The following is a 72,089-nucleotide window of genomic DNA, read 5'->3' as shown; positions in this document are numbered from 1 at the left end:
ATACATGTGTTACTCAACATGCTCATATACTGACTCATATTCATTCCTTATCAATCATACAACATGAGTTAGATTCACATCTTATCAATTTCATGTAAGTGACTATACCACTCACAACATAGCCATAAGCTCTATCATTCGATATAAACCATACATCTCTCATTGAACCATTTGGAATACTACAGGATATGCAATAGCCCAAAACATGGGATAAGATGCCGACGCCATGTCCCAGACATGGTCTTACACTGGCTAGCATATCAAATTCAATGCCATGTCCTAGATAGGTCTTACACTAACTTCATATATTGAGGCCAATGCCGTGTCCCAGACAATTCTTACACTAGAATCTATCGGTGTCGATGCCATGTCCCAGACAAGTCTTACACTGACACACAACAAGCTGACGTCATGTCCCAGACAAGTCTTACACTAGCTTGTATATCTCAAGGCCGATACATGTCCCAAACATGTCTTACACTAGCTCTCGTCTCAATGTCGATGCATGTCCCAGACATGTCTTACACTAGCACACATATCACCCAATGTCATGGCATGAATATCCAAATCTATTCCTAATGTTCAACCGGGAATCTTTATTACATTAATTTCTCATCATGCGTACACATATTCACAATCAAAATAATTTATGCAATATCAGTTCAATCACACATCATAACAATATGGTTGCATTATTAACATACAACTTACTTGTTTCAATGGAATGTCATATTCCATCAACATATAATTAAATACAATCATAGAAAAATAGATTTCAAGTATATTAACAATAATATGGATAACATGCTTATTTATTCACACGAACTTACCTCGAATGCAATTTTGGCTAATTACTCCATTTTAGTCCATAACCTCGTACTTTCCGATTTAAGCTCAAATCTCAATTTTCTTGATCTAACATGATGAAATTCACTAATTTAATCATTACATTAATTAAAAAATTCTATAATTCACAATTTGGCAAAATGACCGTTTCGTCTTTAGACTTTACAAAAATTACGATTTTGCCCTTAGGCTCTCGTAAATCAATTTTATCAATTTTTCTCACTACCCAAGCCTAGTCGAATTCTTTTTATACAGGATCAGCCCACAATTCTCATTATCACTCATACTTAATCACTCATTTCGTCATCTTTAAAAATGGTTCATATTAGGTGTTTTCATGAAAATCCTTTCACAAAAGTTGTTTATTACACAACCAAGACTCATTTTCTTCCATTAAAATTCAGAAAACAACATAAATCTTTTCATGGCAAATCCCTAGACTATCAACCATTTCACAAAATAGCCCCCCCCCCCAATTAGGTAGATTAAGCTTTATGGGTTCCAAAAACACAAAAATTATCAAGAAAGACCACCAAGAAGACTTACTTGCAAGAGTTTAAGGTTGCTCAAAATTTTGAGCTTCTATGGTTGTTTTCTTAAAGAGAAATTGGTAGAGAAAGAAGGAGAAAATGACCACTTTTCCTATTTGTTTTATTTTATTCAATTTTATCACCTAATTTCCACCAAATGTTGACTTTTCTATTTCTTTGCCTCCCATGGCCAGCCAACTCTCTCAAAAGGGTCTATTTGCACTTTAAAGACCTCCACAATATGATTCATAGTCAATTTACACTTTTAGCTAATAAAATAGGACTTTTGCACTTTATGAGATTTAGTCCTTTTTCACAATTAAGCTCACAAGCGCTAAAATTAACTCACAATGCACTCATATAATCATGCTATAACACATAAAATAAAATTAAAAATAATTTCTCTGACCTTGGAATAGTGGTTCCAAAACCACTATTCCGACTAGGCCCAAAATTGGGTTGTTACAACATTTGCTTCCATTTTGCTCTACTCACAATAACCATGTGAGGACAATTATACAAAGTATATTAATGTAATTAATGAATGTGTTTTATTAACCAATCTATTCAAAAAAAATTACAAGCGTATCTTGAAGAAAATACTACACTTAAGGTACCAAATCCAACACGTGAACGAGACGAAAGATGAATAGAGGCTTTTAGAGAGACTTTAATTGACCGTGATTTGCTTGATTTAGGTTTTCAGGGTCAATGGTTTACTTAAGGATGGTTGTCAAAAAAATAAAATTTGGGAGCGACTTGATATGGGGTGACAAATAATGGGTGGTGGTAGGTTTTCCCCAGTTATGTAGTTCAGCATCTACAGTATGTTTTTTTCTACCATTGCCCAATACTTATTGATACAATTAGGGTGTTTGTTCCAACTGGATACGGGAATACAACTGTTCAATTTCGTTTTAAGAGGAGTAAGGCTTTCGATGTTGAATGTGAATCGGAGATCCGTAGGCTATTGGGAAACAATGGTGGCGATATGCCTTCATGCCTAAAGAGTTTGGGAGAGGGTTTGAAGATTTAGGGTGCTCGTAAGCACAGGACAAATGGGAGGTGGATGAAGTTTCTCAATCGTTTCTTCGAGGAACTTAATAGTTTGGACCCAGATTCGAAAGTATTATTGGAAATTGTTGATAAAAAAAATGGCCCTTAATTTGGAACAAATAAGTTGGAGGCTTATTGGGAGCAGTGAGCTCGAGTCAACTGCTTGAAGAATGGAGATTGCAACACAACCTTTTTCCTCAATTTTGCGTCATTTTGGAAACAGACAAATGCGGTTGTTTTCTTGAAAGATGGCTCGAGCAATCGACTTTATCATGAGGACATGGTTGCCATAGCAAGGGATTAACTCATTAACTTATTTGGCTCGTATTGTGAGGGAAATTTGAGTCACTTATTTGTTGGGAAACGTTCCCATATTGTAGTAAACATATAAGTGTTTTCTATTTATTTGAACAATGAATAAATAGATAAAGTTAATTTCACATTTCACTATCATGTCTTTTGTATTTTTTTTCTTTTATATTTTGCATGCATAGTGAAATTGTGACAAGCAAATATTAGCTCATTGATTGTCTAAAGTTCAAATTGAAGATAAGTGGCATTGTAAGAACATTTACATTGCGAGAAAGACAACTTACTTCAGTAGATAATCTAAATGAGTTCGTAATCCCGTAAAAGAATCAAAATGAGCATTTTATTCAAACATTGAGAAGGATTATTATGTCGTCTACAATTCCAATTGGGGAGATTGTAATATCTCAAAATAGGTTGTGAAACCACAAATATGAGATAGAAAAGTTTATTTTGATTAATTTTTATGATTTACCGAGTGATTAGATGCATGTGTTAGAGTATTGATAAGAAATTTTATAGATTGCATGTTTAATTTGCCTATTAGGGCTTATTTGCAGAAGTTGCTGTAACAGCCCAATTTAGGGCCTAAACGGAACGATGGTTTTAGAACCACGAATTTGAAGTCAAAAAATTCATTTCGATTAATTTTTAAGGTTTATTTATTGATTAAAATATTGTGTAAAAATATCGTTAAGTAATTTACTGATAAAGTGCTTAATTGGACTTTTAGGACTACATTGCAAAAGTTGCAAAATATGTGTTCTAATTCATAAGTACTTGATTGAAATGGGGGTTTAAAGAGGAGGTCCTTAAATGGTAATTAGACCATTATATTTTGTTTGGACAAAAATGGGCATGAATAGGACAAAATTTTAAAGAAAGGCCTTAAGGGCATTTTAGTCATTTGGTAATTAAAAGAAATAAAAAGGGAAAATAAAGCCAAAATTGACTCATCTTTTTCATGGAGGCCGAAATTAGCATGGGGAAAGCCATGGCTAGGGTTTTCAAGCTTTCCAAGCTCAATAGTAAGTCCGTGCTAGCCCGTTTTTCAAGTTCTTTACGATTTTGGAATCCCGGTAAGTTGATTAAGCTTATTCTAGCAATAATTTAAGCTAGGGTTCATATTTGGAAAAATACCAATAGGTGAAATGTGTTTATTTTGATGTTTTATGGTAGAATATGAAGGCTGAAATTATGTTAAACAACTTTTGCTAAGCGGTTTTAAGCAAAAATGAGTAAAACAGCTTAATCGGTAAAAGTTGTTATTGTTCATAACTTGTTTTAGAGTGAGAATTTGATGTAGCCATAGAAGGGGAAAATGATCAGCATGTCATAAAAAATAAGAATAAGGGATGAAGTTTAATTCCCGAGCCGAGGGGCAAAAGTGTAAATATGCAAAAGTTTAGGGGCAAATTTGTAATTTTTCCAAAGTTTGAGTTAAGGACTGATTTGAATATTACATTAATTAAATAAGTAAAATATGATGTTTTAGATCTCGAAAAATGAGATTTGAATCTAGACTGGGAGAAAAATTGAAAATCGAGAAAGTTGGTAAAATGGCCGTTTTAGTATCGAGGTAAGTTCATATGTATAATAAGCATTAATTTATGCATGTTTCAATGTAAAATTGATATATTTACTATGATTTCCGAGGTGTTGAAAGTAAGTATAATTATGATGATTTAAATATTCAATATTAATTCGACATGGAAATGAGAAAGTATGTAAGTTTGTATGTAAATAATACATTATCTTTATTATGTTTTTGTATTTCAGCATATTTTATGTATTGTAGCTAATTTTTAAATCATAATTGACTATTGAAAGTATGGAATCAAGTATTAGAAAGAGAGAGAAATCTCGGTTGAACCTTCGGAAAGATTGGATGATACAGATGGTATGTAGCTAGGTCACATGTATGGTGCTGAGTGCACATCATGTGTACAAGAGAGCTACGAGACATTATGATGTAGCTAGGTCGCATGGGTGATACTATGTGTACACCATGTAGACAAGAGAGCTACGGGATATATGTAGCTAGGTCGCATGCGTGGTTCCAGGTGAAGGACACCATGTAGACAAGAGAGCTACGAGATAAACTGGCTAGGTCACATAGGTGGTACTAAGTGTTCACCATGTGTACAAGAGAGCCAAAATTATGTGTACAATCGAGCTAGGTCACATGAGTGGTGCTAAGTGAAAGCCACTATGTGTACAAGAGAGCTTCGATTTTAAACGTGGGATGTGTGCGATACCATTGCGTATCTGTTATTATTCCGAAGCGTTCAACTGGGAAATTGATTAAATGAAATTATGTATGACTTTGTGATGATAAGTGTAAGTATATACGTGTGTAAATTATGAGCAATATGCTCGATATGTGATTGGAAATTGGAAAGATTGTTATGGGAAAGTGATGAATACAATTGAAGTGTGAAAGATCAAAATTGATAATAAAACTGTTTTGGATAGTTAAAGTGACGTGAATCTAAAAATTTACCAAAAATAGTAGAAATTGAATCAGAGACTGAATGAGATATCAAATTAGATCTTAATGAGTCTATTTTAATATAACAGAAACAGAGCAAGCAAAGGAATTCTATATTATGAGATATTTAAGTTTTTGAGAGACTGGTTTAGAATGACTACGTGATCCCCTGTTCTGACTTGGAAAAATCATTAAAAATTTTAAAAAAAATAATTATAGGATATAATTTACTTGAAATCCTTAATGAGCCTAGTTTTAAATGAAATAAACGAGAACATCCTTTGAATTCTGTACAAGGAGAAAATTGATTCGTAGTGAAGAGTGGTCAGAACAGTTGAGCAATGAAATAGGGGTAACTTCAATGAATAAACTGTACTAATTGGCTAGACCAAAAATTTTGAAAATTTTATGGTAAGAATATATGTGAATCTAGTTTTCAAGGAAAATTAACGGTTTGTAATTTGGAGTTCTGTAGCTCCAGAAATAAATAATTTAGTTGTTGGTACTCTGCTAGACAGCTTATTTTGAACCCGTTTATGATTGTAATAGTGAAAGTATGTGTGTTTGTGATGGTAATATTCCGGGAACATAATGTGACTTTGTTTAAAGTATGATAATGTATTGTTTATTAATATTTACATACTTACTTACTAAGCTATAATGCTTACTCCCTTCCTTTCTTTTTTCCTATAGTGTCATAGATGTTAGCTAGAGTTGGAGGTCGCCGGAGGTTAAATCACACTATCAAACTATTGATCGATATATAAAGGTTTTAAAGTATTTTAAGTCTTTGGCATGTATGGAGACTCGTTTAATTGTTATTAAGTTGCTAGGAATTGGCTTAAAATACTGACCCATGTTATTTGAAGGTCTCTATTGTATAAAGTCATTTAATGTAGATAGTCTTGATTATGTTATTAATTATGAATCGGTTTTTATACGATGATTAGTGATTAAGTCTGGTAATGCCTCGTACCATGTTCCGGCCTCAAACACGGGTAAGGGGTGTTACAAAGATGACTAGTCTTGGCTATCAAAGTAGTTGACTCCATGAGTAGAGACATAGATGTATTCATTGGTAGAATGTTATATTAGACTAGACCCAAGATAAATTAATTCTGAATCTGTTTGTGAATTAATTCACTTGTGACGTTCATGGTGTGATTTACCTAAATTCTAAGTTAGTCACTGATTATGCGTATGCAACTCATATGCTTTGATATAAGTAGAGGTTTATGCTCTAAATATGATCAAGCCCATAGTCGGTATGTTGGGTACATAACTTGTGTATGGCATGGCTTTACTAGCAACAATGGAATTCATAGCTTAATTAAAGAGTTAATGATATCCTCTCATTGGCATTGATAAATATGGAACGTGGCCAAGGGTTACTTGTTCTCAATTGATCAATTTATCACAATCATTTGTTGACAGTGATCATATTAATCATTAAGAAGACACAATGGTGACAATGAGATAAAATAGGATTGTATTGAGTGAACAAATTTAACTCAAAGGAATCAAGGATATCATATGAGGGTAACACACACATGATGAGATCATTGGACAAAACAATTGGATGAATTGCTTTCAGAAAGAGTATACAATAAGAAGTTTTCAATCATGGTATGTATTGTGGACTGACTCCTTGATTAAGTAATTGCAAATTATCGAAACGTTACTTCTGGACATAATTACAATCACTAGAGTCTAATTGTATATGTCCGATTGGTCCCTCCACTAGCTTAACAGAAGCTTGATCAGACTGCATTTGAATTAGAAAAAATTTTACGACTTTGGAAATAATTTAATTGAGTCGATTTATTCGATGTGGAATTAAATTAGGTAGTCGTGAGAATTTTTCAACTAGAGAATCTGATTAAAAATTTTTCTTGAAAAATTAATTTTGAAAATCAAAATGATTTTTTGGAAAAATTAATTTTGATCAAGTAAAATTAAATTAATTAAAATTAATTTGATATTTTTAGAAATTAATTTTCAAATCAGATAATTAGCCCAATGGGTAATTGAACTTGAAAATCGGATCTGAGATCATAAATTGGGCCTAGGAGCCCAAAATCGAGACCAAAACCTAAAAACTAGTCGAACTGGGCCCAGTATGTGAAACCGGGCTAATGGTCCAACACATAGCTAGATCAGACCAGTCGAGTCGTCATTGACCCGGACCAAATCGGTAGTAACTGAACCGGCTCGGGGTGCCGTAAGGGCATCGCACCTACATCACCTGGCACGGCGGTGCCGGTGGCTGCGACGGCAATGTCCCGGTGGCCAATGACAATTGGTCATCGGTGATTAAGCAATAGAAGAGTTACACTCCTACTAGGACTCTACCAAATAATTTAATTTTAGATTAATTATTCAAAAACTAATATTAATTTTAATTTAATACTTATCTTAATAGTATTTTATTAATTTAATTTAAAGTGATTATCTTAATATTAAATTTAATTTAATGTTTATTTGTAGATAAATATTCTATTAGTTTAATAAGATTTAATATTTAATTTAATCTAATATTTATCAATATTATATTAATTTAATATTAAAGAGGTTAAGTTTAATAATAGTTGAACTCTCTAAACTTGCCCTACATAAAGAGAGCCTCAAGTTATCTATAACACTCCAAACCCGTATCCGTCGCCGGAGTAGGGTTATGGAGTATTACCGTCTAATAGAAACATTTAACATACATATCATAAACAATCACAAGCATAGATTAATACATCATTCAAATCAAAGTTTAAAACATATCAAAATCACTTCATTTAACCTAGTTTATAACCACTTATACATCCATAAAAAATTTCACGTACACCTAACCATCTTAGGTTCAAATCAGCATGCCCAATTATAGATCCAACACAACATATGATCATATACATACCAAATCAACATTATACTCAAACTCAACTTAGGTAAATCATCAAAATGATCAAATCATTTAAGCAAACATTACTTTTAAGTAATGCATAAAACTTCAAACATGTATTTACAATCATTTAAACTTATAAAATTACATTCCCTAAGACTTACTAACAAAAGAGACATTATTACTAAATTTTTCTCCTAGGTACATGTCAAAAAGAAACACAAAAGACAACATCACCAACATTGAGTACGAGATACTTCAAGGATGTCAAGTCCGGTTTTACTATTTATCTAACCTGCAAACATACAAATCAAATTACATTCAATAGATTTCATTTATTTAACTAATCAAAAGAACAGTCGACAATAATATAAAATTTTAACTTAACAAAATGAAACTTCAATTATTTCGATGATTCAAGTAACCTTGTTATATGATCTATTAGCTATGTGGCACTCGGTGCCTAGCAGATAAATTGCAGAAGAGTTTGTGCCCACTGCTAGTCAGGTTAACCGAAAATATTGAAAGTGAGCCAGCTCTAGTTGGATAAACCAACAATGTTTGCGTCCAGCGCTAGTTGGATATACCGACGATAATAAAAGTGAGCCCAGCTCTAGTTGGATGAACCAACGGTGTTTGCACCCAGCGCTAGTCGGATAAACTGATAGTTGTGTGCCCAGCACTAGTCAGACAAGCTGACAAAGATTATGCCCAATGCTAGTTGAATATATCGACAAAAATCCATAGTGAGCCTAGCTCTAGTCTAATATATCAACGATTATACAATTATTTACTTCCACAAATTCCTCATTCATTTTCCTTAACATTAAATCGATAAAATACATACATTTTATATCAAGAGCTAATTTAGCATTAATTAATTAAATAGTAATTAGAAAAATTAAGTTTGAGTCCACGAACTTACCGAAATTATGCTTGTGAACAATTATTCAGTAGCTTTCTCTTTTCCATGATTGACAACGGAAGCTCTCGTATCTCGATCTAGCTAGAAATATTAATTTAATTAAATCAATTACTCAACAATTATAGTTACACATTTAACCATTAACAATTGTTATTCAATCAACTTAACCCTTGCCACAAATATAACTAGACATCCGATTCCTACAATAATGTCCTCATACTACCGAGTATATTTATATAATTATGTGTATATATATATATAAAATTCTCAACAATCCTTATACTCTTGGAATTTATCACTCATTACCATGCCATTTAGAAATTTAACAGCAGCTACATCCTTAACTATTAATCTCATTCAAATCATCATACAATCACATTAAAATGACAATTGAAATTAGCATCTCTACTTTATTTAATTATATTTTTTTCCAGCTCATAAACATTCAAAGCAAAACAGCCTTTGCATGCCAAATTTCTCCCAACAACATTAAACTCAATCTCATTATTCAATATATTACCAATGTGCAAATTATAAGATTATCCTTAACAAGTTTTTCCCTAAAACATCTATGCATTTAAGCTCACCATTAAATCCAAAAGAAAATTTAAACTACATCTATGGCATTATCCACTACTTCCAAAAATTCTCCATCTAGCTTAAAGATTAACTAAATTAATCTATTCCCAGCTCAAAAATATAACAAAAATGAAAATCCCTTTGAGAAATACTTACATGCATTCAAAGATAGCAAATAAAATAACCAAGCTTTTCCCTTTTGCCTTCATTGGTTTTCCGACAGTAACAAGGACGTTGAAGATTGGTCAGCATGCAGCACCATGAAGCTAGCCACGCACACCAAGCCATTCAGAAGTAGCAGAATCGAGTGCAACCACTGCTATCTAGTTCCATTTTGATTCATTTTCTTGATTTAATGAATTCTAGTTCATTTTGAATTATGTTGGTTTAATGATTGATGTAATTAGGTGGTGATTGAGCTGATAAATCAACTTTGTTCAAGTGTACAAGTTATTCTCTTATTTTCCATGTAATTAGTGGTATTAGGTAAGCATTAGGTGAAAAATTTGACTTATTTTGCTTAGTCAATGACTGATATATGTAATGGCTATATGCCAATGTTTTCTTCTTAATGAAAAATTATTGAATTTCATTCATTTTTATGCTCTATTTTTTCTTTGCTTTCGTTTCTATTCTTGTTTCCCCTTGCAAAGCTCTATTTGTTTCCTCTACAAGCAACAAGACTTGTTGCTCAAGACTCAGCTTTTTGTTCTTCAAACACCAACAATTGGTATCTAGAGCTTCTATCTTAGAGGACATGTTGCGGTTGAACCTTAGAATCGAATGGCTTCTTCAGGATTTTCTCCAGTAGCACCACTAGTTTTTAATGGTGAAGGGTTCCACATATGGGTAGTCAAGATGAGGAGTTACCTTCAGGCCTTCGATCAGTGGGAAGCAGTGAACACTGATGCTGAGCCAGCTCCACTTAGAGCCAATCCCATAGTGGCTCAAATCAGGCAACATGCAGATGAGAGGACCAAGAGGCATAAGGCCATGTCATGTATTCAGAACTGTGTGTCTGATGTTATTTTTACCAGAATCATTGCCTATAAACTCCAAAACAGGCCTGGGACAAGCTCAAGGAGGAGTTCCAAGGCACAGAAAGGACAAGGCAATAACAGTTGTTGAACTTGAGGAGAGATTTTGAAATTTTAAAGATGAAGGAGAAAGAGACAGTAAAGCAGTACTCAGATAGAATCGTGGTTGTTGTAAACAGCATAAGGTTGCTAGGAGAACAGTTCAGTGAGGCAAAGATTGTGGAGAAAGTGCTCTTAACATTACCTAAAAGATATGAGGAAAAAATCTCATCCTTAGAGGATTCGAGAGACCTTGCAAGCATCTCCCTAACTGAGCTTATTAATGCCCTTTATGCTCAAGAGCAAAGGAGAGCCAGTAGGATGGAGGAGCACTAGGAGGGTGCTTTCCAAGCCAAGATCAAAGCAGCCTCGAGCACCTCAGCCTATAAAGGCAAGAAGAACTAGAGAAGCAGGCCTAAGCCTGATACTGTAAGAAGAGGAGACCAAATCTATAGATATTGTAAAAGGCCTGGTCATCTAGAGGCAAAATGCTACCAGATGCCTTGTGTCAACATTGCAAGAAGAAAGGGCATGTTGAAAGGGTCTGCAAAGAAAAAGGCAGACCTGGACAGAATCAAGCACAACACAAGAATGAGAAAGCTCGAGTGGCTGAAGACAGTAGTGACCATGAAGAGCAGGTCTTTGCTGTGTCATGTTTGGCTGGTCAAAGCAAGGGCCCAAAAGGATGGTTTTTGGACAATCGCTACACAAACCACATGTCACCAGATGCAATTATTTTCAAAACCTTGGATACAAGCTACAAAACCAAGGTGAAAATAGGTAATGAACAGTTCATAAAGGTTGAAGGAAAGTGAGATGTGCTAATATGCACTTCCAGAGGAGACAAGGTCATCACAAATGTACTGCTGGTGCCTGAGATTGACAGGAACCTCCTCAGCATTGCTCAACTACTTGAAAAGGGCTATTCAGTTGTGTTCAAGGGCTAGGTATGTCAAATTACTAATCCAAATGTATCAAGCCTCATGACAGTCACCATGACTGATAAATGTTTTGAAAGCAACAGGCCAAGTGACTCACCCTTAGCATGTGTTGCCTCAACAGAAGAATCCAAGCTTTGGCATCAAAGGCTTGGTCATGCCAACTTTAGGTCGATGGCTCGAATGGTTAGTAAGGAGATGGTTGAAAACTTCACCAAGTCAGTCCAAAATGAAAATGTTTGTGAAGTTTGTCAGATAGGAAAGCAAGCCAGGCTCCCATTTTTTGCAAACACAACCTGGAGAGCATCAAACAAGTTGAAACTAGTGCACACTGATGTGTGTGGCCCCATGAATATTGAATCACTTAATTCATTCTTTTCATTGATGATAGTACCAGATATTGTTGGATTTTCTTTTTGAAGCACAAGTCTAAAGTAGCTCAAGTATTCTCGAAGTTTAAAGTTGCAACTGAAACAGAAACAGGATGCAAACTCAAGACCATCAGGTCAAACAATGGAACTGAGTATACCTTTGCTTAGTTTCAAGCTCTCTGCAATGATGCTGGCATCAAACATCAGCAAACCAATGTCATACACCTCAGCAGAATGGGGTTAGTGAAAGGAAAAATAGAAGTCTGATGGATATGGCCAGGTGCCTTCTATTCCCGAAAAATTTACCAAAGACCATGTGGGCTGAAGTAGTTAACACTGATGTCTATATTCAAAACAGGCTACCAACCAAAGCACTGGAATACAAGACTTCATTTGAGGCTTGGTTTGGGTTCAAGCCGTCTTTGGCTCATCTAAAAGTATTTGGTTGCCTATGCTACAGCTTTATACCAGCTGTAAAAAGGGACAAACTGTCCAAAAACTCTCAACTGGCATTTTGGTAGGACACAGCATGGTCAAGAAAGGTTTTAGGATCCTAAATCCTTCAACAAACAAAGTTCATGTAAGTAGATATGTAATCTTTGATGAAAAGGCATACTGGAACTGGGAGACAAATGAACCAAAGGCTGTTCCTAAAGAACTTATGGCAGATCAGCTTGAATCTGATCAAAATGGTCCTAATATGGACATTGATGATGAACCTATCAGGGGTACAAGGACTCTGGCTGATATTTATGAGAGGGCTCATGTTGCACAAGAAGAACCTAGTTATTTTGAGGAAGCTCAAGCACATGAAGGTTGGAAGCAAGCCATGGTTTATGAAATCAAGATGATTCAAAAGAATCAGACATGGGAGCTGGTAGAGAAGCCTGCTAACAGAAAGATCATTGGTGTCAAATGGGTCTATCGAGCCTAACAAAATGCTGATGGCAGTTTAAACAAGCTGAAAGCTAGGCTTGTTGTCAAGGGTTTCAGTCAAAGATATGGCCTGGACTATGATACGTGATATTCGTGACAGATTTTAGAGATTTATGAATGAATCGTTCTTGAGACTAACTTATTGTCACGATTAAGACAAGTGTACCCATCGAACAGTAGTATAGTTCAGCAAGACCAGATTGTCGAACCCAAAGGAACCACGAGTACTAGTATTTACTTCCTTATTATTATCTAGCCTAAAAATTAAGAGGTTTGGTTATCTAAACTAATTACTAAACTAAGAATGCACAGAAAGAAAATTTGGGAAAATACTTTTGGGAAAATTCGATTGATTAAGACAATACCTAAGGAAAAATCCACCTAGACTTCACTTGTTATTTGACTCTGAATCAGACGATTTATTCATTTGACTTGATCCGTAGAAATCCCTAAGTTATATTATTATCTCTCTCAAGACTAATAACGTCTAACCCTAGGTTGAATAATTGAAATCTGATTGCATTAACTCAATATATGAATATCCTTATTAGGTTTCACCCTAATCTGGCAAAATCTTGTCACCCTATCTCTAGGCGCGATATCAACTCCGCTTAATTATGACAATTTTACTCTTAGACAGGGTCTATTCCTCCTCTAAATAAGAGCATTAAGTTGAATCAATATCCTGGAATATTAAAACAAGAATTAAGAACACATAATTAAGAACAAGTCAAATACTTATCATACAATTCAGATAATAATAACAAGATCTCTCTTAGGTTTCATTCCCCTTAGGTATTTAAGGGGTTTAGTTCATACTTATGAAAGAAAACATCTCAAACTAATAAAGATAACAAAACATAAGAAAACCTAAAACTCCTGAAGGAACTTGAAGGGAGATCTTCAGTTTTGAGGATGAATCTGGCTTCTGAGATGGATCAATCGGCTTTCTTTGAGTAATTCTTTGCTTCCTACTCTGTGTCCCCCTTCTAAGTGCCTCCTAAAGTGTTTAAATAGGCTTTTGAATGTCTAAAAGCCCTAAAAATTGGCCTTTTCCGAATAGGACTATACTTGGGCTCGGTAGGGACATGCCCGTGTGACACGCACGTGTGCGATTACTCCAGCCCGTGGTCAAGGCTGTTGAATAGGCACGGGTGTGTAGTCTACCTGTGTAAGTCATGTTTCAATCCTGCCAAATGGACACAGCTGTGTGACACGCCCGTGTGAGGAAGTCCAGGCTGTGTTGATTTCCCACGTGGGTCTATTTTCTCTGTTTTCGGCCCGTTTCTCGCTCTTTTTACTCTCTTATGCTCACCTAAGTATAAAACATGAAATTAAAGGATTAGGAGCATCAAATTCACCAAATCTAAGGAGAAATCATCCGCAAATGCGCTAATCTTAGGATAAAAAAATGTATAAATTACGATTTATAAAATACTCCCACACTTAAGCATTTGCTTATCCTCAAGCAAAATCCTCAACTCACAATCAAAATAAATTCTTCTCAATTTATAATCCCTGTCAATAATATCTCAAAATAATCCTAAGTATTTATACATTGAAAATTCAACTAAAAGTACATCAAAGTTTCAGACATTGCAAGTTGAGCATTTTATCACGAAAACATATGTGTCTCCCCTCATCTAAGTGATTACCTTTGATCAAAATATCACAGAATTTAACATCCTCACTAAAGATTCACTCAAATCACTCAAAGTGTTTAACAACATTAATTAAAACACTCATTAGTCAATATGAAAATTTATTACCATGGGCTTGCTTGAAAATAAAATCTCCACCACTATATATTGAGATGATACATCAATCAAAAAAGGTCTTTAGAGGGTTGTAACGTGGCTTTGGTTAGGGGGTGTGGTCACAAGCTGAAAGAAAATGTTAGAATCGAGATTGAATTGAAATTACCTAGCTAGAAAAATAACTAGTCATCAATTGAATACAAGTGAGCTTCTTCTCAAAATATAGAATTAACACTCAAGCTCAAAAACGACGAATTACTATGTAATGAATTATTATTATTTTTTATTTTTTTTTAAGAACAAGCCAAATACATAGAAGAACAAAGCATAGCTAAGTAATTAGTTCAAATCAAATCTCGGCAAAAATAGGCATCAAATTAAGGGATTTCAACAATAATGGGTTATGGGTTAATATTGAGGGTAAATCATTTAATGACTTGTTAGGCTCAAAGGGGTTCACTAAGGGTTAATTATGGAGGTAGGCTTTTGTGGAGTGAGTGGGTTAAACCTAAGTGCCTTTATCATCTCGACATATCAAATCAAATGGTGTGGTCTTAACATGCATAATCAAGCAAATTCTAGAATAACAAATCAAAACTGACGCACTCATAATGAAAGTGAGCATGAAAGAAATAATATATGCTCTAAAGGCTCAAGATCTAACAAAAATTATGGATTTTTGATGTTCAAACTTGTGAATTTCAACTCAAGATAATACCTAAACTTAGGGAAACAACCTAAAAGTTTTTAATTCTTCAAAAGTCAACTTATCATGCTTGATTCCCTAATGTCTTAAAGTTTAAAAAATCACTGCATAATTGCCTATGTTTTAATTCAAGACATATCAATAAAAATCATAAATTAATTAAAATTCATTCTAATAGTGATATGAGTAATTCACGTGAGAATAAGACAAAATTCAGGGATTTCTAATGATGATATAAAAGACCCTCCACACGTAAGATGTACATTGCCCTCAATGTACAAAGATAGATATATTGAAAAAGATAGATTTATAATCATAAGATAGAGAGAGAAGTGAAACTTCCTGAATGATGAATGAACTCTTTGGATTGGAGTTATGGAGAATAATCGGCCAAAGCAATGATGAGGATGGAGGAGGATACTTCAATAGTGCTAGGGGTTCATTAGTCCATAAGTCCTGCGCCAAAAGAATATTATATATGGTGGTAGCTATGGTCATGGTTGAGCAGAACATGGCAGTCGTGGAGAACCTTTCCCAGTAGAGTTTTTAGTTCCTATGCAATGATGAGTTTTGGAGCTCTTTATAACTGTGATAGAATCAGGAACTTTTTAGGAGATATAAGGAAGCATAATTACTCGTAATGAAATAGCCAAAACTATAAATTATTCAATAAAATTTATAAAAATTAAAATTAAAATAATATTAAAGAAAATGGAAATAAAAAGTACTTAAATAAGATAAATAAAGATAAAAGTGAAAATAATAAATAATAAATAATAAGTTTTTAAATATCATCATCGTCGGATGGTTCACAAGGTGGTGGTGGCGATGAGATGTGAAGGTGCTGAATAATCTGGTGAAGTGTAGCATCAATGTGATCAAACCGCTGAAAACACTACTGCACAAATCGAGTAAGGCGCTCAGAGATGTCAGAGTATGAAGCTGCCGCATGAACTGGACGATGGATGGGTAGTGGCTGAGACAGTGGGTCCTCATGACATGGAGGGACATCATCAGTAATGTTCTCTAGGTCCTCCTCCTCGGTGGACTGGACGAGGCGGTATTGAGGAAAGTAAGTGCCACGTCGTTTCTCGATCATCCTCATACTTAGCATGCTCAAGATGCCCTGTGGGGTCATCTAGCCAATGAGAGTGAAGGAGGATGATTGTACTGCTGTGTTGAGGAGCCTGAAGTGCTGAGCCAATTGAGTCACATAGGGCCCGATAGAGATAACCTCTCTCCTATGTCACTCCATCTAATGGCGGATGGCGAGGGCGATGAAGTAGGCAAGGTCGAGGACATGCTCGTTTGCCATGCTCCATAAGAAATAAGCGTCATGGGTGGTGACGACGTCGGTGCTCTCTCGTCGTCCAGTCAAAGTGTGTGCCAAGATGGCGTGTAGGTATCGCAGGGATAGGGCGAGAGCCGATGCCTCAAAGTGGCTAGGATCATAGGTGGCCGAGGCAGGGACGAGGTCCCTCCAGCATTTTGAGGGGGAGGAGTGGATGTGGTGGTGGAGGGTGTCAAGTTCATTGTCGTCCATAAACTCCTCCATGTACAGCCCTAGTGCAATCCCGAACTCGGGTACGCTCAACTGGTGTACCAGACCACTAAGGCGGAACTGGATCGTTCCAAGATCGTCAAAGTTGGTCATGACGGTCTGAAGATGGAACGTTGAGTAGAGTTCCAATGTGAACTCGAGATACGTCGACTCGACGATCTCAAAGAAGAGCCCCCACAGGTCAGTCGTCAGGAGGGCTCAGACCGCGTCAGCCAATTGAACCGTTCAAGTGTGGCCCAGCCAATACAGCGGCCCACACCTAGGGGTCGGGCCCGTAATATCTGATGTAATTCCTCCTAGGGTCCCAAAGAAACCTAGAGGAACGGGTGCCTAATCTTCGCAGTAGGACCCGAGGATGACGCTACTCCTTTCCTCTTCTTTGAGGCGAGAACAGCGGTCTTCTTACCATGTGAGGATGACATTGTACCTGCATTGAAAAGTTGACGTTCAACCTCTACGTCCCAAAAATAGTATGGAAAAACAAAACTAAATAGGAATAATTCATGAGACTCGCGTACTAGATGAAGTAAACAAAACTAAAACAACTAAAGCAAATACATTAAGTTATTACAATAGGACTATGAGATACATGAGTGCATGTAGGTAACCATAAAATCCATGGAAATGAAAAAAAAATGGATGAATGTAATATGAAAAATGGCAATATTCTTTAATAACAAGTATGAGTATTATTATTATTCTACTATGAATGGTCACTTAAAATAGTCAAGTGGACCAGAGAAAACATGAAATAGGCAAAATATTTAAAGAAAATAGAGAGAAAATACTAAACAAATGCAAAAGAGAGAAACTTGAGTTGTTGGAAACAGTGTTGTAAGCGGCGCAAGGGCGTGGCAAGTAGGGCGTGTGGAATTGCAGCGGCTAGGAATAGGGATTTTTAGGGAGGAAATGATGAATAGTGAGGGGTTTATATAGATTTTGGGGCACAAGGCCGTGGGATATGCCCGTGTGCCCTAATTTTTGCCCGTGTTTTCGCGATTTTTAAATTTGGGCGCATCTGACATTCGTCCCATGCCCGTGTTCCTTGGGCGCGTGGGTGTACACGGTCATGTCACACGGCCGTGTCTTGCTTCATTCACTTCTCCCACGCCCATGTACATAGGTCTACACCCGTGTTTATTTTGACAGTGTCTACCATGGGGGCTGTGCACGGGTGTGTCGCATACCCATGCTAAATTCTCAGTTTCAACCATGGTTTCAAGGCACGGGCGTGTCTCACGCCTGTGTTGTTTTGGTAGTTTCGCTTACGGCCATGTCGCACAGCCATGGCAACTTATCGCATCCTGTGTTGGGGAAAAATTTTGCCCTGTTTTCACACGACCGTATCTCACGGTCGTGTCTTCTCCTTTTGGTGTGAGCACGGCCTAAGGCACACCTGTGTTCCTGGCCGTGTGGATGGAAAAACCCTGTGTTTTAATATTCAGTTAGTAGGTTAGATGTGAAAAACTATAACTTAAATAAATCATTACTATTAGTGCTCGGGTTGCCTCCCGAGAAGCGCTTATTTATAGTCTTAAGCTAGACTTACCTCTCTTCTGCATAGTCAAGGTGGTGCGAAGAGTTTACACTCCTCATCCCTGCTATCAACTTTATCAACATAAGGTTTAAGATGAGTATTGTTTACCTTAAAAGTGTCGAATTTGGGATGAATTACCTCGACTGTACCATATGGGAAAATACTGAGTACCGTGACAGGAATTTCTTCATTAGGTTCAAAAGTGGCAATGCGAGGATCTGCTGCATCTAGCAGTACTTTATCTCTAACCTTAAGTTGATTTGGTGCGACATTGAACTCGTCCTGGCTCGATTTCGGTTTATCGAGTGTTCTCGATTTCTGTGTCCACCATTCATCTAGCTCCTCGATTTGTAGCCTTCATTCTTCATAGATAGGTCCTTTGATGTTTCTTGAACATGGCTCGTGTAGGTTCTTCAAAATTATTTCCTGTAAAGTAGGTTGCACCACATGATCAGTTTTAGTAGAATGATTTATACAACCACCTTCAATTTTTGATGTGTTACTTGAATTACGAGCTTGAAGGGTGATTGTTTTGTCTCCCACACGAAGTGTGAGTTCACCTGTACCAACATAATGGTTCTAGCAGTCACTAAAAAGGGTAGTCCTAAAATCAAAGGTGCATTACTATCCTCTTCCATGTCTAGAACAACAAAGTCTCTGGGTATATAAATTTATCGATCTTAACAAGAACATCTTCAATGATACCCCTAGGAAATCTAATGGTTTTATCAGCCAATTGAATGCTCATCCTAGTTTGTTTGGGTTTCTCAAGACCTAGCTGTTTAAACATTTTATAAGGCATAACATTAATGCTTGCCCCTAAGTCAGCCAATGCATTATGAACATCTAAACTACCAATTAAATAGGGAATCATAAAACTCTCTGGATCTTTCAATTTGTTGGGTAGCTTATTCTGTAATATGGCTGAGCAAACTGCATTCAACTCCACATGCGACGCCTCATCCAACTTTCGTTTGTTTACTTTGCTAGAAGCTTTCTTAAAAATTTGATTGTGTTTGGCATCTGCGAGAGAGCTTCGATAAACGGTAAGTTAATATGTAATTTCTTTAATAGTTTAAAGAATTTACTGAATTGTTCATCTGTACGGTCTTTCCTTGTCGCATTGGGGTATGGCACCCATGGTTTGTACTCTTTACTTACCATTTTTTGCTTACTGTGGTTCACCTCACCTTTATCTTGACTTACCATAATGTCTTACCTCGATTTTGATGCAGGCTCAACTAACCCTTACTTGTCTTAAGTGGTAATCGCATTGAGTTGTTCTCTTGGGTTAGATTTCGTGTTACTTGGCAAACTACCTTGTGGTCGTTCAGAAATAAATTTGGCGAGTTGGCCTATCTGAGTTTCGAGCCCTTGGATTGACGCTTGTTGATTCTTAAGGGCTGTCTCGATATTCTGGAAACAAGTTTCTAACACCAAGATGAACTTTGTTAACATCTCCTCAAGGTTCGGCTTCTTTTCCTGCTGGTAAAGTGGTTGTTGAAATCCCGGAGAATATTGTGGTCTTTGATTTCCTTGTCCGCCCTACGAGAAATTGGGATGGTTCCTCCAACCTGCATTATAAATGTTACTATACGGGTTATTTTTGGGTCTAGAGTTATTGTTACCCATATATTGGACTTGTTCCTCCATGATGCTAGGGTTGAAGGGTTCATATTCTGTGCATGCTCCTCCTCCATTCGAATCGCACCTCATCACTAGATGTACCTGAGTAGATCCACACAAACCCTCAATCTTTTTATTTAAGAGTTCTAGTTGTTTTCATCGGCTTTGTCCTCATAACTTGCCACTGATAGTTATTTAGTGACATCTCCTCAATAATTTCGTAAGCCGCCTCAGGTGTCTTATTATTGATTGTTCCACCAGCGGCTGTGTCAATCATCTACCGAGTCGAAGGATTCAGGCCATTGTGAAATGTTTGAACCTGTAGCCAGAATGGTAACCCTTGGTGAGGGCATATTTGCAAAAGATCATTGTATCTCTCCCATGCATCATAGAGTGTTTCTAGATCCATCTACACAAAAGAGGAGATATCATTATGTAATTTGGCTGTTTTAGCCGGTGAAAAATATTTTAATAAAAACTTTTCGGTCATTTGTTCCCAAGTAGTGATTGACCCTCGTGGTAACGAGTTCAACCATTGTTTAGCCTTATTCCTAACGAAAAAGGGAATAACCGAAGGCGAATGGCATCATCAGAAACGCCATTGATTTTTAAAGTGTCGCAAAACTCTAGAAAATTTGTCAAGTGATTGTTTGGATCCTCATCCTGCAAACCATCAAACTGAACAAACTGTTGTATCATTTGAATTGTGTTAGGTTTTAGTTCAAAATTATTTGCAGCAATAGCAGGTCTAACTATACTTGACTCAGTTCCTATTAAATTAGGTTTAGCATAATCATATATAGTGCGTGGAGCAGGATTCTGATTTACTGGATCAGCAACAATCACAGAAGGTAGCGGATTTTCCTGGTTTTCAGCCATTTCTTCGGTTGTGGTTGAAGTGTCGTCCTCTTGCTCTTCCTCTGTGTATCTTAGGCTTCGTCTTATTTCTCTTCAGTTTTTGTGAACTGTGCAGTAGATCTCACCGTTAAAAAATAGTGGTCCTGACAGGTTTCTTCTGGTCATAAACTAGAAAAACCTGTCAAAAGAAAATAAATGAAGAATTAGAAAAGAAAATTAAAAATTAAAAATAAAAATAAAAATTTGAATTGCAATAAAAATAAAATGGCTAAAGTAATAAAAATCGAGTGTTCCTAATATCCTAGTTCCCCAGCAATAGCACCAAAAAATAACTTATTATCACCATTAAGGCAAGTGTACCTATCGAACAGTAGTATAGTTCAGCAAGACCGGATTGTCAAACCCAAAGGAACCACGAGTACTAGTATTTACTTCCTTATTATTATCTAGCCTAAAAATTAAGAGGTTTGGTTATCTAAAATAATTACTAAACTAAGAATGCACAGAAATAAAATTTGGGAAAATACTTTTGGGAAAATTCAATTGATTAAGACAATACCTAAGGAAAAATCCTCCTAGACTTCACTTGTTATTTGACTCTGAATTAGACGATTTATTCATTTGACTTGATACGTAGAAATCCCTAAGTTATAGTATTATCTTTCTCGAAACTAATAACGTCTAACCCTAGGTTGAATAATTGAAATCTCTTTCTAATTAACACCCTAGAACTGCATTAACTCGATCTATAGATACCCTTAGTAGGTTTCACCCTAATCTGGCAAAATCTCGTCACCCTATCTTTAGGCGCGCAATCAACTCCGCTTAATTATGAGAATTTTACTCTTAGACAGGGTTTATTCCTCCTCTACATAAGAGCATTAACTTGAATCAATATCCTAGAATATTAAAACAAGAATTAAGAACATATGATTAAGAACAAGTCAAATATTTATCATACAATTCAGATAATAATAACAAGATCTGTCTTAGGTTTCATTCCCCTTAGTTATTTAGGGGGTTTAGTTCATATTTATGAAAGAAAATATCTCAAAAGCATAAAGATAACAAAACGTAAGAAAACCCAAAACTCCTGAAGGAACTTGAAGGGAGATCTTCAGTCTTGAGGATGAATTCGGCTTTTGAGATGGATCAATCGACTTTCCTTGAGTAATTCCTTGTTTCCTAATTTGTGTCCCTCTTCTAAGTGCCTCTTCAGGTGTTTAAATAGGCTTTTGAATGTCTAAAAGCCCTAAAAATTAGCCTTTTTCGAATAGGACTATACTTGGGCTCGGTAGGGACATGCCCGTGTGCAATTACTCTAGCCCATGGTCAAGGCTGTTGAATAGGTAGAGGCGTGTAGTCTACCCGTGTAATTCGTGCTTCGATCTAGCCAAATGGACACGGCCGTGTGACACGCCTGTGTGAGGAAGTCCAGGCCGTGTTGATTTCCCACGTGGGTCCATTTTCTCCGTTTTCGGCCCGTTTCTCGCTCTTTTTACTCTCTTATGCTCACCTAAGTATAAAACATGAAATTAAAGGATTAGGAGCATCGAATTCACCAAATCTAAGGAGAAATCATCCGTAAATGCGCTAAGCATGGGATAAAAATATGTATAAATTACGGTTTATCAGACTACATGGAGACTTTTGCACCAGTAGCCAGGCTAGACACAATCAGGTTACTAGTTGCTTTGGCTGCACAAAAGCAGTGGATCATTCATCAACTAGATGTGAAGTCTGCATTTCTTAATGGTCTTCTTGAAGAAGAAATCTACATTGACCAGCCTCAAGGCTTTGTTGTGTCTGGCAAAGAGGACATGGTATACAGGCTTAAAAAGGCCTTGTATGGCCTGAAACAAGCTCCTAGAGCTTGGTATGCAAGGATTGACAGCTACTTGTTAACCCTGGGATTCGAGAGAAGTATGACTGAGCCAACATTGTATGTCAAAAATGAGCAAGCTGAAACACAGCTCATTGTGTCCCTCTATGTTGATGACCTCGTAGTGACAAGAGGAGACCAAATCATACTGGCTGATTTTAAAGCCAAAATGAAAGACATGTTTGAGATGTCTGACTTGGGGCAAATGACTTACTTTCTTGGAATAGAGGTGAAGCAAACTCAAAGTGGTATCTTCTCTTCTTAGGACAAAAAACATTTTCTGCAAAAATCCTAAGCAAGTTCTCTGTAGAGAACTACAAGCCAACAAGCACACCTATGGCTGTTGGAATGAAGCTATCAAGCCAAGGAGATCAAGAACAAGTCAGTGAGTCTAATCATAGAAGCCTAGTTGGTTGCTTATTGTATTTAACAGCAACCAGACTAGATATCATGTTTGCTGTGAGTATCCTATCAAGGTTCATGCATTGCTGCAACAAACAACATTGTCAAGTAGCAAAGAGAGTGCTTAGGTACATCAAAGGCACCTTGAGCTATGGATTGCAATTTAATAGAAGTAAAGACCTGAAGCTGATAGGCTACACTGACAGTGACTGGGTTGGTTCAAAAGACGATGTGAAGAGCACATCAGGTTATGCATTTACACTTGGCTCGGCAATGTTTTGCTGGAGTTCAAAGAAGCAATCGATAGTGGCTCAATCCATAGCAGAAGCTGAGTATGTGGCTGCTGCTGGGGCAGTCAACCAAGCCATTTGGCTAAGAAAAATCCTGGCTGATTTGAACCTATACCAAAAGGAAGCAACAGAGATCTATTGTGATAACATGTCTGCTGTTGCAATTGCAAAGAATCCTATCTTCTATGGTAGAACCAAGAACTTTAGCATCAAGCTACATGTGATAAGGAAGATGGAACAAGCTCGTGAAATTGAGTTGATTCATTACAATTCTGAAGAGCAGGTTGCTGATATCTTTACAAAAGCCCTTGGAGTGTCAAGGTTTGTTAAGCTAAGAAAGAAAATGGGAGTATGCAACATGCTAACCAAGGAGGAGTGTTGAAGACTGGTCAGCATGCAGCACCATGAAGCTGGCCACGCACACTAAGCCATGCAGGAGCAGCAGAATCAAGTGCAACCACTGCTATCTAGTTCCATTTTGATTCATTTTGTTGATGTAATGAATTCTAGTTCATTTTGAATTATGTTGGTTTAATAATTGATGTAATTAGGTGGTGATTGAGCTGATAAATCAGCTTTGTTCAAGTGTACAAGTTATTTTCTTATTTTCCATGTAATTAGTTGTATTAGGTAAGCATTAGGTGAAAAATTTGACTTATTTTGCTCAGTCAATGACTGATTTATGTAAAGGCTATATGCCAATTTTTTCTTCTTAATAAAAAATCATTGAATTTCATTCATTTTTATGCTCTATTTTTTCTTTGCTTTCGTTTTTGTTCTTGTTTCCCCTTGCAAAGCTTTGTTTGTTTCCTCCACAAGCAACGAGACTTGTTGCTCAAGACTCAGCTTTGAAAGTTGTTTTGTTCTTCAAACACCAACAAAGGAAGAAGAAAAACATTTTCCCCCCTTCCCCACTCACTTACTTTTCTTTATTATTTTCTTTTCCTATAATCATTAATATTTTCTTTTGCTTTTATTTATTTCTCTTACATATTAAAATTATCCTATTATAATTATTAACGATATCACCTATATATATTATTCTCATACTCATCCACTAATCCCGTATGACTAAAAAAATAGACTATTTAATTAAATAGTCCTTGCAATTATTTCTTTTTCTTATTAAACCATTTCTTTTAATTTTTTATAATTTATTATATATTCTAATTACCAATTGTTTCAATAATTAATATATGTATATTTAGTATATGTATACCATCATAAACTTCCACTATGAAAACCTATATAAGTAATGGCCTATTTGTTGAATAAATCCTTTAATCAAGTCCTACTTTATCATTTAATAATAACTATTATTTCTTTCTCATAATCCCTAACAATTAAAATTATCAGTTTAATATTCAATTAACTTCTAAAGTAACTCTCGAAATTATAATATTAATATTTTTAAACTCGATACACGAAGGCAGGGTCCCAGAAGTATATTTCCCGACACCCCCGACTTACGGGAGTTACATTATCATTTACACACACTTAAATTCAAGATAAAGTTGTAGAGAGAAAATTCTCTAAAGAGATTATTCCAGAAAATTTCTAAAGATATTTTTTTTATTTACAACTTGACCTAAAAGTTTAGAGAAATTACGAAATTACCCCACTAGTAATTTTTGTGGAAAATTTTTCTGATTCAAAGTAAGCCCACACTCGATAGACGTGAGCTTGAAGATCGCGAATAATACTACTCATCGAAGCGCTCATCCTAGACAAATCAAAAAAAGTACAATTTTGATTAAGTGTTTATTAATTTAAATATCACAACTAAGATATCATTTTGAAAATAATTTTAAAATTCTAATTTTTCCCTAAATTTATTTTCAGCTGCGTTTTTCAAACTCGCTTTTCCAACATTATTAACAAAATCATTCACTTTGTTTTTAGTATAGAATATAGATGCATTTTTCTAAAGCTTAATGCTCATTTTGGCCCCTGAATTATATTTGTTTTTCCACTTTGGTACCTAACCATTTTTTCATCTCACTTTGGTACTTAAATTATCCTCTGTTATCCAGGTGAGAGATGTTTTTATAGGTAGAAGTAGATGTAACACCTCTCACTCGTCTCAGGTTTCGGTACGAATGGAAAATGTTACCGGAGCATATACGAAACAAAAATATTAGAGATATTGAAACTTTAAATATATTTTATAAAACATAAAGTTTAATTTAAGAACAAATTTAAGGCTTTGAAGCATTTTAAAATCATTTAGAATCATTTTGTAAGTGATCAAAAGTGTTCGAGGTCAAAATCTAAGCTTCAGTAGGCTCAAAAAACTCAAAATAGTGTAGTGATCTAGGTTTAGGGCTTATGTATCAATACACAGAACCCATATATCGATAATTGGGCTAAGGTTCCAATACATAGATCCTATGTATCAGCAACTGGGCCAAAAATTGTAACTTTTTAACTATTGACTTGCCTTGTTTTGAAACTTATAGCATGGGTATCGGAACCTGGTTCCAGAAGCTAAAAACTAGTCCAAAAATACTTAAAAACATGTGCAAACACATCCGTATCATTTCCACGGGTTCTAAGACATTATAAAACAAATTTAAGTCCCCTTTTAAGCTTAAATTACACATCACAATCATATTTAAACTAAATGACTAATCAAAATTCGTTTGATAACACGAAAAGGGGTTTGAATTACAAATCAAATTTACATTTTTCATATTCAAAGTAAGCCTTAGTGTACATGTCATTATTCTTAGACAAATAATAACCAATATAGTTACGAAAGAAACTTTAAAACCTCAAATAGTGATGCGATGCTCCCAAGTTGAAGTTCAAGCTCCCTGATAAATCTTAACCTACGCGTTTAATTATTCTTAGACAAATAATAACCAATATAGTTACGAAAGAAACTTTAAAACCTCAAATAGTGATGCGATGCTCCCAAGTTGAAGTTCAAGCTCCCTGATAAATCTTAACCTACGCGTTTAAATAACTAACATGTGAGCTCAATAAACTCAATAAGTACTTAAGGATGGTCGTACTACTCTTATCTGGTCATTGATGTTGAGCCCGAGTATTTTATTACTGAACTCACTTTTGCCATATATAATGTTTCAATCAATTTGATTTCTTATTATCAAATTATGGGGCTCAACTTATCATTAATGGTTTATGGGTCATTCACATTCATAATCGGGACTCTTGTCAAGTGCTTAATCATGTTTAATCAAATTTTAGCCATAGTTTCTTAATGTTTTCACACATAAGTTCCATTTATGTTCATTTGATCCATAAGTGTCAACAGTTCATTTTCATTTCATTTATTAAAGGCATACCGAATTAGGAATTTAATTCTCAAATCTTTATCTTTTAATTCAATATTCTTATACGATTATCAATCATCTTAATTTACTTAAAATTAAATCCAATTATGCCATTGTTATCATAACATTTTCTTTATTAACTACTCATTCATTAAATTTCTTTTCCTTTCATTCATTTAGCCTCTTAGTTCATATATACCGATTTACATTCATTTAGAAAGTTTCATTATTAAAATTTTAATTTATTTTGTCCTTAATAAACTCTAGTAAAATATAATTCGAATATTCGGTATTTCATCCAAAATAGACCAAAAAAACATATAAGTGCTTATTGGAAGACAATAGAAAATGCAAATAAAGATACCTTAATCATAAAATTTAAAAAAAAAGGAATTGTTGTAATAATTAGAAAGCAAGTAACACTAATTTAGTTGAATAAAAAGAAAAAAAATCTAGAATAAAATTAATAAAATTATATATGTATTTTACTTTTTTTAAAAAACTATTTATCTTGGGGTTTTTTTTTTTCCTTATAAACCTCTTGCAGCATTATTAAAAACCACCATATTAATTCCTTAGAAAACATTTTTCAAAATACAATTTCAAATTTCCTTTTAACTCACATTAATATTAATCTATTTTCTCTCTTTTGAACAATTATATTATACAAATAGGAAATGATTGTAAGAAACAAAGACGTCATGCCATCTTGTATCTCTTATCACTTATGTAATGTCATTTCAACATTTTTTTCTATGTAATTGACACATCATTTTGATAACTTTTTAAACCTAAATCATAGACCCTAAACATTTGATCATAGACCTTGAATCTTGAACTCTAAACCCTAGACTTGGAGTATAGTCTCTAAACCCTAGATCTTAAACTTTAAACCTTAGACCCTAAAATATTAAATCCTAAACCTTAAATCTTAAACATTGAACCTTGAACCTTGAACCATGGACCATGGACCCAGAGTTCAGGATTCAAGGTCTATGGTTCAAGTTTTAAGGTCTTGAGTCTAAGGTCCAAAGTTTAGGGTTCATGGTCTAGGGTTCAGGGTTCAGGATTCAAAAATTGTGGTCTAGGGTCCAAAGTATAAGATTCAGGGTTCAAAATTTAAAATTTAAAGTCCATGGTCTACAGTTTAAGATTTAATATCCAAGGTCGAGGATTTAAGTTTTAGGGTCCAAAGCTTAGGTTTCTAAATCATGGGTTCAAGATTCAACGTACAAAGTCGAGATTAAAAAAATTATTAAAATTATTGTGTCAATAACATGATATCTCAATAATGGGTCATGTGACGTCTTTGGTTCGTTAATAACCACGCTGTTAAGTTCACTTTTTGTCTCTGGTTCTGGGTCCAGTGCATTCATTTTTTGTGTATGCAATGATAATTTTGGTTCTTTCATTAATAATCACAGCTAAGTTCTTTCACTTAATTTATGGTTTTTTATGTCGTTTATTATAGAACCGAAAGAATACCAGTATCAGATGAAAAATAAACATATTTAGAATTAGTACTGGAAAAATTACATATTGGTATCAGATAGAATTTTATTAGCAAAAATCACAACTTTCATAAATTTGATTCTGCAAAATCACACAGTTTTAACAAATAAATAAACATAAACAGAACATCTTTGCATTGGTATGCAAAAGCTGATCTTACCCTAGCACAATGCACAAACCCATGAATTGTGGCAAAAAATGCTCAAAAAACAGCATATGAAGCACTGTCTTTATTTCTCACTTGATATCTTCCCAGGAACTACTTCATTCAGAACCCGGTCAAGAACTTGCTGTGATATTGCCAAACAAATCAAACCCAGACTGATTTCATACAAGGACGTCCTTTGAAACTTGTATTGTTTGCTGTGAATCTAATTTCCTTTAATATCCCATCAAGATGACAGTGTGCCCTCTAATTGACTTGATTTAAGCTTAGGCAGCAACTCAGAAACCACCTTTTGCAATGTAACATGCTTCATCCTGCCATTGCTTCCATTTAGAACCATTTTTGACAGAAATGTGACCTCTTGTGAATCCAAATGTTCCCTCAGTAGCTCATTCCAGAACTTATCATCCTCATTGAGGTCGGGTGTTTCCATCAATTCCACCACTTGCTTCAATGTAGCTACATTCCTACCAGCACCACAACCCATGGCGGTAGCAGCACCCACGGCATTTGCAAATGCTAACGTAGTAACCAATGGAATATTATGTATAAAACCATATGCAATGGCAGCAACAAAGCTATCTCCACACCCGACAGTGTCCATGATTTTCACCTAATCAAATGTTGAAAAGAATTCGGACAGGTTAGAAGAATGACCAAATCCAAAAGAATGGTTATATTAGACCTATCAATTAGGTGGGTCAGATTGATTTTGGGTTAGATCTATCTAGATCGTGTCGATTCAGATTTAATACTTTCCTATAATTTTGGGTCTGAGTCAATTTCGGGTTCAGATCATCTCAAGTGGTCATTTGGATCAAGTCGTTACGGATTTGAATCATTTTGGATTTTGGCCACTTTAAGTTCAAGTCATCTCAAGTTAGGTGGTAGGTTTGGGTTGTCCCAGGTTCAGATTGCTTCGGATTCAGGCCAATTTAGGTTTGGGTCAATTCATGTTTGGGTTAGGCAAATTCAAGTTGTTGACTTTTTATAATCAAATTGAGTTGGGTTGGACTTGAGATCAAGTTGGATTTTCAAGTTCGGATCAGAATTGATAGGTTTAGTCATATTTAGCTTCTTTACAAGTTGTAAGGAGGCAAATTTTCAGAAAACAGGCTTCATATTTTCAGGGACAATTTACATTTCAAAATATGTATCTGAAACTTCTGTTAGTTACTACTTAACGTGTACATGACCATGAACTTTAAAAATACATTTTCAACCTAAAATGAAAGGCATCCAAGCTTAAAGCAACTTGACAACTTATTCAAGGAATTTCCATAAATAACAATCACCATGTAGCTAAACACTTTTTAAAGTTTTCGGATATACAAGGAAGCTATAACTCACCTTAAATGCAGATGCACAAGTAATACCGGACTTGGTTATCAGAATTGAACCCTTAGGGCCCATCTTCACAACCACCCATTTCGTGCAGTTTCCTTTCCTCAGCAACTCCTGCCCTGCAAGAATCGGGTCCACTAGGCCAGTTAAAGATTCAGCCTGAAAGTCCATAAATGTAAGTAATTAGGTAAACAGCCAAAAGAGGCTATTAGATAGATATATTCCACATCAAATACCATAAAAGCCCAAATACTTCCGACTGGGATATCCAACCCTCCGAAGCTGCGGGCATACCTAATATTAATCAAAGAATGAAGAACACTCATGTTCTATAACCTAAAAACACCTGTCTTTTTTCAGGCAAAGGGAGACGAATATTGATAAAATGAATGCACGTATAGAGTTCAGCATTTTCATCTCGGATAGTTGACAAATATTCTTAGATTGATGGTTCAGCTAAAGAACTAATCAGTAAAGGAACAATCATTCCAAGTGATTAGACAAAAGTTGAGATGATTCGGGCATGAATTGAAACAGGTCTAATAGGAGACTGGACCATCAGGTTCAACTTGAAGGTGCTTTGACCACGCTTAGACAACAAGGAACAAAAAGGACTGCTGCAAAAATATAGAAAGAAAAGGCCATGGCCTGCACTTTACGAACGATCAAGTGAAGCAACTTCAGAAAGTTGAAATGATTACAATTACATCAAAATGAGATATGAAAGCATTGGAAGATAGATATACAAGCACAACACAAACAGAGAATAAAGGAAAATAGAATGAAAATGTCCATAGATTCAGAAAAGCACCTCGTCAGATGTTAGAAGGAGGACATCACTCATCCTCAAGAAATGCTTAAGTGCTTTTTGCTCTTCCGCAGTTCCACTTAAAAGACTCTTCCCACGCGGCCCTGGATCGAAAAACACCGATGTGCCAACTTCGACTGCATACTCCACAGCTGAGATTATCATATGAGGGGAAAGCTCATCAAAGTCATAACCATTACAAAACAGGATTCTCGAGCGTTTAATTGCCCTCTTTACTTCTTCAGAAAGTGTATTCATCCAGCTAAAAGCAGGTTCCTTACTAAAATCCGCCCGACTAATGAAACAAAAACAAAACCATAAAACTTCAGCAACAATTTTCTCAACCAAATTTCGTGCACATCATTAAAAAAACAGCCAAAAGACGAGGTTTTTTTTTTATTTACCTGCAAAAGCCATGTTTTTGCAAAGGGTCAACAAGAACCCAGCATAAGAGGGTTTCATAAGAAGAACTAGGGGCGTTGAGAACATCAGTTTCTTCACTCATTCCAACCATACCAATTCCTTCAGCTTGAAGCAAATCTTCAAGAAACTTCCCATAAATTTCATTACCAACGTGACCTATTGCAACACACTTAAGTCCCAGCCTTGCAGCTGCTATAGCCATATTACAGTTTCCACCAGCTTCCCAGTATTGCTGTGACCCAAAAAGAGAATAAATTTGAAAACCCATTTGGAAAAAGAGGACCATTCCTTTTACCATTATCCAAAAAACTAGGGAAAGAAATCATTTTTTACCTTATCGGGAGGAGAGGAGGATAACTGCTCCATGAAGGCCTTGCGAGAATCTGGGGAAGGAGGGGGTAATTTAGGAACATTGAGGACAATATCGACGCAGAGGTTGCCGAGAGTGGCGACATCGACGGTTTTGACGGCGGCGGGTTTGGTAGCGTTGGAAGAGTGGAAAGAGCAAGAGGGGTGATTGAGCAGTGGGGTATGGAAACCCCGGCAAGAGAAGGCAGAGTAGGGAGATTTGGTGATGGTCTTGTTAGGATGGAGGGAAAAGGGAAAGAGGACGCGAGAAGGGATAGGGGTGGAATAGTGAAGGTGGGGAGGGAAAGGGAATTGGGTGTTCTTAAAGGCTACTGATTGGTGATTCATTCAGCTGAATGCCTAAGTGAAAATGCGTCAAAAAAACTGATGATGACGACGAAGAAGAAGAAATGGAAGTTGAGAGCAAACAAATTGGAATAGTAGTTTCAAAATAAAAACTATGCTTTAAACTGAAAAGGAAAAGGTCACGGAATAAATGAATGGGTGGCGATTGGCTAAAGATGTTACCTTTTTTATTTCCAAAGGGTTGAGTCAATCAAAGTTCCAACTCTCATAACAATATTTATTATCAAATTTAATTAATTAATTTGTACATATTATATTAAAAAGTAAATTAATTTTATTTTAGAAATTTTATTCAATTTATTAAAAAAAAATCTATTTGTACATTAGCTGATAAAATAGTTAAATAATAGAAATGAATTAAATTTTTAATAGAAAGATTAAATTTGTTAATAGAAGAGAGAAAAAAGTAACGACTCCTATAAAAGACTTGTTTTATGTTCATTCATCTTTTTACTTTTGATTTCCAGTGAAGGATTCCTAGATGGAATCTGCAATTATGTCGTCACTTTCTTTCATTTCTACATTATTTTCATCTTTTTATCTTTTCTTTTCCAAAAAAAAAGGATAAAGTTTGCTTACAAAGTTGAATGGAGAAGTTAAATCCATCATAATTTTCATTAGAATGGTTTTCAAAGACCTTTGAATAGCTCGTAATTGTCTTTAGAAAAAGATAGAATCTATGTTTATCTGGATTGTATTACAGGTTAACTTTTCAAACAATATAATCTTAAGAAAAGTTCAAGAATAAATGTGGCAGGGGTTTTCTTTGGCAGAAAGAGTGACCGCTATAAAAATAGCATATAAATATGCTCAAATTACATTATTCAATGTATCATTGATTTAAGACTTCAACATCTTTGGCCTATTTGAACGATTCAAAACTCAAGTACCAAAAGTGTTGCAACACCCAACCTATGTTTTTTCAATTTCGAAAATTTAAATCATTTCAGTGTCATCTATTTTCAGAATAGTAAATTAACATGAAACAATCAAGAAACCGTGTCCGGCATCCATGTAAAGACAGACCAGATAAAAATGTACAGATCAAGGGCTCATCCCTTCCATCTGCGGTGCAGAAATGCAGACTGGTTATCGTATGCTCCTAGCTAAACTGGTCTCAGTGTGTACTTCATCAAATAAGTTTTCCTAATCACTATGGTCCCAAATGCTTAATAGTGTCATCGAATGACCAAAAATGCTCAAACTCAAAAATTATTTATATCAAGATGAACAAAGCACCACCACGAAAGCACAGGAATGGAGATGGATGGCACGAGTAAACTTCACTGACCAACCTCAAGAGTAGTTTCATGCCTTTGCCAGATCCTCAAGTCTCATGACAACAGTTTGAGCTACATCATGGTAAGCCTTGGAGACAGCGGAATCAGGTGCTGATACCACTATCGGCATGCCTTTGTCACAGCCTTTCCTAATGTCCAATTCAATGGGTATCTGAGAAGGTATTGGTAACGGATCATATAAATTTGCAGCTTTGAATATTAGCAGCTACGTTAAACAATATAAATAGCCATCAAGTTAGGCCAAAGAAAGTCCTCCTTAATGATTTTTGATTTGTTATAGCTAGTCACTTTAATACTTGCTTGTAGTTGGTTAACTTTAATCAACAACTGACCTCACCAACAAGTTGCAAACCCATCTCAGCTGCTGTTTTACGGGCTCCACCAGCACCAAAGATGAACGAAGCTTCACCACAGTGTGGACACTTGAAGCAGCTCATGTTCTCTATTAATCCCAAAATCTGTAAAAGCAGTCGGAATTTCAAAATTAACTCCACAAGAGTAGAGAGGGTATAGTTGTTATAATTATCTATAGTCATAACAAAACTATTACATCACACCGTAAGGAAGTTCTATGGAAGGTGCTGACACCATTCACATGCTCAAAAAGCTTAGCCAATATGCTTTAATGCAGCCATGCACTGTTGGCAACAGTTCAGATATTATACTTTTCCCAGAAAGAATTTCATAAAACCAAAATCTTTCAATGACAACAATGACATTTCTATCCCACAAACAGATTTATAACTTAAAGTACTAAGTAACAGGAACTGACAATATAAATACGTAATATCACATGCAGTTGAATGCAGTCATTTTTCAAAACTTCATAACAATACCAAATTTAGGCACCATACACAAATTTTCAACAAGCTTTGCAGGCCTGATGAGAGAATACATGCAGAACTTATGACTTACAGGAACTTGAACTTTAGAGAACATTCTAACTCCTCTACGAGCATCAATCAGTGCAACATCTTGTGGGGTTGAAACTATTAACGCACCTAAGAAAAACAAACAATGATTAAAGAAAAAAAACCATCAAACATAAGTTTTTGAATTTAATGAATATATCAGATAGGGCAAGTGAAGTAAGATATGCTTCCCTTCATTTCTGTTTGTCCCCTTCAAGGATGTTGGTGGTTGGACAGTAGGAAAGGAAATAGAGTTTGGGGAGAGGGTAAAAGTGATGTTCTTATCCTTCTCAAACTAGACCTTAGAAAATAAAAGACATCATAATTTTAGCCTCTTATTCGCGCAAGAAAGAATCGGGAGAAGGTGATGGCAAAAAGGTAACATAGTAAGGTAGTAATTATTTTCATTCAAGCTATTGTGATGTCAAAGCGATTCAACTTTATCAAGGAAATCACCTAAAAATCATATATAGGCACAAATGATCTGAATGATGATGACATTAATGAGGTTTGATAGATGAAGCTTGAATTTACATAGCGAGTAGAACACCCATCCAGCAAAAAAGGTATTTCATGTTTTATGACTAGTCCAAGCTCATCTTGATTTTGATATATGTCAGTTTTCAAGCACAGTACCAAACACTTTCTACCAAAAGAAGGGGAAAAAAAGAAGCTAAAATTTTATTATCCACCTGACAACTGAAGCTTCTGGGACATAGTTAGTTGTGCATCACCTGTGCCAGGGGGCATATCCACCACAAGGATATCAAGAACTCCCCAAGCAACTTCCCTCGACATTTTCTGAAGAGCACTCATCACCTGAAATAAATTTAAGCTATCAAAAAATACCATGTAAACTTAAAATGTGAGAAGGAATGTTTAAAACAGTTTAGCTTCCAAAATTCTTAAGATTGGAAAATGCATTTGTTAGACAGGTAACACATATTATGAGCAGTCTTTTTTTTGCAGGGGTTGTAGGTTTTATGAATAACAAAAGTAGGCAAAGGATGGAAATACACAAGTTCCAATTTATGGGACATACTCTCAAATGAAGCAACTGTGACTTATAACACAATATCTACATTATATGAAATAGGGAAGCCAACTCAACTAAGGTTGGATTTGAAACTAATAGGCTGGCAGCACAATCTTGCTTTCTCTGCTCTCTGAATGTAAGAAGAGATAGATGGACAGCTGGATTGTTAAACAAGCCACTTTTTACACAGAAGCTATAACAATGTTTATGTTCCAGCATGAATGAGGGCAAGAAAAAGAACAAGAAACTTTATAAATTAGAATACCATGGGGCCTCTCCAGACAATTGGTGCATCCTTATCCACCAGGAATCCCATTGACATACACTTCACTCCATAGTTTTCAATAGGAATCATCTTCATATCTGTGCGTGTGTGTATGAGAGAGAGAGAGCTTTAAAAACATATCTCATATAAAAGGTAAGAAATGATTGTAAACTATGTAGCTAAAATTCTGCTGTCAATGATTCTTTCTGAGCTAGCCTAAAAGACCACACAATTTTTGACTCAGGCATGCATCGATCCAATTCTTATTAAACTAGAGATAGAGATAAAGAATATGATCTTTAACCATTTGTTAATTGATCATTGAAGATTCAATCTGCTATGTAAGATTTCATACATAACTGAAATCTACAATGAAACACATTCAGCACTATCAGATGGAACTTTTTTAGCCTCCTCCCCTGCCCCACCCATGGCCAAAAAAAAGAGATTACACTTTTAAGTGCTTCATTCCTGTTGTAACTTGTAATTAATGGATAATTAATATACAAATAGATATAACAGTTTCCACATTTTCATCCACTGACAGAAAGATATCTATTGGAAGATAGAAATGTTACCATTATTAACTTCTGGCTTTTGGTGGATGTTCATCATGGTCGGAACAGATGGTCCATACACATCTGCATCAAGCACGCCCACCTTCAATCCGCACTTGTTAGCTAAGGCAACCGCCAAATTAACTGCAAAAGATTGCAAAACAACTAATATTAGTGGAAACCCCTGGGAAATGGCATTCCTACCTCATAGATCTGAAAAGAATAGATTACCTGCAGTGGTAGACTTGCCTACACCACCTTTACCAGAAGCAACAGCAATCACATCTTTAACCCCGTTAATTCTCAGTTGATCATTGCTTAACACTGAATAGCTCCTAACACCCCCAAGCCTCTGCCCAAAGAAAAAAAGAACAAAATTTTGAATCAACCCCTAAAAGAAGAGTAAATTTCTCAAATATCAACAAGAAATGAAGCTTTAATAAGTGAAACCAGCGAAGCACAAGAGCCTTTAACTTGCAGCAAAGGGTCGCCAGAAGCCTTTCATTAGGAAGTAAGTAACAGTTAACGAGTCTCAGAAACACACAACAGCAAAAGATCGCATCTTTCTTCACTTAGAGATACTTGGTGTATTGATTTTGGTTGTTTGCCCATCAACAAGCATGAGGCGAGGGCTATGAAGAACCTACGAAAGGAAGGTGAAGCCCACTTACCTGGAAGGGTAGTAGGGGCCATCAAGAAGCCCATCGACTAGATTGGTGAGGTGGGTGCCCCGCTTAACACTAAGGCCCTATGGGTGCGTGTTAGAATGGGTGGACCCTGCCAGCATGAAAACGCTGCCCTTTTAAACTCGGAACATTTCGCTGTTAAAATAGCGCAATGCTAATTTAGGGTTTACCATTTTTCATTTCAATCTTAGAAGTTTTCTGAAAAGAAAACATATTCTAGTAGCGGTCATCAGCTTACGTTTCTTTTCCCATCATTTACATTTGAATTATTTTGAGTTGAACCATTATCAAACTCCAAACATTTCACTAGTAGACAAAGTTTTTCATATTTTCATAATTTCCAATTCATATTATTTAAATTATTTAGATAAATTTTTTTATTTAATCATTATCTTTTGGGGAAAAGATTATATGAAACAGTGACATCATGTCATTGATATCCTTTTTCCAACAATTTTTATATCGTATCAACATTTTCATCCTAAAAATAAAATAAAATCTAAATTTAAATCCTGAAATTTAGAATGAAATTACTAATGTAGCATAAAACTGATGTGGTATCCAGTTTGACACTTAACTTTGGATAAGTTTATATTATTTGTTAAGGCAATTTTAGATTTAGGTCATTTTGGATTCAGATAATCTCTAGTTTGACCCTCCTATTTGAATAAGTTTGACATATTTTCTAAAATTATCGGGTTTGACACTCTTATTTGAATAAATTTGGGCTATATATTTGCTAGACACCTATTTGGATAAATTTGGACTATTTATTAAAGTAATTTTAGGCTAGATAATTTTAAATTAAAATCATTTTAAGTTTAGATTATTTTTTATACAAATTATTTTTGAGTTTAAATTATTGACTTCGATATTAATTTTAAGAGTAAACGTTTACTCTCTTTTTTGAAGTGTTTTCAACACAATGACGTACAAGTAGTGGTGCAAATATTCAATATCGTATTAGAAAATGAGCCCACAAGACTAATGAACTTTTCTCTATTGTAAATTCCAAGCAATACTAGTTCATTTAGATCCCAATCCGATCACTAAATCAACACCCAAATGAACTATCGTAGCTAAATTTGAAGCCCATCTCTATTCCATGGTGGAAGCTAAAAGCTTGTAAAACAAGGCCACAAAAGGTTTTCAACACCTTGTATTCTTTTTCTTGGCTACATTACCTCAACATACACGCATCTTTTGTTTTCTTCGCCTTTTACTTCCCCATACGCACTATCTTTTTCACATTATATAATAAGTCAGGATTGACATAGATGATTCAAACCATTGACATATATAATAACATAAAATGGTGCACGTTCCCCACTTTTTATGACTGTCAGTGGTTGAAGGTGCCGTGTTGTTTATCAGTTCCACCTCCTTTCCACCTTCAAACTACAGCTTAATTTAGTCAAATTTCTGAAATTTCAGTAAAGCCAAAGCCCTATTCAGGCTGCAGTCAAACCACACCCATAGGATAACCACTCAACTCCGCTGCCTCTCTATATATTTATTGAACCTTCTCACCATTCTCACCCACCTCATAGCAATAATATTCTGCCCTTTCAAAGAAGATGGTAATCGAAAACCTGTTTACAGCTTTATTGGGTTTCACCTTATTAATAGCCTCGCTTCAACTTGGTGCAATGAGACCATTGGATGGGGAGCAATGGCTGGCAAAACATGAGCTTCTGCTTCAATCACTACAGAAAGGTCCGGTGACGGGGACCGGTCACAATCCATGCACCGAAATCCCCGGAAGAGAAACCGGCATCTGCAAGCTGGGTGGCATGAACGTTGCCGGTAATGTTATGCATGCAGTTCCGGCGCTTACCGGAGTTGTACCTAAGTTTGGGGTACTGGCTTCTACAGCCAAGGAGACTCATCATGATTCTTAATATGATGGAAAATAGTTTTCCTAGTTGTTTAACAACATAATTGATTGATAACTTATTTTTCTTTATTCTTAGTACGTCCAAAGTCCAAGTAATGTTGGGCTGGAAATGAAAGCGCTGTTAATTGACAATTTATTCAAGAAACATATGTATAGTTTAATTGTTTTATTCAAAATATTTGTATTTTTTCTTTTTTATTTTAAAAGTTGCATGCTTTCAGTTTATAATGCTTTTGCTTATCTTTTCACCAGTCATATGCAAAAAACCATGTTCCCATTTGGTTCGGAACGATGGACATTTTTGTTCAGGATTATTACCAGTCTCACAGGTTTATTACTTTTTCCCGTAAAAGTAGTGCACCATTTATTTGCGGGTTGGTCGGTCAGTCGGTCGGACTGACTCAAAAATTTAGGTTCATTTTTTAGGTTTAGCCCGATTTAAAAAATAAATTTAAAATTTTGCATAAACTTAACTCAAATGAAAAAAATATTAAACTTGAGTTCGACCCAATTCATCCGTATTAAAATTATCTTACTTAAAAATAAATTTTAAAAAAACATAATACATTAAATATACTAAAAATATTAAAATAAATATTTTTCAACAAATTAAAAATACATTAAAAAATCTTAATACTTAAATAATACTAAGATAGTTGCAATTTAGCAAACAAATGTCTCTAAAATATAGCATAATTAACAATAAAACAAGAGTTATACAATATTCAATGAATAACAATAAATAATAATAATAATGTAATACTAAAATGATAGCAAAACATCAGTAAAATAATAGCAAAATAGCAGCAGAAAAAAAAATAGGTTGATTCGGGTCGGGCCAAAAAATTTTACATGAGGTCTGATCTATTTAAAAAATTGGTCTCATTTTTTGTCCAAACCTTTTTTTTAGATTTATATTTTTGTCCAAATCTTTCCATTTTTTAAATGGACCTTCAAACTCTGGTGAATAATTTGACCGGTGATGAATTCTAGTGAATATATATATATATATATTTGTACTTTGTTTTAGAAGAAGAAAAGTCCACAAAATGCAAATTTGCATGCATTGACTGAAAAATAATTTTTTTTTCTTGAATGTTTAGTTGGGTGGAATCCAGAAAAAAAAATTATTCAAAAAACTAAATTCGCTAGGAAATTGGTAAAAATATTATGTAGTCATGAAATAAGTAAAACAGAATGTGTATTTTGAAAATAAAATATAAAAAAATATTCTTTATTGGTAAAAATCTTGTTTATTCGGTAAATAAATAAAATATAAAGTGTATTTTAAAAGTAAAATAGAAATTAAAATTACTAAAAGGAAAATCTTATAACAACAAAAGAATATCAACAAAAAAATAGCTACCTATGCAGTTTGATAATTACTTATATTTGTGGAGCCTAGTTTGAAAATTTAATTCAATATCTTTAACCTAGTACAAGGAATGACTTTAATCATATCATTCGTCAGTGTAGCAACCTCATATTTGTACTTAATATATAACAACCCTTACTCGTTTTGGTTTTGAGATATGAAAGATGTCACTGAAACACATATATTGTAAAAATCTTGAAAAAAATATTTAAGAATTTAAGATTTGAAATAATTTAATTAATTATTAAATTTTAGATAAAAAATTTAAAATTATTTAAAAAAATTTAATTAGTGATTGGAAATATTAGAGGATGAATTCCGAGCTTCAATGAGCTCAGAATGTTTGAAACAGTACAAAAATGCAAAATCAAGAGTTATGTATCAATACATATACCCCATGTGTGGACATATATAGTAATGATTTTAGTGTGAAAATAATCATAAAAATTGCACACCTTAATTGTTATTTTATCAATAATATTAATTTGCATAAGATTAAGAAATCATTATTATGTGTATTATCAAATTATTATTAATATTTAAGACACATTGTATATATCAATAATGCTTCAATCAGTTTTTTTATTTAATATTTACAGTGATAAATGTTTCACAAATAGAGGCTCAAAATTAATAACAAATTCTTTTAAATTTGGTTACATACAATTTTATTATACCCCAAATTAAATGGAAAAAACCCATTAAGGCGTAAACAGTGGTTCAGAAAGGCTCGAACTCGAAAAGAGCACAAAGCCCATTTAAGAGCTCCGGCTCTGCTATGGCATAATCTTAAGGGGAGCATTCATCTTAGTCGAGTTAAATTAAGTTAAAAAGTTTTGAGTGAATCAAGTTAATAAATTTTATTTTAGTAATTGAATTTAATTTAAATATTTTTTGTATTGAGTTAAAATAATTTAAGTTAAGTTTAGTTGAGTTAATGAATTTTATCATTTATAATTAATATTGCGTTTGCATGGACGGATTATTTAATTAGTAGATGAAATATATGATTATTAAACTACATAAATAAGGTTAATGGGTAAACATTTATCAAAATGACGTAGTTTTACCTTTTAACTAAATAATATTGACTTTTAACTTTAAAAAAGTTAAATATTTATCAAAATGATGTATAATTTTGTCTTTTTTTTTTCAAATTTTCAGATAATTTGAATTGTATAATTTATATTTGAGTAAAACCGAAATATTTAATTTTTTATTTAAATTAACCCGAATAACTCGAACTATTTAACTTAAAATTTTAATTTTTTATCGAATTTTTTGAATTGATTCAAATTTTACTCTTCTTTAATATTCTTTATTACAAGTCAAACCGAATAAATCTTGTTAACATGCCATGTGGCATCATCTGCCTCTTTCTTCCTCTAACACAATCAACATTCTGCAAAGCTTTCCCAATTCAGCAAAGTATAAAAAGGAGCACGTGCATTTAATGCATGGTTTTGGGAAGTAGAATTCATCGGAAATTAATTAGAGTATTATTCTAAAATAAATGGTTGGGTTGATTAATTAGATATAAATTTAATTCAATTGTATTAAAAAATTAGTTAGGTTGGCGGTTGAATCAGATTTTTTATTTATTTATAAATTTTAATTGAATTGATGAGTTAATAATTTGTTCAATTCCATCGCTGATTTAATTATGAAAATCGTGGTTTAATGTTCTTGAAATGGCAAGACATTGTAATCAATTAATAATAAATAACAATTTGATCTAGTCAGATTAATAGGCAACTCACCCATACATAAATAATTATATTTAAATTCAATTATCATATACCATTTCAAACACGCATACATTAGTTAAATAGTTACTTTTATATAATGTTAATATTTTAATTTTTGAACATATATTTTATTTTTAAAATATAATTATATGTTATTTTACTAATCTAATTTGAATAATCTAAATTTTTTATTTAAGAGAAAATTTTTGATCTACTAAATATTTCTCGTACACTTTATTATGAATATACTCATTTCAACTAAATTACATAGTATACTTACACTTTATTCAAAACAAAAATATATATATATATACTTATACTTATCCAAGGACCAATCGATAATGACAAGACATATACATTAAATATTAAAGAGGAAATAGCCCAACAAATATAAAAAAGATAGAGTAAATAGATAAAATTGTGTATGATATTTAATTTTCTTGTTAATGTTATTGGTAAGTATTGCCAATACTTTTATGGGCTAACATATTATATACGATGATTTGATTTTAAATTTCTCTATTAGAATCTTTTGCGTGAGCATTATTGATAATTTTTTATATTAATTAATATTATTTTTTAGAATTTAAAATTTCACAGTTGCTTAATTACAATATATACTATCAAATATGATATAGAAAATTACTCTATAATTATATTCTGTTAGCCAAACATGTTTAGAAAATTGAAATTGGTTATAATTACAATAGGATATAATTATTAGCCTAAATCATGGTAAAAGTGTCATGGCGGCTCTTATACTAATAGTCAGATTGTATTTTGTCTTTTCTACTAAAAAAGAGTAAATTAGTCTCTATAGTTAGATGAAATAGCAAAGTGGTCTTTTTGTTAAAAGTTTCATCCATTATCACTATTAAAAATGAGTCCATGTATGTCAACATGGGGTACACATAGCATATTAGTTTTTAATAGTACAAATGAATAATTCAACAGAATAATCAATTTTCTCTTTAATCTAATGTACAGAATTTACTTATATTTTTAGTACAAAAGTAAAGTAACATCAATCTCTTATATAAATTCCTCGATAATTCTTTACCTAAATCATAGAAAAAGAAAAAGGAATGTTCCCATTTGGTCATACACAATATACACGCAAAATTTATCTAATATATGTAAGCAACTAATTAACCAGTTGCTGCAATAAGGGAAACAAGGTGGATTCGTTTGAGATTAGCGGAGGCACTGAATCTGGTAGCAAGCGCCTAGGAGGAGTCATAACATGGTCTACGAGGGCTCTCTCGTTGGTGCAAGGTGTGCCACCAGCGTCAGGAATGTAAGTGCATCCATTGTGTCCAGAAGGTGGGAGTGGGACAACTTCCTTTTCAAAAGACTTTAATGCAGCAGTGTCTTCGTTTAAAACCCGAGACGACTCACATTGATGGGCTCTTACAAGGAAAAACAAAACGGTAATGACAAGAAAAAGATGTAAACACCTCATTGCTATGTATATAATAATAATATGGGTCAAAGATAGCAAAATCAACCAAAATGGCCGAGCTCTCATGAATATGAGATTTAGATGGAAAGGTAGGTGTGTATTTATATGCATTTGTGACAAGTTGAAGGATGAATAAGAGATAGCTGAAATTGAATGCATGGTTTTGGGCGGTTTTCATGTCAGGCTTTGCTTTGTGTTCCTTGGCGGAGAGCTGCGGCCTTTAAATCAAACATTTGTCACGGGATAGAGGTTGTGCAGTTTTATGGAAGCTTTTGGAACAGCAAATCACTATCATGAAGTCGCTTTATCTGTTGGCAATTGCTACCCATCTTTCATCTGTTTTTACGCATCAGCATTCACATGAAACTAGAAAGAGACGTGGTTATATATGCCGTCATGTTGATAGGAAATATATAGCCGATTGAGACGGAGATTTTTTTTTTCTGGATTTTCCATGGAATAAAAGTTAAAGGGCTGCTGCCTGCAACTTGTGAAGTGGAGCTTTCGCTTTGTCTATTATTCCAGGAACTGTGGTATCTTGTGAACCCATGATTAGAAATTGAAAGCATGCAAGTGTGTCATGAAGGAAAAGATCATCAATGTGTAAGTTAAAATCCCTTTGATTTATTGCATATAATAATTTATATAAAACCATTACCCTGAAATGAAGCTTCCAATCTCATTGCTTGTTTCCCTACTAGCTAGTCAAGTCTCTGGAAGCCGCAGCTATCCCTGCCACTTGGGTTTTGGAGTCAAAAGATGTACCAATGTCTAAGCTTCCATGGGAAGTTGATGCTATAATTCATGCTTCACGTTCATGATTTCATTCATATAGGGTTGCTGATTGGGTAGTTAAAGCATCTATAGTCTATCCTGTTGATTGGATGTTTACTGCTACGAAGCCTTGATTCATTATTGTAATTTCACATTCTTAGAAATTATTGAAAGTGATAATTAAGAATTTCTGAAAATTTTATCTTTTATAGATTAAAAAATGGACATAAATCATGTATTGATTTCACTGAATGCATATACTTTTCATTTGAATTATATCACTTTTCATTTGAATTATATCATACAATCATATTAATTAAAAATGACTAACCATTATTTGTTTCAATAATTATTTTTCCATAATGATATAATTTTCATTACTTTATAATGATATAATTTAGATTAGATTATGAAACCGTGAATAAAAACATTTATATAACAAAATTATAAAAATTTATAAAAATCAAATATGACTTTGATTAAACGGATAAAGTTAATTTATTAAAAAGCATAATAATTTGGATATAAAAATCAAACCTAACGTATTATGTGTATTTATTTTTCTAAATTTATTAAAATACAAAAAAAAAAAAAATATTCTCCAAATAACATTTCTTACATGGTAGAAAAAAAGAGCTTTTGGTTTTTTTTTTATTTAACTAAACTAAAATTCAATTGATAAATGACACTAACTCAATCAACTTTTAATATGTAAACATAATGACAAATTTATTACTTAGTGTTAACATATTTTGTCAATTTGACACTTTTTTTTTAATTAAATTTACCCTTCAATCTTTAAAAAAATTAAATTTAACCATTAATCTTTAAAAAGAGCTAAATTGGTTTTTTTAATAAAAATATTAACTAAAAAGTAAAAATTTTAATCACAACAGCTTACATAACAATCCACATAAACTTTATATATTTTTTAAAATTTTTATAATTTTATGAATTTTAAATTATTTGTTAATATGACAAATAATGTCATTTTATAAAGAAGAACACGTAAGTTGTCACACCTTAAAAAAAATTAATTAAAAAATGATTTTATTCTTTTTCTAAAAAAATAATAGTTAAATGTAAGCCACCTTTCCTTGTATTTACGTTCTTTTTCTAAAACCAAACGTCATGTCATGTAACCATTAACTGTGATCACTTGGGGCAGAATACAAGCATTTCTAAGACAAGTGATAAACAAATGGGATTAATGCAAAAATTTTAAAATCTAATGAATATAAATAATTTTAATTAACATTTAATCAGTAGAAACTCCATAAACGACTGCTGCTCAAAGACGTAAACAACAGTTTGCATTGATTGATTAGCTATATTAGAATGTCAAACTTTTAGTTACCTCTCTAACTTTACCTTGGGGATTTCATTATGTTTATTCTAGCAGATTTTAGACCTCAAATTGAGCTAGAAGAACTATCAAAAACTGAAACTATCTAATTATTATAGCTTTTACAGGATATATACTGGATCCTTCATACAATCTATATGAATAATGATGAAGGATAAAACTTCCATAGTTATGGTTCTAGCCTCCAGGTAATATGAGATTGATGTTTGAAATGAAAAAGCAAGAATAGAACACAAGTAACATGACAAAACGTAGATTATAGTAGTTCAATTGCGTAAGCTATTGTTTCTTCTATCCATGAGGCATTTACATATTATATTTCGATAAACCATATATCATACAGACTGCACAATACAAATAAAGAACCAGAAGTATCAACAGACATAATATATGAATGGCCAGATTATTTACGTGTGATTAACTGCAATAAGCAGGGGATTTTCTTACATTTACAGTTGAATTGGGCACATAACTGTAGTACTGAAATCCAATGGTTGCCGGAATGGTGGCTTTGTGACAAGGCACCTCCAGGTCTTCTTCCTAGGATGATATATCTGCATGAACAATGTCCCCGCCCTTTTCTGCTGTCGTGACCGTCGAGTTTCAGTTGAATCAATTCCATTTACAATTGTCATTACATGTAACTCCTCGTTCAGGACAACTAAACCATAAGAACTCTTACAAGGAGCTCTCCTTGGAACACTGCATTCCTTTTGCCAACGATTTGAAGCCATGTCGTATCTGCACATAGATAAAGCAAAAATGACTGCCATTTTACCCAAGAAGAACATAAAGGCAAAAAACTTCAAATTCTGTCTTTCCTTCAAAAAAGAACATCCAAAAGGGAAACTAAAATTGCAGAGAATGTTTATATAAAATGCAATTGTTGTTGATGGGAGAGGGAATCATACAGTTCAATACAAGCATCTAAGTAAATAAAACCTATCAAAAAGAGGCAAATGCCATAGGAGATTTATCAGCTTTCTAACAGAAGAGATAAGACAATTATCTGAAACTGGTAATTAGGCTAAAACGAGCTCACATGCGTCTACGTCAAGGAAATGCTGAAATGTAAGCTTATTCTCTCAAGTAACCAAGACCTAGCAAGCGGTTAGGGAGAAATACATTGATAAAATCTGTGAAGAAGACAGGATTCTAGGTATCAAATGCGGACCTGCCAAGTGGGAAAAAGTTTTTTTTTCCCTTCCTTTTTAATGATAATATTAATAAATTATGGCAGTAGCATCACAATTATAAAATATAGTTTGTAAGACCATTAGAAGTTTACAGAGTTTTAAAATCTTGATGCATACAGCTTATATTTTTTCCTCACAAAACACACGAAGTTATGAAGTTCTGCTATCAAAATATTGTAAATTCTAGCCAAGTTAAAACTGAACAGAACACTCCAAAAGATTTGGACTAGCCATTATCTGCATCCGTCTATAGATACAAAAATAATCAATATTTGAACTGGCTGTGATTTTCACTGCTGAATAATGCATACGAATTTAAAACATCAAATCTAGCAAACCAGATGGTCGGTCACATCCTCACTCAAGTTGTTCAGTACACGAATCAATTAAATAGTCGATAGGATCTAGTAACTAATCAAACAAGTACCAGTGATTAAAGTGAAATATACTAACTTGACAAGTACATTTGAAGGGAAGGATGGTTCTAATCATTACCACCAAAAAGAAAAAAAAAACAAAAAAAAAACACATAACGAATCAATGTTTTGGGCTATGTTGTTGCAATATATAGTTGGATACCAATGGAAACACAATGTGCAATTTGTTTCAATATTTGAATTTAGTTGATAACGATGCTTTCATTACTGACAGATGTAATGCATCAAACTTTGATATAAGAATACAGCTCCCCGACCACATAGTAGAAACCGAAACAAGATTTTTAGTACTCACAAGTGACAACAATGTTTAATCCTAGCAAAACTATCAACTCATTGATACACTTGGCAACCTTATAATACTATCTCTAATATCCTCAGTTAAAAGCAACTTTGCAAACATGCTAGAATTCCACAATTAATTTTTCCAAGAAAACAATAAATTCGATGTTACCTACATAATTGTTGTTATCTAGGAAAAAGAAGTGTAATTTACCTGAGGATATCATTATCATCAAGCATGAAAATAGCAGGAGGACTACCCCCATCTTCATCCTCCACCATAACGATTTTCCCAAACCTAGGAGTCTCCCCTGCCCCCCACATATCCCCAAGTTCCCTCCATTTCCCACCACCATTTCCCTTCAATTCCATCACCAAAGCATCCTTATAATACTCGTCCACTGGAAAAACTCCCGAGACAGTCCTGGAATCTCCATAGCCTCCCATCACCCAAAACTCCCTTTCTTCCCCACCTTCTCTAACCGCAAACCCCACGCAACCAGCTCGAAACCTAGGCAATCCGTCTAATGCTTCCCACTCATCTCTTTCCACGTCGTACCTCTCCACCGAACATATCCTACTCCCAGCAGCCCTAAACAAGGTGTGGCGGGAGCCACCCCCGGCTACGATGATTTGGTCAGCGCTGGGAATCGCAGCACAGGCGAAGCTCCCGCGTGGGGAAAGCATGGGAGCGAGGCGATCCCAAGAGGAAGTAAGGAAGTTATAACGAAAAGCGGATGAAGAAGGAGAAGGACGGTCTAGAGGGAAAGAGCGGGTGTCGAAGAGGGAACCGCCGAGGACGTAGATGTGGGGGCCGAGAGAGACGGAAGTGAAATTGCAGAGGCCGTACTCGTGGGGATTGCAAGGCAGGGGAGGGAGCGGGCGCCAGGCCAGGTGTTGGGGGTCGAAGAGGAAAGGGGAAGAGATGTGAGGATCCTCGGGGAAGATGCAGAGGAGGTGAGAGAGGGAGCGGCGGCGATGGTGACGGCGGAGGGAGAGGAGAGTTTTGGACGAGAGGAAGATGTACCAGGGCTTGCAGGTGGGCTTGAGGCGGCAGTGGTGGGAGTATGGGAGGAAGGAAAGGATAAGGGCAGCAACGTCGTTTGGAAGGCCGGGGATTAGGGCTTGGTCTTGATCGATCTGGTGAAGAAGCGTGGATGCTGTTGATGGAGGAATTGGCATATTTTATTTTTAATATTCCCCTCTGCGACAATTGAGTTTCAGTTCCAGAAACTAAAATCGATTAATTTCCCAGCAAGCAGCTGCTACAGCTTGTACCTTTGATTTACTTTTACCTTATTAAAAAATTATTTTCCATAGATGCAGGAAAGTAACAGCTCCTATATGCTACACTTCCTTGACACGTACAAGACGATATCGCACGCAAGTATCTAAATTGTAATAAGTTCAAGAAGTAGATAAATAAATTAAAGGATTAAATATAAAAGGGTAAATTGCACCAACAGTCACCTAACTTTAAAGTAGCTGACAAAATAGTCACCTAAGTTTTATTTCAGTCACTTAAGTTTTGAAAAATAACAAAACAGTCACTAACGTTATAAAAAAGTGACGAAACAGTCACTGACTAACAGTTTCTGTTAGTGTGTTAACAGAACAGCTGATGTGGCAAGTTAACTAGTTGATGTGGCCAGTTAACTTGCCATGTTGGATGAAAAAAGTTAAAAAAAAACTTAAAAAAACCTTTTAACAGAAGAAGAAGAAGAAGAACAGTTACTGAATCTGCCCTTTTCACGTAAATTAAGTACATAAGCTCATTGAACAAAAAAGAACAAGATAGGTTTACAGTTGTTTTACCAACACAATGATACAGCTGCTTACAAACAAACAGGCAGGCCTTTGCCATTTACAAAGAACACAAACAAGACAACATAAATACTATCAATGAAGGGAACAACAATTTTAGAAACACGAAAGTCGGTCGCCAATCCTCCCAATATTAACTCTTACTACGGGTATTCTGGAACTGCAACTTTGGACTACTAAAAACTATGGAACTGTCTGCAGTACCAATGGCTTGAAGGAGATGTCTGCGGTTGTTCGAGAACTCATCTAATTCTTCTGCATTCACAAGCACGACCTACCAATGTCTTTGAATCTGTTTCTCCCCCATAGCTAGAGAAGGATTTCTCATCAAGTCAATGGATCATTTGGAGGTTTCTTTGTACAGTAGCGTCTTATACACCAAAAGCAGCAACATTGGTACTATATGCCCAAGAAATTAGATATTAGCTCAGTCAACTGAATTGTAATGCAAGAAAGATTCCTAATAAAAGGGGGTTTCTAAGATATTAGCTAATCTTTTATCGGGTGTTCCCATTACCAAAGCCTCGACTCTGCATCAAACTTTTTGCCTGCTTTACATACTTTGTAATGGAGAATGCTCTTCAACAGGCTGAGCAGCCCTATAACAAGTACAACACTCACTATTTGCATAATTCCTTTCATGTCCATTTCCAATTAACTAAGCAATAAAGTAGCACATGAAGTATTTTTGACGAGTAACACAAATTAAGGAAATGCAAATATTTTCTAAAGTGAAAAAAAAGCAGTAACTGTAATAAGAAACTCGATTAAGGAAACTTTACCATAATTGTTCAAGAATTTCTTGTGGCAATCGTAGGCGTTGAGGCTGCGAAAATGAGCTTAGTACTGTCTTAATGCCTCCAAACTCTAGCAGCGCCGCTATATACTCTCCTAAAAAAACAAACAACTCCTCCACCTCTCTTCATCTTCAACCTTTTTCATTTCTATGGCTGCTCCTTTTCATCGTCTCACTTCAGGTAACTATTCTCTTTATGGCTCGTGTCGTCCCTTTCTACAATCGTCTAACCCATTTCCCGAAGCTAGTAATTTTTCTTCTTCTTCTTCTTCTTCTTCTTCTTCTTCTTTTTCTTCTTTTCCTCCTCCTCCTCTTTCTTTTTCTTTTTCTCTAGCCTTAAAATGATGCTGGGGGGGCTATTAAAGTGAGTCACCGGCCAACTGGATGATTTTTTGACAGCAATGACGCCGTCACTTACCACATCACTTTGCCGTGACGTCTGTGACGGAAAACGGCAAAAAGGACTATTTTGTAACTTTTCGAAAGTTAAGTGATTAAAATGAAACCTAGGTGACTGTTTTGTCAGCCACCCCAAAGTTAGGTGACTGTTGGTGTAATTTACCCAATATAAAATTAGTATTTGAATTTATCTATTTATCTTATATTAATACATATGATTTTTTTTGTCCAAAGTTGACACCTGAATTTTTTTATGTCCACTAATTTAGTATTTTTTTTTAACATCGCCAAGTTAGAAACAAGTGACAAAATGAAATTGTGACATGTGACATAATGGCATCATGATGATCAATATGTCACTTCTTTTTTCTTTTTATTATTTCCTTAACCCGTTTTTCCCTTTTCTTTTATTCTTTCCCACTTCCATTTTATTTTTTTCTTTTCTTCTTCTTTTTCTTCTTCTTCTTCTCCACTTTTTTCCTAACCCTAGTTGTCGTCAACATGCACCACAATCACACTTTGACGTTGTCACCGACGTTTGTTTTCCAGTCAACTTTTTCCTCCTGCTCTTTTATTTCCTTTGAGCCGTCACTGATCGAAGAAGCACCAAACGATCCACCTTTCCTTTCTCTCTCCCACTTCTCCTATTTTTTTCTACTTTATTTTTGTTTTTAAAGCCCCTAGTTGTCGCTTCACTACCACTTCTCTCCGATGTCGAACCGACCCACCACCGTTGAATCATCTTGGACTATAGCTTCTCCTCATCACATCTGAATCTCGATATGTTGATAGATTACAGTCAGAAGCCAACTCTTCTTCAAATCAACTGAAGTAGAGGGTACTGCTCGAAGGTGCTGCTCTGTCAGACCTTTTCTTTGACTTTTCTCGGATGAGTCTTTCGCACAAGATGAAGACCGCTCTTTAGAGCTGCATTCGTACATTTCTTTCAAGTGAGCCAGTCCAAGTCCAAGGGAGAAGTCATTTTCTTCTTGTTTGATTTTATGTTATTATGGATTGATGGGTTTTGTAATGATTCTTGTTCACTTGTCTATTCATAACTCCCACTCATTTTCTATTTGATGTAATTTACTCTGTTTGATGTTTTGAAGGGGTATGCAGTCAACAAATTTGTAGAAATAACAAAAAAGGTTCTTTACTCGTTACCCAAAATTTTTAAAATATGGCATTGATTGATTAGTTTCCTTTAAATTTACGTTTGAAGGTGTTTAATTTAGAAGTAAATGGGCATGCATTGGTGACAGATGAAAACTTGAAGAGAGGCAGTTCATTACAAGAATATGAAACCTAAAAGAAAAATGATAATGGTTCATATTTCAAGGGAAAGTTTTTAAATGAATTAAACTCCACTGGTTTCTTCGTTTTTACATTTCATTACTTTTTATCTTGAAATTTTTAATACTATATAGTGATAACACATATTTATAAATATAGCAAAAATGAGGATTTTGGTGGTGATTGGATGGTGAGAAAGTGAGGGAAAATTTAAGGGTTTTTTACTGCAAGAAAGATGAAGTAAAAAAAGGCCTAGAAAACGAAAAATAAGAAAAGAAAATAAAAAGGGAAGAGGAGGGAAAATAAAAAATAAAAAAGGAATTATAAAAAGGATGCCACGTGGCGGCACACGATTGGTTAGCGTTGCCACGTTAGGAAAAAATTAACACCGTTAGTCTCAGGCACCAAACTAGAAAAAAAGTTCGAGTGCCAATCTGAGACAAAAAAAACCATAGGTACCAATCTGGGAGAAGTGAACAAGTTCGGGTACCAATTTTATATTTAACCCTAAATTAAAATATTTAAATTTTGTGAGTAATTATCTAAATTATAGAATTATTTTAAAGTTTTATATAAATTTTTTTTGGTTAATTAGGTAAAAAGGCCAATTTTGAAAAATAATGAGGAAACTAAGTTGGTTTTTTCCTAAATTTAGGGAAATAGGCCGATTTTGGAGAAAGAAACAGAAACTAGCAAGAAGCATTTGTCTTTCTGATTTTTTTTGTGTTTTGGGTGTTGGAAATTTAGGGATAAATTTATTTATGTTTGTGGTTTAGGGAGAAATTGTGATAGTTTTAAGGTATGTTTGAGTTACGGTGATGCAATAGCGCTCGAAGACTTACACATTTCATTTCTCATGTGGGGAGTGCACCATCACCTTAGAAGATGTTACATTGCAACTCGAGCTTCCAGTTCACAGTGGTTATACGGTCATGGGTTCAAGTATAACTAGGGCTCCTAGTTGATGGTGGTTATGCAATCACAGATTCAAGTATAACTCGAGCCTCCAGTTGGCGGTGGTTATGCGGTCACAAGTTCAAGTTTCATGCCATCGGAAAAGAATACTTTATAAACCCCAAACATAAGTTTGAGATCATAATCATAGGGAAAAATGGGGCTCACCAGTATAATCAACTTATTCTTTTTCTCCATCAAAGTAGTATCCTTAACCTCATTGTCCAGAATTTATGTCAGAGGTGGTGACAAGAAGACTTTCAAGAGGGAGTACAATGACGATGGAAACAAGCTAAAATACGACTCGTGGCGGCAACAATTGTAGTTACTAATGAGTTCTCTAATCAAAGTAATCGTTGTTGCCTTGAGTCGTGTTTCAACTTTTCTCCACTATCACTATCACTCATTCCCTGAAAGTCTTCTTGTAATAGCCTAATTTTCAATGGTATCGAAAAAAGTGGTTTCAAAACTCCATTTTTGTAGACCAGGCCAGTAAATATTAAAAATAAATATTTACGGAGTTGGTATAAAATTTTATTAGACTTTGGTCCTTTATTTTTATCTATTAATTGTTTAATTAAGGTACATGGACTAAATTGTAAAAATCTTATCGCTATAGATTTTTAATTAACAAAAGACCAAAATAGAAATTAAACCATTACAGATGGACTAATTCTGCGAATATCAGCTATGGTCTATCAGATAGCCTTCTTGAATTGTTTCAATACCAAGATGAGTTTCTCTTCTTGCTCAGTAGTTAATTCTGCTGAAACAATCACAGGAAGAGTAGAAGAGTTACCTAAATAAACATATTTTCAATGTAAAGGAAGTACCTTGAGTTCTAATTTAGGTGGCTCTCGATTACCGCTTTTGGTTGGGCATAATCCATATTCTCTAACTCCAAAGATTCAAAGCGGGATTGCAAATTAAATTCCCTTTGATTAGCTTCTAACAAAACTAAGTATCCATCCTCCTCTTCATCATTTAGAGGATTTGATGTCAAAATTTGTTCTAGTGGATCCTCAACATAGTTGAGTTCCTTCTCCACGATTAAATCCTCTAAATCGGACACTGCAAAACAATCATCAATTGTGTCAGGAAATCGTATAGACTTAAAAACATTAAATGTTACCTAGTTATACTGAACACGCATAGTAAGCTCGCCCTTCTGCACATCAATAAGGGTCATTTTGGTTGCTAAGAATGGTCTTCCTAGAATGATTGGCACTTCTTTGTCTACTTCAAAGTCTAGAATCACAAAGTCAACATGAAAGATAAATTTGTCTACATGTACCAATATGTCCTCGATTTTTCCTTCTGGATGAGCTAAGGATCGATCTGCTAATTGAAGTGTAACCGTAGTAGGTCTAAGTTCACCTATCCCTAACTTCCTAAATATTGACATGAGCATCAAGTTGATACTTGCACCCAAGTCACGTAGTGCCTTACCACAATATGTTGCTCCAATATTGCAAGGTATGGTAAAACATCTAGGATCCTTCAATTTTGGGGGTAGTTTGTCTTGAAGATATACACTGCATTCCTTCGTTCGGGTTACCGTCTCAAATTCTCCAAGCCTTCATTTTTTAGACAAGATATCCTTCATGAATTTGACGTAGTTTGGCATTTTTTCAAGTGTTTCAACCAACGGGATGTTGATATGAAGTTGCTTGAGTACGTCTAGGAACTTCTTGAATTGAATTTCCTGCTTCCGCTTCTGAAGTCTTTGAGGGTAGTGGTGGAGGTTTCTTTACTGGAACTGGTTGATTCGTCTTCTATGGTAATTCTGCATCTAACAGAGTTGTTAGTTGATCAGAATTAGCTGGTTCAGAAGTTACCTTGTCAAATTTTGCAGATCCTGGTTCTTATGAAACTGGAATTTTAATACTCGGTTGAACGTCCTCTGAGTCTTAAGCATCAGCTGGCTCCTTTTGAACTTCAACGGTGTTAGGATCTAATGTTTTTCTGCTCCTCAATGTCAATGCTTTACAATACTCTTTCCCTGGATTCCTCGGATTCTCTGTATCACTACGTAAAGCACCTTGTGGCCAATTTCTGAGTTCAGTTGCAAGCTGGCCCATTTAGTTTTCCAGGTTTTTCAATGTAGTTGCTTGGCTTTAGATTAAGGCATTATTCTTGGCCATGTATGCCTTCAACAAATTTTCTAAGCCATTGGATGGTTCAGCTTGGGTTGTTTTCTGAATTTATTAGGGAAAACTAAGTGGCTGGGTCGATCTAGGTTGGGCATAAGTATTACTGTTCCATCCCCCTAGTTACTCTAGGAAAAATTCGAGTGGTTTCGCCATGATGGGTTATAGAAATTGGATTGCAGTCATTGCCTTCCTCGATTTTGATTTTGGTTACCCATTAATATACGAATTCTGGGTTCAATAGACATTTTTCAAATAAATTTCCTTCCCCACAACAGACACAAGCTATATTTTCAAATTGATTTGGTGGCTGTGCTGCAAAACTATTAGACCCATTAGTAGTAAAATTTTTAACATTGAGGATATTGATGATACCTGATATGTGAGTAAAGTAAGTGCGTATACTTCATGTATTCTAGCAACTCGTCTTCCTGACGTTGCTCGATTGGTTGGCCATTGATAATTGTTGCTAGCAATCCTCTCAATGATTTTATAAGCCTAATTATAAGACTTAAAAATGAGAGCACCATTAGCAGAAGCGTCTACTACCATCCTCGTATGGGAATTGAGACCATTATAAAATGTCTCAAGTTGGATGCAATGTGGGATTCCGTGATGAGTGCACTTTCGTAATAATTCTTTGTACCTTTCTCATGCCTCATACAAGGACTCATCATCCATTTTTTGGAAGGCAGTGATCTCATTTCTCAACTTAGCATTCTTGCTAGGAGGAAAATACTTCATAAGGAATCTTTCTGCTAACTCTTGCCATGTGGAAATTGAATTTGTTGGTAATGAGTTCAACCAGGCTCGAGCTCTCTCCCTTGGTGAATACGGGAATAGCTTTAATCGTAATGCATTTTCGGGTACTCCAGCTAACTTGAAAGAATCGCTCACCTCCATAAACAGTCTTAAGTGTAGGTGAGGATATTCGGTAGGCATTCCACTGAATTGACCCACTGTCTGAAGCATCTAGATAATGATTGGCTTTAGCTCAAACTGTTATGCCTCAATTTCGGGTCTCCTAATACCCGGATTAAGATCATTAAACACTGGCACTGCATACTGTCTTAAAGCTTTACCCCTATCATCAACAATAAGGATAGGATTTTGAGCAGGGTTTGCTCCGTTTCCTTGATTCGAATTTTCGAAGTTCATCTTTTCGGTCCTTCTCTGACTTGCTTGTCTTATTCGCCATCGAAAAGTTCGTTCAATCTCAGGGTCTACAGGGAGTAAATTAACAATTCAGTCAATACTCATAAACACCTGAAATAATCACAGAAAAATTAAATAAGTTAAAATTTGAATAGAAAAATAAACCAAAATGCAAAACTAACAAATTCACAAATAATGACTTTTTAAAACAGTCTCCAGCAACGGCGCCAAAAACTTGGAACGACGGAAATGTGCAAGTGTACACAATCGCAACAAGTAATAAAGTGACAAGTAAATGTCGAGTTATCGTACCCACAGGGACTATGAAAAAAATTATTTATCAATGCTATTTAAAACACTTTGGTGAAAAAAAAATATTTCGTTTGAAGAGGGTGATTATGAACTAAGACTTTAAACTAAATAAATAAATCTCAAATGCATAATTTCAAAATACGAGTTTAATCAAGATGACATAATTGTGTTAGATTAATTACATTTCTTAACTTAGAATTATTAAACTCATGTTTATATTGTTACGAATAAATTCACGGCAACTCAGTAATTTGCTAACTTATGAACATACTCACCTACCAAAATCCATTCATCTATTGACTATATCCCTATGTCAATTCAACTGATTAAACAAATCTTAATAGGCAAATATGTTATTGCACATACATACTTATTAAATAGAAATAATCTCTTGTACATATCCCTATGTTAATTCAAACGATTAATTAAATCTAATAAGCACATAAAAGACTATATGAGGTAACAAGGTATCCCTACCTCGAAACAGTTTAATCACAATAATCTTGCAAGTTATGCAAGGCAATTCCGTTGCTAATTTAACCTTCAGCTACCTTAAATGATTAAACATGCATTGATTAAGTACTAATAACTAATTTATTAGCTACCTCACAATTGTAATGTAAGAGTAACTTAGTCATGATTTTACTTAACTAAGCATCTTACCGAAGCCTATAACAATATAAACACAATTTCAACAATTTTAGCAACGAAACGCAATCAACCTAATAATAATTACATTCAAGCTAAATTGATTAAATTAATCATTCCAACAACATAAATATTTATAGATATGTTCATCATAATAACAACAAAAATTAAAGAGATAGGGAGCAAGAATCAAATCCGTTGTTTTTTCGTGGCTTGACTCGTTTGCTTCTTTCTTCCTTCTCCGTTGTCCTCGTCAACCAAGGCTACTATGAACACTTAATTGCTGCTCCAAATGGCTGACGAATGCCCCTTTTCCAAGAGGAGAAATCGCAAGAGAGCAAGAGAATTTTGAATGGAAAAGAAGAGAGAAAGTGGAGAGAAGAGAAAAATGTAAATGCTTGGGATGTGTTTCAAATGATCAGCTTAAGGGGATTTTTATAGCTAAAGAGGGCTGCTAAAAATAGCAAAAATTGGCAGCCAAAGAGCCTTCCCTTGGCCGACCACACATGTGGCAAGTTTGATGATTTCAAACTTGCTAAATTAAGCTTGGGGCAAATCTAGAAAGCCACCATTTGTGGAGGGGTTTGAATGCTATTTGAACAAGTCTTTAAGGGCCTCTTTGCAAGCTAAATATTCAGCCAATAAGCTGATTTGGGTTAGCACATGGGGCAGTTTTGGGCTGTCCATTACTTGGTCGGTTCGGTTCACTCGGTTCAGCTTAACTGGACTACTTTTCATAATTTATTAATACTAATTTATTAACCCAAATTAAATTGGATTTAAATTAAAATTAATTATATTATGAATTAATACACATAATTTTGGATAGGGGTGAGCAAAACTCGATTCGACTCGAAAAAATCGAAAAAATTTTTTGAATTTCAAGTTAAACGAATAGATTTATTCGAGTTAATCGAGTTATTCGATTCAACTCGAATTTTTTTTGAATTTCGAGTTCGAATCGAGTTGAGTTTTCGAATTTGAATAACTCGAATAATTCGAATATTAAACTATAATATTTTACATTTTTACCCCAAACTCTCAAACCTTTTTACTTTCCTTCAAAACTTTTACCCTTTCTCATTTTCCCCCCAAAATCACATTTTTCCATTTAATATATTTTTTAATTCCAAAATACATAGTGACAAGATTCTGAAGATAATTGAAACAACTAAGCAAGAAAAGAAGCTAACCCGTATATAAAAAATTAATAAATAAATTATGAGGTGATGAAAGTTAATAAAAATTTTAGTTAAGGTGGACAAATTTTATTACGATAGGTGACAGTGGTTATAAGGACCCAAAATTATTTTTTAAAATTTAACTCGAACAAATATATTCGATTTGATTCGATTCGAATTTCATCTCACTCGACTCGATTCGAGAAAATTTCAAATCAAATTAGGATGATAAAATATGATTCGTCAACTCGATTAACTCAAAAATTTTTTCATTCAATTTGGTTCAATTCGATCGAACGCTCACCCCTAATTTTGGACCGTCTTAGGCTGAAAATTAATTCACCTTGATACTTCAAATTGCTTCTCAGTTTTGTACTTCTAGCAGTGTCTACTGAGCCATTTTTCACCCTTTGTGTAAATCTGTCAAAAATAACCAAAATTCATCAAAATTAATTATAAAATTAATTAAAATTAAAAATTTTCATATTTTAAGTACACTTTAATTATTTTATAAAAATTAATTATTTTCCGACAGGAATTTTATCGAAACTACATGAATTTAAATTAAAAAGGGCATGAAAAAGTGTGTAAATTTTCGTGTTTCCACTTCCCTAACCACTGGCCTACTAAGTGATGCTTGGTAGGCAATACCAACATCAGGTTAATTCCTACCTAAATGACTTCCTAGGGTCGTCAATCTTAGGGTTTAATTGCACTCAACTAGATCCAACCAATCCAAATTAAACTCCACCTGTCAATCAATTAATTAGGTTAATACAGTTGAAACATGCGAAATATGTATAAAGCATAAATTGATTCTAATATTTATACAAACATTCAATTAACAATATTAAAGAAATAAATATAAAATAGAATAAAGGAAAAAGATGCTTATGGATTTCATCAATGTAAAAATGTGGCCCCGAAGCAATCTCCACTTACAATCGTCTAACGTTGGAATATTATCTTCCAATAACACGAATATAAAATAAACTAAGTAAAAAACTAAGAACGAAATAAAAACCTAAGAATAATTTTTATCTCCCTAAAATTATGTGTCTAGTCTAGTTACAATGGCATTTATCGAAATATTAAAATGCCTAAACTATCCTTGAAGTTCTTAAGGTTCGATTAGGAAAAATACTTTTAATTTCCCTAAAAACGCAATTGTCACGTATAGGGATTTTTGGGCCGCGCAAAAGCCGTGTTGCAATATAGGCCTGTAGTGTTGCAACATAGTTCAGTGTCACGACAAAGCAGAGGGCATGTCACAACATAGTAGACAGTTTTGCTCCAACACTTATTTTTTCTTCTATCTTCAGTGTCACAACTTAAGCAACAATTTCAGCTCAAATATACATATTTAGCTCTCGATTTGTCCTACAAGACCACATAACCTTATTTAGATATCTAAGATGTAATAAAAACTACTAAAAAACATAAATCACTACTTCAAGCATTAAACCATAGATATATACTAAGTTGATTTGATTTACTATTAAACAAGCTACAATTACGCGTAAAAAGAGATGTAAATAATACTGTAATTCGTGGCAAATCAGTGATGTAGTTGCTTTTTACCTTTAGTGATACAATCCACTTTATCAGTTTTTTTCTACTTTGTTCAACCATCCTCTATAGCTATCCAAGCTCTCTCATCAATGAATTTCACAAATGCCCTCATTCTTACTTTCTAATAGGTGTAATTTGCAACATCAATTAACATAGGTGGTATAGTAGTAGAGTTTCCTTTTCTCATGGCCCTCATAGCTTACCAAACTTTAAGATCTCATCAAATATAGTTAGTGTGTAGCTCTGATACCAATTAATAGTTTATTAAGTTTGATAAACAACTTGGTTTAGTTTGTAGACTCACCCGATGTTGTAATATAAGTTCTGTCTAATAGTTGCGACAAAAAAAATAATACAATAAGATAAAATAAAAATAAAGATTTGGAATTTGCTGAAGCAATTAAATTAAAAAACCTAGCTTTGCAGAGCCTTACTCAGAGAACGAGTCCATTATACAAACTTCAATAGTACAAATTTTCTTGACCTACTCAAGCCATAAAGATAATTGCAACCACAAATATATGTACACTTAGCTTACGCTCAACCCAAACCTCTCTATAGAAGGCCAATAAACATACTTAAAGTTGAGCACAATTAGCTCTCAAAAAACACATAAAGAAAGTGTTTTAAATAAACAAATTAATGATCACAAAATACTTAGCTCAATTCCACACAATATGGAAGAATAAACTCTTCCTTTATAGACATGTAGCTTGGGTGCAGAGAGTTGATAAGTACTTTAGTAAATCTCTAAAAAAAACTTATAAAATAATCCTCCATAATTCGATTATAATCTCTTTCCAAATAAACTCTTGAAATATCTTCTCATCCTAATTAAAAGATAATCACAAAAGGGACGAGATCATAAAATTCATATTTTGAGGACTCTCAAATCTCTTATTCTAGTTTCCTTTTACAAAAACTCTTATTTTGTTGCATAAAATTCATAATAAATATCACTAAATGAATATCTTACAAGTCAGGAACATTCAACACACATGATAAGAAAACAATTTAAATCTAGATGCAAAACTAGACAAAAAAGCATGTTGCAACATACTTTATATCTTCAAAGTATGACAAAGAAAGTTCTAATAAAATTATATAATATTAATATAAAAATATATTTTTTAAAAAATAAAGAAATGTGTTATTTGGGTGGGTCATGGTGGGACTTGGGCCAATATTTTTTTTTAAATCAAGTCACAGTTTGGCCCAACTTATAAACAGGTCTAACTAAAAAGTCCAAAATCAATCTTTTTGTCCATTAAAATGGACATTAAATAGATTGGTTTAAATATGCCAAAAGTCTTTTTACTCTTTTTGAAATTTAAAGTTTAGAACCTATACTTTAATTTTGAGACGTTGAGTCTCTATCCTTTTTTATTTAAAAATCTTGATCTCTCATCTAATTTTGTCATTAAAGTTAACAGTGTCAAATGTAAAATAACTTTTTTAGCCCTCAACATTTACATTTTTTGTCAATTTGGTCCTTACCCTTTGAAAGCACATAAAAGTTTAAAAATTAAATTTTTTTCATATTTTAAATAAAATTTAAAAATATATATTATTTTTTAAAAAAATATGAAAAATAAAACTCTTTAAAATTCAAAAAGAAAAAAATGATTTTAAAAGTATAAAAAAATTCAAAATTCAATGCTATCTAAAGTGGACTGAACCAACTAGTTGGACTGGGAACTGGCTGGGGAATTGATTTGATGAGAGGTAAAAAAATTGGTTGAACCACGAATTGGAACAAATTGGTTGAATCGAGCAAACAAAATCAATTGAACGATGTTGAACTAATCTGACCAATTAGTTCCCAAAATGATTGGTTTGGCTGGTTCAAGGTAAATAAATTATTAAAAAAATTAAAAAAAATGTTAAAAATTATAAAAATCAATTCAATTGGGTTTTTAGTCCGATTCAACCAGTTAGTACTGGTTCGTTGGTCAACAATTTTTTTACCTCTCATGGACTGATACCCTAGTTGGTTCTTGGTCCAATCGATTCGGTCTGGTTTAGATAACATTGTATTTTAGAATTTTATTATTTTAAAATTATTTTAAATAATTATTTTTATTTTTGAATTTTAAATATTTTTTATTTTTCATATTTTTAAAAATTTTAAAAGTTATAATTTTTAAATTTATGTTTAAAATAAGATTTTTTTTGTTAAAAAAATATGTACTTTTAAAGGGTATGGACCAAATTGATAAAAAATTGTAAATGTTGAAGGCTAAAAAGATTCAAATTTTTTTAAAAAAAAAGAACTGGTTGAACAACAAACCGGTATGGACTAGTTGAACCGGGATGAAAAGTAGTTGAATTAATTTTTATAATTTTTTAATATTTTTAATTTTGTAATAATTTATTTACTTTGAACAGGTCGAACCAATCGTTTTGGTAACCAATTTGTTAGACCTGTTTGAAATCGGTTCAACCAGTCATTCGTGGATCAATTGATTTTTTACCTCTCACAAGATTGATAACCCAATCGATTCTTGGTCCAGTCCCGTGTAGATAACATTGAATTTTGGAATTATTTTATATTTTTCAAAATCATTTTTATTTTTTAAACTTTAAAGAGTTTGTATATATATATTATGTTTTATTTAAAAAATGAAAAAAATATACTTTTTATGTAACTTTTAAAGGATAATGACCAAATTGACAAAAAAATGTAAATGTTGAGAGCTATAAAAGTTATTTTACTCTTGGCATTGTTAAGTTTAACGCCAAAATTAAACTGAGGGACCAACATTTTTAAATAAAAAAATACAAAAATTCAATGTTTCAAAATCAAAATATAAGAACTAAAATTTAAATTAAAAAAAAGTACATATATTTAAACGAATAGATTCAATTATTAGTACTTTCCGTTAAGATCAGTTTTTTTTTTTTAAGTCTTTTTAACTTAACTGACCATTACACACTTACTACAACCCTGGGAAGGAGAAGAAAAGTGACTCAAGTTCAGTTTGGTCTTGATACCTAAAACAAATAGCGGCCATAGAAATAAAACCAAGAGTGCATGCGTACGCCAGACCTTTTGATAATATGTATGATAAAACTTAGTTAAATATATATCGTTTAAGATTAACATCGATAACATACATGGATGGCAGATTAATTAGCAGATTTATTAATTGCTGGATTTTCCTTAAGGTGACTAAACCAAAACTGTGATAAGATGTTTCTATTAATGTGACACAACAATCACAACTTTCCCAAGCAAACACTAATTAGTAATAGTAATCAAATTGTAATGATCAATTAAATCTAATAAAGGATCATTATAGTCAATCATGAATCTGATTGTGACAAAAAGATGATGTGTTTTCCATTAACTATGGTGGAAAAGAAAGGTTTTACTTAATGACAAGTGCCAAGTACAAAGATATACACTATTTTCTCCTCAATCATTATATATTCTGCAGGAAGGTTCCTGCACCTTTCCTTACCAGTGTGATCATTAGCCTTAATTTCAATTATATAGTGTGTAAATATACGCATTTATCATTAATTGAAGAGCCTATATATTTTATAACCATGGACTGATTGACACATCTGTAGAGCCTCTCTCTGCTTACAATCAAAGGTTCATTTAGAGTTTCCCAAAAGACTATATATTCCAATGCATCAAAAGTGTCTTGTGTGTGTATATACACATAAATTCTCACTTAAATTTAATATATATGAGTGAAAATACATGCAAAGGGGAAGAGAGAGGTGACAAAAGGGAGTCTACTTTTAAGGAAAAAGTTAGATGAAAGCAACAAGAGAGAGCTTAAAAATGGCAGACAAATAGCAGATAAAATATACCAATTACTGCCAACTAGAGATGGATATCCACTAACCTCAGCCGGCTATCAACCAAAGCTGATCTGCCTGCAAATGTCTATAAGACTTTTGTCTCTCCCAACATTTCTTCACACAACTCATGTCCCTTGTCTGACTTTTTCTCCTCATGTACTTCCTTCCAATTATAATGATAAACCCTTAATCTCCAAGAAGTGATAAATTTCCTGGTGAGAATTTGAGTCTTAGTTAAGAATTTCCATGGAAGCCAACCATCTTGAAGATTCAAAGAGCTCGAGTGAAGAGACTGATAAATCAGAGCAAAGCATCGATGATATGCGCACCGGTCGTCGGTCCTACGAGTGTGTGTTTTGCAAGAGAGGGTTTTCCACAGCACAAGCCTTAGGTGGGCATATGAACATCCACAGGAAAGATAGAGTCAAGAGCAGGCCTAGCTCGGTTCCTATAGTTTCACTTTCAGGCAACAAAGCTGATGATAAGAATTACCCAAGTTTTAGACCTTATTCCTATCCGCCAATCCAAAGCTATCAGCCGCATTACTCCATTGCTCCTGAGGTACATGTAAGTTATCAAGCTTTTCTTCCAGTTTCAGGTTGGGGTTTTAGGCTACCCCCGCACACGGCTCAACTGTTTGTAGACAATTCAAAGCATCGGAATCCGTTTGGCGAAGATGATCATGAAAACAAGAAGGCTGATGGATATAATGATAAAGAAGATGAATTAGACTTGGAGCTTCGATTAGGTCATGATCCCTAGTATATATATCACTATATATTCTATATTAAATACTTATAATAAAGAAGTTTCTCAATGTACAGCAGTTGTGGATATATTCTTTAGAAAGCACACGAAATAAGAAGAATCATTACTTACATAAAGAAGAAGGAAAAGGGGGTTATTTTTATGCCTAATATATACTTCAAAGTTCAAAGATGGAAGGCCCGCAAGATGGATTCTGTAAGATGTTCTTTCTTATGTGATCTTTTGCACAGTCGTCATGTTTAAGTGAAGTTTCAAACTTGAAATATTTTCATGTGAAATTAATTATTAGTAGAAATGGAGCTTGCTTATTGAATTCTATAATTGTCAGCTATTTCCCAATTTGTATCGTTTCTGAATTTCCACAGGAAACCCTAATTTCTTTTTACAGAAGAATTAAAACGGAACAATAAAAACAGTGGACAAAAAAGCGATCAATCAGGCTTTGCCCCAATTCATGTAAATTTGGTTGAATATGGAAAAATCTCTTGCTTCAAATAGATGTTATAGATATCAAATTTGCAATGTACATTTTCCTTTTAGGCTAATTTGAACACCCAAGTGAATGGTTTGGTGATAAGCAATTGGATTTTTTTAACTAAATACAACTTTGATGTCTAAATTACAAGCTTGGTAGGGAAATTTTGATGGGATTTCTCTCACTAGGGTTTTGAATTAGGTTCCTGGTTCAAGCATTTAGGGTTTTTTCTTTCAGCTTCACTCAAATTAAAACCTAGGTTTGAGTGCCGGACCCATCTAGAAAAATGCCTTTCATTTCAAAACTTTTTACTATATATTATACACTCCCCTTTCGTCGTTATTCGTCCAGACGAAAAACAAACAGTTCCCTTACGTTGAGGATTTTTTTTTCCTCGATCAAACTTCAAATTATATCAAGTAAAACAGCACACTACAGCATGCATGACTTGACAAGAGCAGCACAGGCAATTAGCAGCATGAAATCCAAGTCAATTGCAGCAAACCTAATCAATTCAAACCAAAATTTAATATTGCATAAATATTGTTTTTAGAATGGATTTTTATAAATTGGATTTGATGAAATATTATATACATTAATTCTTTTTTCGGCAATAAAATTTTTAATAAGATAGGCAAAAATTGTCATGCTACAAGCTAAGAGAAAGGCAATGCACCCAGCAAAAGCATACATAAATTGATTTTGTTACACAAATCGGGGCTATAACTTCTCCATTTGTGTAACCTTATTAGGTCGAATTTTGTGGATAAGTATTTCTTTATATTATCCAAAAGAAACAATGAGTTGCTACAAACAAAAACAGTAGCGGTTAAATAGTAGATCACTCAATTATTCTCTAATCAATACAAAATCACATGTTTACTGTCCCTATTTATATTTTTCCCCATAATCTTCTTTCTCACTATATCTCTAATACTATTTACAATGATCATTTCACTAGCTTGATGCCATTTAAAGTGTCTCTTGTTTCTTTCTCTCCAATATCATATATACATGTGCATTCCATGCTATTCTCAAAAAAAGAGTAAGAAAAGATTTCCTTGTATAATACCCAGGCCCACGATAATATTAAACTAAAATTTAGCTACACTCTTGAAACTCCAAAATAAGAAAATAGAATAATTTAAAAAACTAAATAGAAGACTCAATTTTGGTTTGATGCACTTATCATTTACTACATAAGTCTTTATATAGACCTAAAGTCTTACTGCTTTTGTTTTTCTAAGCAATGGGGGATATGAGTTTTTATATGAACTCACAATCCCTTGCTTTTTTATTCCTAAATAATGTGGGATTCATTCCCCTACTTAAATAAAACTTAAGACTAAACTTAGTACCTAAAGAGTACTCACCAAAGTTAAGCTTTTTACAATATAAACATCGACAAAATATATTTTTCAATAAGTTGGGGTTGATATTCAACACTCCCCCTCAACACCAACTTTCACTATGCCAAACTGATGATAGAAACTTTTGAGCTTGTCATCACTCAAGCCATTTGAAACAAGTTTGCAGTCAACTACACACAACTTCATTTGTACTCCGACAAATTTTGCAACTTCGTCTTATCACCTGTTGTAATAGCTCGTTTTTTAGTGGTGCTGGAAACGAAGGTTTCGAAACCTTGTTTTTAGATTTTTGAGTCCGTAAATGCTATTATATAATAATATTTACGAGTCAATTATAGTGTTATATTGAATTTTGATCCAATAATTTTGTTGAACGAATAGCTAATTAAGGTACAAGAACTAAATCGTAAAAATGTAAAAGTTAATCACTATAAATTTTTATTAGTTAAAAAGGTTAAATAACAATCAACCAAGGGCTAATATGGCAATTAGGCCATTTTTAATATGGTGGACGGTTAATATCTTAAATTTAAGTGATTTATGTGTTAACTTTAATTAAATTATTAAAATATGTTCAAAGTAGTAAAATAAAACATAAGTTTATCATCTTTTCCTTGTTTCTTCTTTCTTCACCGTCAAAAAAGAAAAAAAAGGAAAAGCTTGGAAGCAATTTTTGAAGTTCAAAGCTTTGCTATTTTGCATGGTAAGTTTTTGGAAGCTATTTTTCATAAATTTTACGTTTTTAAGATTGTAGTAGCTTAATTAAGCTAACCCGTATGTTATTTTTTAAAATTTTTAAAGTTTCAAAATGTTTTCATTGATTCATGCTTGAAGTTTGAGTGTTAAATAGTTAGATTTCAAGCTTAGATATGAAAAATGACTAATTTGTAAAGTGAAAATTGTTGATTTTGGTCATAGAGACTAAAGTGTAAATACTTTGAAATTGACATGAAATTTCTATAATTATTCATATTAGAGGTTTTTAAAAGTATGAAATTGAGATCAGTTTCGAAATCGAAGCTCAAATTTGAAAGTTATGACAATTTTGATTTTAGGGATTAAATTTAGTAAAATCCAAAACTTGAGGAAATATTCGATAGATGAAATTGAACTGATACATAACTATAGTAGGCTGTTTATTGATTTTTGGTTTTGATAATTTAATTGAATTATGATATAGATCAAGATTTAAACCAATCGAAGGATAACTGTAGAAAAGGGAAAAATTGTCGATTAGTCCTTGACACTTTATCAGTTTCTGTTTTTGCTAGGTAAGTTCATATGGTATAATTATTATTTGATCCTTATGTATATCATATTATGAATACGCGTAAGCTCTAGTGAACTTTGAATTGTATGCAAATTAGTACTAAAGAGTGAGATTGGGATTAAATTGAAAAAAAACCATGAATTTACATGATGGAAATTACCTTGATAAAACTTCGCAAATGTATCGTACATATATTTACATGTTGATTTTTGATGATTCCGAGATCCAGCATTTGTTGCGAACTCGAAGATACATGTGACACAGGTTTAGCTTAGACGAGTAACTTGATGTCGTTTTATAAGTTTAACCCAAACAAGCAACCTTTCATGTATATACAACCCTGACTAGGCTATTTGATGTGTCGATAAAAGGTTTAGCCTAAACGAGTAACCTGACACAAATGGATATGTTCAGCTCAGACGAGCATCATGTGTGATTAGTACAAGTGTATACGAGTTCTTTTACAGTGTTTCATTGGGTAACTTACAATATACGAAATATGGACATTGAACAACATGTAATGTGCTTATTGATCAAATGTATTAAAGTAGAGAATTTAATGAAAAGTTGAGTATATACATATGATTGAGTTGAGGTTAAATTGGATTTAGAAGATATGAAATGTTATGCTTGTACTTGATATGTTACATAATTGAATGTGAATCAGCTCACCACTTTTGTTTTTTCTAAGCAATGGGAGATATGAGTTTTTATATGAACTCACAATCCTTTGCTTTTTTATTCCTAAATAATGTGGGATTCATTCCCCTACTTAAATAAAACTTAAGACTAAACTTAGTACCTAAAGAGTACTCACCAAAGTTAAACTTTTTACAATATAAACATTGACAAAATATATTTTTCAATAAGTTGGTGTTGATATTCAACACTCCCCCTCAACACCAACTTTCACTCCGCCAAACTGATGATAGAAACTTTTGAGCTTGTCATCACTCAAGCCTTTTGAAACAAGTTTGCAGTCAACTACACACAACTTCGTTTGTACTCCGACAAATTTTGCAACTTCGTCTTATCACCTGTTGTAATAGCTCGTTTTTTAGTGGTGCTGGAAACGAAGGTTTCGAAACCCTATTTTTAGATTTTTAAGTCCGTAAATGCTATTATATAATAATATTACGAGTCAATTATAATGTTATATTGAATTTTGATCCAATAATTTTGTTGAACGAATAGCTAATTAAGGTACAAGAACTAAATCGTAAAAATGTAAAAGTTAATCACTATAAATTTTTATTAGTTAAAAAGGTTAAATAAAAATCAACCAAGGGATAATATGGCAATTAGGCCATTTTTAATATGGTGGACGGTTAATATCTTAAATTTAAGTGATTTATGTGTTAACTTTAATTAAATTATTAAAATATGTTCAAAGTAGTAAAATAAAACATAAGTTTATCATCTTTTCCGTGTTTCTTCTTTCTTCACCATCAAAAAGGAAAAAAAAAGGGAAGGCTTGGAAGCCATTTTTGAAGTTCAGAGTTTTGATATTTTGCATGGTAAGTTTTTGGAAGCTATTTTTCATAAATTTTATGTTTTTAAGATTGTAGTAGCTCAATTAAGCAAACCTGTATGCTATTTTTTAAAACTGTTAAAGTTTCAAAAAAATTTCATTGATTAATGCTTGAATTTTGAGTGTTAAGTAGTTAGATTTCAAGCTTAAATATGAAAAATGACTAATTTGTAAAGTGAAAATTGTTGATTTTGGTCATAGAGACTAAAATGTAAATACTTTGAAATTGACATGAAATTTCTATAATTATTCATATTAGAGGTTTTTAAAAGTATGAAATTGAGATCAGTTTCGAAATAGAAGCTCAAATTTGAAAGTTATGACAATTTTGATTTTAGGGATTAAATTTAACAAAATCCAAAACTTGAGAAAATATTTGATAGATGAAATTGAATTGATACATAACTATGGTAGGCTGTTAATTGATTTTTGGTTTTGATAATTTAATTGAATTATGATATAGATCAAGATTTAAACCAATTGAAGGATAATCGCGGAAAAGGAAAAAATTGTGGAATAGTCCCTGACACTTTATCGGTTTCTATTTTTGCTAGGTAAGTTCATATGGTATAATTATTATTTGATCCTTATGTATATCATATTATGAATACGCATAAGCTCTAGTGAACTTTGAATTGTATGCAAATCAGTACTAAAGAGTGAGATTGGGATTAAATTGAAAAAAAGAAAACATGAACTTACATTATGGAAATTACCTTGATAAAACTTCGCAAATGTATCGTACATATATTTACATGTTGATTTTTGATGATTTCGAGATCCAGCATTTGTTGCGAACTCGAAGATACATGTGACACAGGTTTAGCTTAGACGAGTAACTTGATGTCGTTTTATAAGTTTAACCCAAACAAGCAACCTTTCATGTATATACAACCCTGACTAGGCTATTTGATGTGTCGATAAAAGGTTTAGCCTAAACGATTAACCTGACACAAATGGATATGTTCAGCTCAGACGAGCATCATGTGTGATTAGTACAAGTGTATACGAGTTCTTTTACAGTGTTTCATTGGGTAACTTACAATATACGAAATATGGACATTGAACAACATGTAATGTGCTTATTGATCAAATGTATTAAAGTAGAGAATTTAATGAAAAGTTGAGTATATACATATGATTGAGTTGAGGTTAAATTGGATTTAGAAGATATGAAATGTTATGCTTGTACTTGATATGTTACATAATTGAATGTGAATCAGCTCACCTTGTTGTGATTATGTTTTGATGTGCTAGGTAAATTTGATTATACACATTAGTTTAACCTATGTATTTGTTAAATGAGGTAAGTTAATTGTTTGTATACATATAAGTTTACTAAGCATTCCAAAATGCTTACCCTGTTGCATTTCTTTTCCTATAGATTTTGACTTGTGGAATGTGATGATCGGATCGTCGAAGAGATCACATTATCCATCTCCTGATTCAGTAGATTTTTTATCGTTTAAAATCGATTATACATGTCATGTACTTAGAGTTGTCATGTTATATTGAAATGCCAAGTTTGATTTGAAACTTTACTTATTATTGAACTTATAATGTAAGTGGAAAATGGTATTTGTGCACAAGTTGAGTAATGTGGTATAATATGAATGTTTGATATCAATAGTTGCAAAATTGGTCATGAATTTAATTGAAAAAATGAGTGGTTAAGTACATCAAATGGCATAAATAGGTGTGATGTGAATTCGTGTCAATTGTGGCATATTGGTTAGATGTTTAGAAGGATGGTTATATGTTATGTTTTAGATTGTTTTGTGAAGGGTTTTAAGGAAATATATGGTTTAGGAATGGAAAAGGACCAAAATAGGAGAGTTTTGGTATTTTTGGCAGTAAGGTATCGATACCTTAAGTAAATGTATCAGTACTTTCCATTTTCAGCTAAATTTTCAAACATCGAATGTCAATTTGGTATTGATACAGGAATAAAGTATTGATACTTGATACCAGAGTATTGATACTTTAAGGGTATCGGTACCATTGAACTTATATTCTAAAGTTTTACAAAATAGAATACCAAAACAGTATCGATACTAAAATAAGATATCGATACCTAATGATAATTATCAATACTTCAAGACTAGTATCGATACCTTTTGATTTAACTTGATTTTATTGAAACATCAAACCTAAAAATGATATCGGTACTTACCTTGGTATCGATACCTATACTCAGATTTTGAAAAGTTAGTAGTTGGTACTTCTGTGTGCTTGTGACAACTTACGAGCTTTCATAAGCTTGAATGTAGCCCGATTTTGATTGTATACCATATTATGCATGAAATTATGTCTTGATTCAATAATGTAATGAATTGTATGTGGTTGCTCCGGTAATTATTGTAACATTCCATAGTTCGACGATCGGATTGGGCTAGGGGTGTTACAGCTATCATGTGATTTGATCAGCCCAAATAAACAATCCAATTGTCCTCATAATCAATTTGATTAGACGTTATAGTTGTAAAAGCCATCTCCTCTTCTACAACAAATAGTGCCTCGACATCTCATTCTTCTTCACTATTGGCAGTAGCAACATTACCTTCCATGGGCTTTATCTTTGACCAGTAGGTGTGTGCCTTGTAACCCTTTTTACTAGAATTGTAACAACTCCTTTTAAACTTTCTACCCCCTAACATGGGACTTTGCAGCTCCCCATGCATGAGAACTTCTTTTTTCTTGTAAACTCTTTACCTTGTCCTCATTTATTTTCGATCCACCTTGCTGCTTGGAATTCCAACTTCTCTTGTTGGCATAGTGCATTTGCTCCTCCTATATTCTTTGCTAATGCTTCTTGACCAGTAAGAAAATTTTCAAACTCAACAAGTGATGGTTGGGTTTGCCATCCTTGTACTCCAACAACAAAACCTTTAAACTTTGGTTTCAAACCATAGATGATTATCCTCTTCGCCTTGGTGTCCCCGATTGGAGCTTATGGATCCAAATCACCAATCTCTCGATATAACGACTTCACCTTATGGAAATATTGTGGATTGTCATGTCATGTTGGGCCATTGACAATAATCGGCCCTCGAGAAGTTGAAGCTTCGTGTCATTTCTCTTGGAGAACAAAATTACCAATCTATCCCATGATTCTTTGGTAGTATTGGCATCATGGATGTGCTCTAGCACTTCCTCTTCAACCGTCATCTTCAAAGCAAACATTGCTTTACTAGATTTTATTTTCCATTTTCTTAGCGTACCACTTGCATCATCGGTTTTCGATTGTATCACTTCATTACCGTTGACAACCTCCTAAAGGTATTGTCCTTGCATATAAAGGCATTATGCAAGTTGACCATGTATTATAATTGTTATTATTAAGCTTCTTCAGTTCGCCAACAACTTATAGGTCTGTCATCGTATCGATAGATGATTCTCACAATTAAATACATAAAAAGTGAAAGTATTTTGTGAACAATGCACCATATA

The 72,089-nt window shown here is 33.8% G+C and overlaps 4 protein-coding genes and 2 non-coding genes across 7 annotated transcripts; 3 read left to right on the top strand and 3 right to left on the bottom strand.

The window, feature by feature from the left end:
• Nucleotides 1-20,469: 20,469 nt before the first annotated feature.
• Nucleotides 20,470-20,576, top strand: LOC121205122 (small nucleolar RNA R71). The gene has a single exon (XR_005900205.1). It is a non-coding gene; the product is annotated as a small nucleolar RNA R71 (small nucleolar RNA).
• Nucleotides 20,577-28,425: 7,849 nt separating this feature from the next.
• LOC107894410 (5-dehydro-2-deoxygluconokinase) lies at nt 28,426-32,011 on the bottom strand. 2 transcript variants are annotated; one of them, XM_016819709.2, is made up of 6 exons: nt 31,452-32,011; nt 31,100-31,350; nt 30,699-30,990; nt 30,124-30,181; nt 29,894-30,006; nt 28,426-29,156 (listed from the first exon to the last, which is right to left on the bottom strand). In XM_016819709.2, the coding sequence occupies exons 1-6, from the start codon at nt 31,812-31,814 to the stop codon at nt 28,770-28,772; spliced, it is 1,464 nt and encodes a 487-aa protein (XP_016675198.2). In that variant the 5' UTR covers nt 31,815-32,011; the 3' UTR covers nt 28,426-28,769. The 2 variants fall into 2 exon arrangements, with proteins under 2 accessions (XP_016675198.2, XP_016675246.2); XM_016819757.2 differs by lacking the exon at nt 30,124-30,181 and having other exon boundaries at nt 29,894-30,046.
• A 719-nt stretch (nt 32,012-32,730) lies between these two features.
• On the bottom strand, nt 32,731-36,607 carry LOC107944207 (iron-sulfur protein NUBPL). The gene is made up of 9 exons (XM_016879081.2): nt 36,485-36,607; nt 36,353-36,400; nt 36,134-36,254; nt 35,924-36,046; nt 35,346-35,443; nt 34,737-34,863; nt 34,049-34,134; nt 33,466-33,591; nt 32,731-33,284 (listed from the first exon to the last, which is right to left on the bottom strand). Exons 1-9 carry the CDS (start codon nt 36,605-36,607, stop codon nt 33,141-33,143), a joined length of 996 nt encoding a protein of 331 aa, XP_016734570.1. The 3' UTR covers nt 32,731-33,140.
• An 8,845-nt stretch (nt 36,608-45,452) lies between these two features.
• Nucleotides 45,453-48,513, bottom strand: LOC107894538 (F-box/kelch-repeat protein OR23). Its single transcript, XM_016819825.2, has 2 exons — nt 47,340-48,513; nt 45,453-45,951 (listed from the first exon to the last, which is right to left on the bottom strand). Exons 1-2 carry the CDS (start codon nt 48,305-48,307, stop codon nt 45,660-45,662), a joined length of 1,260 nt encoding a protein of 419 aa, XP_016675314.2. The 5' UTR covers nt 48,308-48,513; the 3' UTR covers nt 45,453-45,659.
• Nucleotides 48,514-55,148: 6,635 nt separating this feature from the next.
• On the top strand, nt 55,149-55,255 carry LOC121205805 (small nucleolar RNA R71). The gene has a single exon (XR_005900879.1). It is a non-coding gene; the product is annotated as a small nucleolar RNA R71 (small nucleolar RNA).
• Nucleotides 55,256-63,145: 7,890 nt separating this feature from the next.
• Nucleotides 63,146-64,298, top strand: LOC107952431 (transcriptional regulator SUPERMAN). Its single transcript, XM_016887686.2, has one exon. It carries the CDS (start codon nt 63,472-63,474, stop codon nt 63,985-63,987), a length of 516 nt encoding a protein of 171 aa, XP_016743175.1. The 5' UTR covers nt 63,146-63,471; the 3' UTR covers nt 63,988-64,298.
• The last annotated feature ends 7,791 nt before the right edge of the window (nt 64,299-72,089 follow it).

This window comes from Gossypium hirsutum, chromosome A08 (genome assembly GCF_007990345.1).
Source record: "Gossypium hirsutum isolate 1008001.06 chromosome A08, Gossypium_hirsutum_v2.1, whole genome shotgun sequence".
NCBI lineage: Eukaryota > Viridiplantae > Streptophyta > Magnoliopsida > Malvales > Malvaceae > Gossypium > Gossypium hirsutum.
This window is presented reverse-complemented; position numbering and strand designations above follow the sequence as displayed.

Bases quoted from the DNA above. Each gene is read 5' to 3' on its own strand.
- LOC107894410 (XM_016819709.2), bottom strand. From the start codon at position 31,814: ATGAATCACCAATCAGTAGCCTTTAAGAACACCCAATTCCCTTTCCCT. The intron at 30,182-30,698 runs GTGCTTTTCTGA...GATTAATATTAG, and splicing joins TCCTTCTAACATCTGACGAG to GTATGCCCGCAGCTTCGGAG. The intron at 30,007-30,123 runs GTATTTGATGTG...CGATTCTTGCAG, and splicing joins GAAGTATTTGGGCTTTTATG to GGCAGGAGTTGCTGAGGAAA.
- LOC107952431 (XM_016887686.2), top strand. From the start codon at position 63,472: ATGGAAGCCAACCATCTTGAAGATTCAAAGAGCTCGAGTGAAGAGACT.
- LOC107894538 (XM_016819825.2), bottom strand. From the start codon at position 48,307: ATGCCAATTCCTCCATCAACAGCATCCACGCTTCTTCACCAGATCGAT. The intron at 45,952-47,339 runs GTAAATTACACT...ATCTATGTGCAG, and splicing joins GATGATAATGATATCCTCAG to ATACGACATGGCTTCAAATC.
- LOC107944207 (XM_016879081.2), bottom strand. From the start codon at position 36,607: ATGGGCTTCTTGATGGCCCCTACTACCCTTCCAGGTAAGTGGGCTTCA. The intron at 35,444-35,923 runs GTAACATTTCTA...ACACACGCACAG, and splicing joins AAAGCCAGAAGTTAATAATG to ATATGAAGATGATTCCTATT. The intron at 34,864-35,345 runs GTATTCTAATTT...AATTTATTTCAG, and splicing joins TTGTCTGGAGAGGCCCCATG to GTGATGAGTGCTCTTCAGAA.